The sequence below is a fragment of the Lathyrus oleraceus genome, chromosome 1 (genome assembly GCF_024323335.1).
Source record: "Lathyrus oleraceus cultivar Zhongwan6 chromosome 1, CAAS_Psat_ZW6_1.0, whole genome shotgun sequence".
In the NCBI taxonomy this organism is placed as follows: Eukaryota; Viridiplantae; Streptophyta; class Magnoliopsida; order Fabales; family Fabaceae; genus Lathyrus; species Lathyrus oleraceus.
This window is the reverse complement of record NC_066579.1, coordinates 460,088,733-460,160,821: the sequence shown is the minus strand read 5'-3', so window position 1 is coordinate 460,160,821 and position 72,089 is coordinate 460,088,733. Positions and strand designations below refer to the sequence as shown.

The following is a 72,089-nucleotide window of genomic DNA, read 5'->3' as shown; positions in this document are numbered from 1 at the left end:
TCGCCAGCGGAGTTGTGGCTTTTCTCCTCAGCATGGATGCTTTCCCTTTGAAGATTCAATGGTTGGTGGATTGATATCCCGGTATTTTACCGCTTTCCCCAGCATTATCGCAGGCGGGGTTGTTGCTTCTTTCCTCAGCACAATCGCTAGTGGAATCTGTGATATATCCCCAGAGTAGAGCGCTTGTGGAAGATTTCGTTTGCTCCAGCAGTACCCTCTTCCCCGGCCGAGTCGCCAGTGGAGTTGCTATATCTCCCCATCAGTGCGCTTACTCCTTCAGTAGGGCAGTGATTGTGTTCCTCCTCAGCAGTTGTGGATGTTCTCCTCAGAAGAGTCATCATTTGGTGGTTGATCCCCAGCTCTCTTCCTTATTCCCAGTGGGTCCCTCAGTGGATTTCCCTAGTGGAGCTGTCAGCAGATTTGTAGTTTGGTGGATTGTATTTATGCAAAATCCCCAATGGAGTTGGTGTCGCCAACAGAGTCAGGATTGCATCTGTGATAATTCCCCTCAGAGTCTCCTCCAGAGCTGATACCCTCGACAGAGTTGCTTTTGTGGCAGTTTCCGCTTGTTGAAACCTCTGTTACCCCAGTAGGTCAGTTGGTGGTTTAGCATCCAGAGATTTGGTTGATTCCCTGATTGTTATTGATCCTCAGTAGAGTGGCTTGTTGCAGAATCTACTTGTGGGATCTATTTTTCCTCCAGTGGGTGTATTCCCGATGGAGTGGCTATTTGTGTTTTCCCCATGTAGAGTTGCTTGCGCAGAAGATTCTATGTGGATGATCTGTTCTCCCTCAGTGGGTTGTTCCCCAGTGGAGTTGTTTGGAGTTGCTTTCATGGCAATTCTTGCTTGTGCAGTGAGCTCTTGTTCCCCTGCAGATATCTTGGGATTTCTCCATTTCCCCAACAGATTTGTCTTTGTGGCTGTTTATGCCTGTTGTGACTTTCTGTACTCCAATTGGGTTGATTGTTGATCCATTACTCAGAGATTTGGTTTCCTGATATCTCTGATCTTTTGCCTCCCCGCAGATCTTTGCTCTCTAGCTTGAAGATCTCCAGCAGAGTGGCTTTCCAGTTGGTTGTTCCCCTGGAAGTATAGTACCGGGCGTTTGATTCCTGGGCCTGTTTGTGTTAGAAATGTCTGTTTTGTCAGCATTCATCAAACATAAATAGCGCATATTCATGCATAATCATAAACATTCAGATATTCATGTTGCATTTTTTGCCATATATCTTTTGTTCATTGTCTCCTGCTTTGGGTTTCATAGATCTCTATTAGATTTTCCCAAGCAGATGTCGGGTGTTTAATCTCTCCATATAGAGTCAGCCCCATAAGCAGAAAGTGTCTGTCTTTCCTTCTGCAGTTCCCCACTGAGATTATCCTCGTGGACGACGGTTTCTTCTGTTTCCTCCCAGCATATATATTGGGATGGATGTTCCTATTGAGTTATATCCTCATAGGACGTGTCTTGATTCAGTCTGCCTTTTCGGATCGATCCCGAATTGGCTATTTGTCAACTATTTCCTGTGCTTCCCTGTGGAATAAATGAATAATTTGCCCAGTAACCGACATTAATTCTTTTATCCCCAGCGGAACCTTTTTGGGCCTCTACCCAGTAACCGGTAGTTGTAAGTCCTATTTTCCTTGCCTTTTTTGGTGGAATTGGTGGTTATATACCTTTTATTCCTCGGCAAGAGTTGTTGGTTTTCTACCCAGTAGGCGGTAGTCGTAAATCCTATTTTCTTACTCTCCAGCAGAGTTTGTGGTTCATTATAAACCCTATTTTTGTTTCCCGTGCGGATTTGTGATTCTTTCCAACCCCACGCGGAGTTGTTGGTTTTCTGCCCAGTATTCGGTAGATGTAAACCCTAATTCGTGTTTATCCCCCACCAGAGTATGGCTACTACCCTGTATTCGGTAGTTGTGAGTCCTATCTCTTTCCCCCTAGCAGCGGTAACCGTTGTGGTTCGGTCTGGTTAGTGGTGGATTTTTGTGCTATCGTGGTTTCATCCCCAATAGAGTTGGAGTCTCCCTGTGGAATAAGTTGAATAATTTGCTCAATATGTGGCATTCGTTCATCCTATCCCCAGTTGAGTTTGTGGTCTTCTACCCCGTATTCGGTAGTTGTAAATCCCATGTTGTGATTTTTCTCCCTAGCGGAGTTTGTACCTTGTGGTACAGGTGGATAATTGCCGGTTGCTAGCAATTTTATCCCCAACCAGAGTTTTTGGTATTCTACCCCGTATTCGGTAGTTGTAAACCCTAATTTCTCCCCTTTGCAGAGTTAACCTTGTTGTTCATCCTAACCGATGATGGTTACTCTTTGTGGTTATCTTCATTCGGTGTTCGATGTCGATATTCCTCCTTTTTGCTTCTGGGTAATTGCCGTATGCTCGTAGTTGTATCTCCAGCAAGTCTTTTGGATAATTGCCGTATGCTTGCAATGTTATCCCCTTTTGAAGTCACCAGTGGGTCTTTTCACCGTTTGCTAGTGATTTGTTCCCCGGATCATTGATTGTTTATCAATGCATCCCCAGCTAGCCTTTGTGGGTAATTGCTGGATGCTTGCAATTCATCCTCAGCGGATCGCCTTTCATTTACCCGTTTGCTTGGTAATGATTGTTGCTCCCTTTGATTGGTCATCTTTTTATACCCTGGTTTGGTATCCCGATGCCTTTCTTTTCGGTCGATTTATCCTTGATTAACCCAGTAACCGGCTGTGGATAATCTTCCATGCGAGTATGTTATCCACGTTCTGACGGTAATGGATAATATATCTCATGCACTCTTCAGTCGAAGCCTTTTGTGTTTCCCTGGTCGAGTAAGATTCGTATTTCCCTTTTGCGGAGTCGAATATTTGTTGTTGGATAATTGCCGGATGCTTGCAATTTATCCCTTTGGGTTGTTCTTTCATTTACCCGTATGCTTGGTATCGATTGTCTCTCTTTTTGGTTAGTCACCTATTATATGCCCTAACCGGTATCTCTGGTGTCTTTTCCTTTCGAGTATATTATTCACGTTCTGACGGTAATGAATAATATATCTCTTTCACTCTTTGGTTGGAGTCCTTTGTTGATTTTCCCCAATAGAGTAAGATTCGTATTCTTTGTAGAATCGAATATCCATCCTTTAACCAGTTTGTGTTTTGGATGATGAGTGTTTTGGCATATATACCAATTCACGTTTTCGGTAGGTCACCTATTATATACCTCGGTATCCCTGGTGTTTCCTTCCATGCGAGTGTATTATCTACGTTCTGACGGTAATAGATAATAGATCTCATGCGAGTATTCTATCCACGTTCTGACGGTAATGGATATTATATCTCATACGCTCTTTGGGTTTGTGTCCCCAGCTGAGTAAGATTCGTTTTCCCGTTGTGGATTCGAATGTCCATCCTGTAAAGTCGATTTGCTTTTTCAAGCCCTCATTTCGGATGATGAGTGTTTTGGCATATATACCAATTCACGCTTTGGTAGGTCACCTATTATATACCTAGTAACCGGTATCTCTGGTGTCTCTTCCTTTTCGAGTATATTATTCACGTTCTGACGGTAATGAATAATATATCTCATGCACTCTTGGGTCAATCTTTTGATTGTTTTCTCCGCAGAGTAAGATTCGTATTCCTTATGGAATCGAATATCCATCCTATAAACAAGTCTGCTTTTCTAGCTTTCTTCAGGATGGTGAGTGTTTTGGCATATATACCAATTCACGCTTTGGTCGGTCACCTATTATATACCCAGTAACCGGTATCTCTGGTGTTCCTTCCTTTCTGCTCCCTATTATGACCTTGGTCCCCTGTGGAGTCAGATTTTCCTGAGTTGATGTACCTTTTTCAGGTCTTTCTCAGATGTTTGGTTGATTGATATCTCTCACCCTTATACCGGTCTTAGATATTCATTCTTCCTGAGTTTGTTACCCTTATACCGGTAACACCCCATCTTGTTGCTTTTCCCCAGGAGAGTCTCTTTGTTAGACACTTCTCCGGTGGAGTTTCTGTTGTGATTTTTACCCTTTGTTGTATTGGCGTTTTCCCCAATATATGCAATTTTCCCCGGCAGGGAGGTTCTTTGTGAATCTTTTTCCTGGTCCGCGTCCGGATTTTTTATCCGAAGTATCCTTTGTGGATAGTTTGAGTCAGCTTGTGTCTTTCCAATGGATGTGTCTTCCTTTGGAATTCTTATTTTCTCAGTGTGAGTCCTTCACTCCCCAGTGAGGTCTCTAGTCCAGTCGTGTCTCATTCACGCTATGTCTGATTTCTGTTTTCCCCGATTCAGAGTCGTGTCCTGCTCACACATTTCTTTCTTTTTTTTCTTTTTATTATCCCCATAAGAGTCCTGTTAGAGTCTCTGTTCCTGGTGAGTGTATTACTCCGATGGATCGTCTTTTTCTTCTGTGTGAATCATATCCCCATAGAGTTTTGCGTCTTTTACATGCATACATCTGCATCATGAGGTCTCTTAGGGACCAAAATTTGTCTCATTACTGTTATTTAAGCCCATTCTACCGCGTCGAGATGAAGATTTCTAAACTTCACTTCTCCGGCTAGAATGACCTTAAATAGGGGTATCTGTAAGACCCCAATTTTGTCCCTAAGATCCCTCATGGCATCATGTCATATCATATCATTGCCTCAAGGATCATTGTGCACCTTGCATTCTCCCCTGTGGGTGGGTTATCTTTTGAGAGTGGTTTTTGATCACCAAGCATGTTTTGCATTTGTATATCATTTCTTTTCATTTGTTTACTAACCAAAAGTACAAAAATATGTCATCTAACCCTTGTCTTGTAGATGAAGCAATCAACAGGTCAAAGCAGTCAAAGGCAGTCATTGAGCAAGAGATGGTGGCCATTCTTGAGAATTTGGACCCCACAATCATTATCAAGAGTTCATATGAACCATGATGTCATTTTGAAGCAAAATCCCAAGTGGTAGAGGCTTGAATTTCATCAGAACATTTCCCAGTCAACTGAAGGCCTATAAAGTCAACTGCAAAGTCAACTGTGGATTTTGGAGGTGGGAAGTGATGAGAAATATTTCATTCATGTTCAAACAAGTCTCATTTGACATTTCAAACATCAACATTGAAGAAAATAAAGGCAGGTCAAAACTTTCCAAAAAAAGAAAGTGACCTATAATTCAAATTTGCCAAAAATGGAAAATTTTGGACCAACTTCAACTCAATCTTACGTCATCAAAAGAAGCTTCAAATGAAATTTTGTTGAACATGAAAGTTGTAGATCTTTCTCTCCCATTTCCAAAAAGTCCAAGATTAAGGATTTCTCATGTGTGGTTAAGGAGATATGATCAAATCATTGCAAGTTTGCATGGGATTTCAAATGGTCATAACTTCTCAACCAAAACTCCAATTCAAGTGGTTCTTTTTGCTAAATTCTCCTTTTGACCTCTAGTGTCCAAATCATGCATTGCATTTCATCAATTATCATCACATGAACATGTGCCAATTCACTTGATTTTTGGAGGGAATTTTTAAAGTTTAAAATTGGTGCATTATTTGAACATTCTATCATTACCAATAGCTCAAAAATGAGATTTTAAGTGAAATTTAATCCAAATTCGGGCACTATTCACCATGCATTTCATGCATAGGGTGAAAATCCTAATTTTGCATATGCACCATATTCTTACTAATTCACTTAATTTCAACTAAGCATGATTAGTTTGGATTAAGAGATAATTAGTACAGCATATAAATACTCTAATCATAACAGAATTTGGGAGGTTAATCACTTTTTCACCATTTTTGGATCTTGAAACTTTTTCCCTCCAAAATTTTCTCTCAATCAAAACTTGAAAATTCTCCACATAGCATAGCATTTTTCTTCCATATTCTGGTTTATTGAGTGTAGTGGATGAAGAATCAAGCATTGGATCATTGAATTCGAGCAAAAATCAAGCACACTCCAAGCAAATTCATGAAGATGGAAGTGGAAAATTAATCAAGATTTAAGCCATTACGAGCTCCAATTTCGTCATAAAGCTTCAAGTCATCAATATAGGAGTGGATCTGGACACTTTAGGAGCTTGAATCGCTGGTTTTATTGTTCTGCTCTTCAAGAGGTAAAAACTCGAATCTCTTAGTTCTTCAATCCATTGCCATGTTTAGGTAGAACTTTTCACACTGATTAATCTGATATAAAATTCGTGTGAAATGGATGAGAAATGAATGAGTTATGATTGATTAAAGTTTGACATGTCAAAATGTTTTTGCTCGTTTCTCTTTGATCTTGATGAATTAGGATTAGATGTTAGTTGATCTGTAATCTCCATTGGAAGAGCTTTCTGTTGATATAATTTTTTGGCGAAATTCTGGAAGTTTTCTGAACGCATGCACTGTAGCTCCGCCGTCTTCGCGAAGAAGATGGTGGAAACCACCACTGGCCATACGCGTATCACTGTGCGCCATACGCGTATCACTGGGCACCAGGCGTGCCATACGTGTATCACTGTGCGCCATACGCGTATCACCTGCAGCATATTTTCAAACTTAAATCCATTTAATCTTTCCCTCCAATTTCCATATGCATTGTCCATTTTATTTTAATGTTGTTTTCCAAACTTCAAAAATTCATAACTCCATGATTAATGATCCAAATGACCTGGGAATTTTTGCATCTTGTTCCTCATCATGTCTAGTTTTTTTGGTTATTTTTCCAGAATTTGTGCACGGTTGAAAAATCTTTTGGCTTAGGGTTTGTGTATGCATGTGTTTTCTTGACCTTTCTTGCCATTTTCTTTGTGAAATGATGATGGTTGATCCAATGAAGCTGAAAATTGACATGCATAAACTAGACACCTTGCTGGTCATTTTGGTATATAGTTTGCATTTTTAGCATGTCTGGATGTTGAGTATGATGTGATTAATGGAGGTGTGACAGTGTGTGTCATACCATTTCTTGTCCAATTTGCTGATTTTATTTACCATGCCAAATAAATGCCAAATGATCTGATTTTTTGCATGTTACTTATTCTAGATGTTAGGATTGACCATGAATTTTTGTAGATTTTTTGGATGCAATTCTGATTTGTTTGATATTTTTCTTTCTGGATTGCCATTTGTGGACTTTTGAATAGTCATGAACTTCCATGATTTGTGAAATTCTTATGCCTTATCATATGAGCTTGAAATTTTGCACATGTCTTCTAGACACTTTGAAGTTTGTCTTGGCTTTGGTTTTAATCATTTATCACTTGTCATTTCTGTTTTAGGATTGCCTTAAGTTGATGCATCATTTTGTGCCTCCTTTGAGCTTGTTAATGCTTACCTTGACTTGATGATTTTATTTGACATGCTTATACTTGTCCAAATGCCATGATTTTTGGTGTGCTAATCATTTGATGTATTCTGTTTAGACATGATTTTTCTTGAGATTTATTGAGCCATTTTGGAATTAATATGCTTGTGATCATTCTGTTTGCATCATTGAGTTTCCAACTTGCATACATTGACATGATTTGTTTATGAAATGAAATTGGTTGATGCTTTTTACATGAGGCCACTTGGATATTATTCTTGATTGATTAATCTTGATTCTTGCCAATTTTCATGTTCTGTTTTAAATTTTTTCCTCATCTTTGACCCTAGGCTTCGGCCTAAGGGTTTACCTCTCATGTTTGAAGCTTTGTTTCAGGTTGCACATGCAAGTTACACAATTGATGATGCCTCATCTTGAGAGCATTTGATATTTGCTTTTGATTACTAATGTGTGTTTTGTAGGTTGAAGTTGATTCAATTGGGATTGACTTGTGGCTTATGCCTTTGCCTATATTGGTTGTCTGTTGTATCAACTGTTGATTGATTGTCTGTATAGCATACTGATTTGCTTGATGTTTCCACAGGTACCTTAGTTGCTATAGTTCATTGTGAACTTGCTTTTGCTTTGCTTGATAGCTTAAGCATTGAGGTATAACATCTCTTCTTCATGTAGTCTGGAAGACCTGGCCTGTTACTTGGCCAGGCACCTGTCTGAAGTCCTCCTTAAGAGGCAATGTTTGTGATTGTTTATTTTTGTCCCCAAGCAGGAAAAGACCTTTTGATAAGGCAATTGGTAGATAGAAGAGATGTGTAGTCCATCTCCTACTATTCTGTGTGTCTTCCCTTTGCTCACATTACATGTTGGAGCATTGTGGATCTTAACCCAAGATCTATAGAGTCATTAACTTGTGGAGAGAGTTCCAACTTTCTGAACTCCCACACCTTCTGATATTCAAAGCTCTCCCTGACCAGGGATAAGAGAAATGAGGCACACCCCTCATATCCTTTCATTTGCTTCACCTTAACCCTCAATGTTAAGGTTAAGAGCACCATTTACCCCATTCCAGTTGACTTTAAAGTCTAACCCTTGCTTGAGCCTAATTGCTTGGATATAGTGTATGCTAAATGACTTTGTTTGATTGATTGCTTGGTCCATCTGTGCATATATGCTTGTTTGCCTTTGTGCATTTATCATCATTAATTGTTCATTATTGCATGATCATCATTTCATATCTTTGTGATTTGTTTGAGTTTGCCCATTGAGGACAACAGTAAGTCCATTCATTGGCCATTGTTCCTATGATTTGGAAGGGATAGAGTGTAAGACCATTTCATTTGGCCACTCATGTCCACTGCTTTTGTTTGTTTGTTGTATGTGAGGATGTAATTGTAAGACCATGTTGTTGGCTTTTGTATTCCTATGATCATCTGTTGGAGATTAGAGTAAGTCCAAATAGATTGGCATCTGACATCCATGTTTTGTTTTGTTTTGGGAGATTGGAGTAAGCCCATATATTGGCATCTGGTATCCTTGTCTGTTTGTTTCTTTGGAGATTGGTATAAGCCCAGATTAATTGGCATCCGGTATCCACTCTTTTGTTTTGTTTTGCTTTAGGAGGTTGGAATAAGTCCATTTATTGGCATCTGACATCCCTGTTTGTTTTAGGAGACTGGTATAAATCCATTTATTGGTATCCGGTATCCACCTTTGTTTGTGAGATTGGTATAAGTCCATTAATTGGCATCCGGTATCATTTGTTTTGCTTATTTGTTATTGCTCATTTGCCTATTCCTAAGGACACACTTGAATCATCTTCTATATGATCTCAAGAGGTGAACCTTTCTGAGAAGTTTTACACTCCTTCATCCATACCCTTTTGTTTCCAAAAACTCCCTTTTCACATTGCTAATTCCAAAACTTTGAACTATTGTGCAAACATCTTCATGTCTTTTCAAATTAGAAACTTGGACCTTAAGTCCTTGACTTTTCAAACTCCATTTCATAACACTTCTTTGAATTGAATCCTAATCATACTTTGACCATGTTTTGTGAATACTCATAATCAATTAACTTCACCCATTCAATTGTTTTGTGGCTTTGTCCATTGTTAATATGTTTTCATACATTAGCCATAGGTTTCAATTACCATAGTGGTTGATATAAATCTTACCTTATCCTTAGTGAGTTGATTGTAAGACTTCCGTACTGAAAACAGGGTTAACCCCTCTAGTGCGTCGAAGCTTTTCTCACATGGTGGACTTGTTGTTTGTATAAGGTTGAGTTTTCTCCCGTGGATAATGAAAATCCTTAGTGCTCTTGTTTTAAAATGAACCCACTCATATTTTGGAAATCTTTTAGCCGAACTACGGCGTTTTGATCCTTACCTTTCATGGAAGGTACGTAGGCAACGGGTTCATCCGTTCAAACACAAAAACAATAAAAATTGTATATTCTTTTCTCATCTTCCCATTCATGTTTGCACAATATGTCATAAACAAATAACATTTTTATACAACAAGTGTGAAAAGAGGCTCCCTAGGAGTACCTAGGACGTTTTGGGTGCCTAACACCTTCCCATTGCGTAATTTACCCCTTACCCAGATTCTCTGATCTTTTCATTAGTTTTCTATGTGTAAAACTTCTTAGGCTTTTGTTCGCTTTTTAGCCAATCCTTTGGATAAATAAAAGTGCGGTGGCGACTCGATTCATTGTATGCTTTGCTTTTGGTTTAATCAATAAATCATAAAGTGACGAATACACCGCTACAATACCAGTCTACCACATCCCATTCTTCAAGGCTCTATCAAGTATAATTTCTAGACTAGAATGTCTCTTTAAAAGAAAATTATGGGGCAGGGGAGTGGAAAGTAGGAAAGTCAATTTGGTTTATTGGGAAAAGGTTTGACGTGAGAAGGAAGAAGAGGGTTGGGGATATAAAACTTAAAGGCTTTTAATTTTACTATATTAGGCAAATGGAAACATATGATACTTAATGAAAAAGGTAAAATGTGTATTCAAATCCTAGAGGGTAAATATGGGGGAGGTGTGGTTAGGTGTATAGGACCAATAAATTTAGTTCCTTGTGGTGGATAGATGTTTAATCAATTGATAGTGAGATGTGAGGATTTAAGAAGCATTGGTTTAATGATAATTTATCTAAATAATTAGGCAACTAATCGAAAATTTTGTTTTGGGACTATCCATGGGTTGATGGGAGAAAATTGAAGGACTTATATTTAGATTTACAATTGTTGGCCGTAGAAAAGGAAGTGTTGGTCAGAAAGTCGATTAGTATAGAAGGAGGGGGCACAACGTGAATATGATTAACTAATTTGAATTAGGGATACAATAAGTTAGAAGAGGATGTTAGAGAAAGGGTGAACAAGATTAGCTTAAGGGACAATACCAGGGATAGGTGAAAATGGTAAAAACATGAATATTCAGTTATATAAACATATTCGTGAATTATATATTGATTGTCTTTGGGGGAAAGTGAAGTTAATGCCTATGTTGTTGCATGGAATATGCATATTTCTCTAAAAGTATCAGTAATGGTTTAAAGGCTTTGGCAAAACAAAATCCCTACTATGGATAGTTTAATCAAAAGAGGCATCCTGGATATATCTCAAAACTCATGCCCATTTGGATGCGGTAAGGAGGAGAACGTTACTCAGATTTTCTTTGAATGTCCGGTAGCTTTGGTTGCATGGAGAGAAATCCTAAGATGGTTGAATTTTTCCTCTATTTTACATAATTATACTATGCTGAATTTTCATAAGTTTGGTGGTCTCATTAGGGTCGACAGGGTCCATAAGGAGAAGTCCAGTGTCATTTGGTTTGTGTACATTTGAACCTTGTGAAAGAGGCGAAACAACAATGTTTTTAAAAGAAATGAAGAAGGTGACATATCATTTATCGATGACATCCAACTAGCATCTTGGAAATGGATTAAGAGTAAATTTCAGAGATTCAATTATGCTCTTAATCAATGGATTTCAAATCTGAATGAGTGCTTAGGATGGTAAAGTTAATTGATTTGGTCCAAATTTTTTAGCCTTGCAATGTGGAAGTGATAGCTAAAACTGACTTATTGGTATTCATATACGCATATATTGATTAGTGTATGATAAACTCTATTATGTTATTTTGTAGTTCCCTTTTATCCTTGTATGTAAGTCTCTTCTAATATTGGTCTTCTGCATAAAACATTTTGGAGCGGTGATAAGTGTCACATTTCTGTTAAATACATTTGCACATATTTGTTTATTTTGCAAGTTAACATCACCCTCCCCCTAACTCATGCCCATTTGGATGCGGTAAGGAGGAGAACGTTACTCACATTTTCTTTGAATGTCCGGTAGCTTTGGTTGCATGGAGAGAAATCCTAAGATGGTTGAATTTTTCCTCTATTTTACATAATTCTACTATGCTGAATTTTCATAAATTTGGTGGTCTCATTAGGGTCGACAGGGTCCATAAGGAGAAGTTCATTGTCATTTGGTTCGTGTACATTTGAACCTTGTGAAGGAGGAGAAACAACAATGTTTTTAAAAGAAATGAAGAAGGTGGCATATCATTAATCGATGACATCCAACTAGCATCTTGGAAATGGATTAAGAGTAAATTTCAGAGATTCAATTATGCTCTTAATCAATGGATTTCAAATCTGAATGAGTGCTTAGGATGGTAAAGTTAATTGATTTGGTCCGAATTTTTTAGCCTTGCAACGTGGAAGTGATAGCTAAAACTGACTTATTGGTATTCATATACGCATATATTGATTGGTGTGTGATAGACTCTATTATGTTATTTTGTAGTTCCCTTTTATCCTTGTATGTAAGTCTCTTCTAATATTGGTCTTCTGCATAAAACATTTTGGAGCGGTGATAAGTGTCACATTTATGTTAAATACATTTGCACATATTTTTTTATTTTGCGAGTTAACATCACCCCCCCCCAACTCATGCTCATTTGGATGCGGTAAGGAGGAGAACGTTACTCACATTTTCTTTGAATGTCCGGTAGCTTTGGTTGCATGGAGAGAAATCCTAAGATGGTTGAAGTTTTCCTCTATTTTACATAATTCTACTATGCTGAATTTTCATAAATTTGGTGGTCTCATTAGGGTCGACAGGGTCCATAAGGAGAAGTTCATTGTCATTTGGTTCGTGTACATTTGAACCTTGTGAAGGAGGAGAAACAACAATGTTTTTAAAAGAAATGAAGAAGGTGGGATATCATTAATCGATGACATCCAACTAGCATCTTGGAAATGGATTAAGAGTAAATTTCAGAGATTCAATTATGCTCTTAATCAATGGATTTCAAATCTGAATGAGTGCTTAGGATGGTAAAGTTAATTGATTTGGTCTGAATTTTTTAGCCTTGCAATGTGGAAGTGATAGCTAAAACTGACTTATTGGTATTCATATACGCATATATTGATTGGTGTGTGATAGACTCTATTATGTTATTTTGTAGTTCCCTTTTATCCTTGTATGTAAGTCTCTTCTAATATTGGTCTTCTGCATAAAACATTTTGGAGCGGTGATAAGTGTCACATTTATGTTAAATACATTTGCACATATTTTTTTATTTTGCGAGTTAACATCACCCCCCCCCCCCCCCTCAACTCATGCCCATTTGGATGCGGTAAGGAGGAGAACGTTACTCACATTTTCTTTGAATGTCTGGTAGCTTTGGTTGCATGGAGAGAAATCCTAAGATGGTTGAATTTTTCCTCTATTTTACATAATTCTACTATGCTGAATTTTCATAAATTTGGTGGTCTCATTAGGGTCGACAGGGTTCATAAGGAGAAGTCCAGTGTCATTTGGTTCGTGTACATTTGAACCTTGTGAAGGAGGCGAAACAACAATGTTTTTAAAAGAAATGAAGAAGGTGGCATATCATTTATCGATGACATCCAACTAGCATCTTGGAAATGGATTAAGAGTAAATTTCAGAGATTCAATTATGCTCTTAATCAATGGATTTCAAATCTAAATGAGTGCTTAGGATGGTAAAGTTAATTGATTTGGTCTGAGTTTTTTAGCCTTGCAATATGGAAGTGATAGCTAAAACTGACTTATTGGTATTCATATGCGCATATATTGATTGGTATGTGATAGACTCTATTATGTTATTTTGTAGTTCCCTTTTATCCTTGTATGTAAGTCTCTTCTAATATTGGTCTTCTGCATGAAACAGTTTGGAACGGTGATAAGTGTCACATTTATGTTAAATACATTTGCACATATTTGTTTATTTTGCAAGTTAACATCACCCCCACCCCCTCACACACACACACACACACACACACACACACACACACACACACGACCCCCGATTTATGTATGGAAAGTAAAGAAACATATGTTTGGACTTTTCTTATAAGCATTTATTTTAAAAATCTTACTTTGGTAAACCAAAATACTCATATGTATGTTATGGCTCATGGATAGTCATGATATTGATTATGAACTTGAATTTGAAAAAGAACAACTTGCCATATAATTTCAAAAACTCTTGACTTGAAGTAAACCAACCTATTAGAAAACATGTAACATTTTTTGAATAATCTGATAAATTTAGTTTGAGGACAAACAAATGGGTAAGTTAGGGAGATTTGATAAGTGTCAGATTTATGTTAAATACGTCAGCACTTATCTGCTTATTTTACAAGAAAACATCACAGAACCCCTCGATTTATCTATTAAAAGTAAGGAAACATCTATTTCGGCTTTTCCGTATGCATTTATCAAAAACAGGTGAAAAGAATTGGAAAAGCACGAATCAACACGAAGAAAATAAGCAAAAACAAAATCCTAAAGGATCAAAGTTTGTTAGGACCCTCGTCTACAGGTGTGTTGGGTAAAGTATAGGGTTGGGTGGTAATATTTGGTGCAAGTACTTCTTGGTGAAATAAGGGTTATTGCGCTAGTCGAGGGATGGTGCGTTGGGAGAGCAAAGGCGGCTAAGGACACATGTGTCATACCCCCGTTTTTCCCCTCGGTCAATAAATTAATGTGTTCATGAGACATTCGCATCATCTGCATATCATAGGATGCATTTCTTTCAGCATAGTGCTTAGAAAGTCGCTCAAAATAAATTTTTGATATTATAGACAAAACGGTTGAATCGTTTCTCAAATATATGTAAACTTAGCGGGCAAAAAATTTCAAGATCGAGCTTGTAGTTATCAGTATGTTAATCTATGATTTGCGTAGTTTAGTCTGACGTGCTCGCTTTATTTTTTCGGTCCCATTTGCGCTCGTATTTTGATCAACCTGAGCCTTTTCAACCAAACATTTTTTATTGCAAAATTCAGTCTAAACCTGTCTACTTTACAAAAGTATATTTCATGTAGATTATTTTAATAGATTTATTTTTCTTTTTTGTGCATTTTCGCGCCCGATTTTTATTCATTTTAGTCCCTTTTATTTTTGTTTTTTTTTTATTAAAATGACCAAAAAAATAAAGAGAGTTAAGTAAATAATTGGTTGATTTTTATTTGCTCTATTTAAAAAACATTTAATTTTTATTTCATTTAATTCATTTAAATCTCATTTAAATCATTTAAATATCTAATAGGGCTTTTTGGTATTTTTTCCAATAGTTAAACCCTAATGTGTGTTTCTTTGTGTTAATCTTGGTCATTGAATTAGAATAATCAAGATCTCACATTCAATGCACACAACTCACCCGGATCCATATCCTCATTTATCTCTCTCATCTAATCACAATTAAGAAAAAGAATAAAATTAAATAAAAAAGAAAGAAAAAAGAAAGAGAAAGGGGCGCGTGAGTCTAGGTTGGGAGGAGAATTTTATTTTTTTGGATTTTCCTCTCCACTACTTGGTGGATACGCACTACTGAAAAGAAAAGAGAGAGCCCCCTATTTTTGGATTTTCTCAAAAGGATGAGGACTCCATTTGTGTTTTCTCATGACTAAAAGGTGAAAATTGTTTTTAGGGTCACTACACCAGCCAAACATGCCTTAAGGCGGGGTCTCTTCTCTTCAAACATCAGGAAAGAATACTCATAAACATTTGTGAGATTCTCACTCAACCATCCACTTGCATCTCACCCCTCCATAGATTGTTCCAATCGATACATACAACCATCATCTCACTGTCATCTTTATCTTATCACCTTTCTAAAACCGAGTAATCACTTTCTCTTACCTTACTTCTCAAACTTCCTCTATCTAAACACTCAAACCAATAACAACTTCGAGATCCATTCACCACCCACAAACTGTAACGCCGCCCTCATACAACCAATACATCGCCTAAAACAGCCCCATCGACGACAAGTTTCGTCCAGCTCCATCAATAACACAACATCAACAACATAATCTCAATGTACAACCTCCCTTGATCCAAACCATACAAACCACCATGTGAACAAGCTCCGACCGACTACAATCTACTATTTTACATCCTATCAACATCACTGTGGTTTCACCTTTCAACCATTGTGAAAACTAATTCCAGCCTCCGTTGAAATAACTTTGACCACTACGACCTTTTTTTCACCATTGAAACAGTGAGTAACAAAAAGTTTGACGGCAAAAAAACTCGAGCTCCTCATTCTCTAAACTGTAGCAGCAAGAAGCACAACAACTCAGTTTTCGTTTCGTTTGGTTGGTTGGTTTTTCCTTGTTCTTTTCTTACTACATTTTTATTCTTTTTTGATTTTGGTCATGTTGCTTTTATTTAATGTTGTTGTTGTAGTGTTGTAAATATGGTAATGCTTGTTGTTTTTGTTTCGATTATGCGGTGTGTGTGTGTGTCATACTTGTTTTGATGTAAATATATTATGCATGGTGGTTGCTGCTATTTTTACTTTACTTTGTCGCGTTGTGTAAAATCGGATTTAATTTGCAAATTGGACATTACTCGTATGCCATTATGTCGCTGTATTTTTTATTTGATTCATTGATATGATATTTTGCCACGTTACAGTCCTTGTGTGCGACATTCCTCTTTTGTTGTCGCTACGTATAAACTGACTTTGAGCATATTATGTTTAGTTTAGTGTGTGTATCTTTGAGATATTGCTCATTTTAATTTTGATTGCAATGTTGACATCATTACGGTTTGATGTCGTTTGTTTAACTATTGCGCGCATTAAGTTTCACTTTATTACAATTGTGTTTTTTTGCATTCTGATTTTGTTCTTATTTTGATTTATTTTTGTGTTAATATGTTACGAGTTAGAAACTTGTTCGATCATGATAGCACGCGATGATTCAAACTCGTTACTTTTAAATCGAATTTGAATTCTTTTGGTAGCCTTACACGTCTTTGTGTTACATGTCATCGATTCACTTCCTCGCATCATGATCTTGATCCGTGCATATTTCATTGTGCTTTATTTTCTTTGATTTAATTACAATTAAAGTGTACTATAAATATGTCGTGTGCATTCCTATCTCTTGTACTTTTGTCTTGCTTTGTATTAACTTTGTTTCTATTGATTATCCTTATTGCAATCCTCATTCAAAAAAATGTATCCCCTCTCCTTGGGTTGTATTTCTTGCCTAATTTTATCGCATTCCTTTCGGTTGCTCTGTTATCTTAGTCATTTTCTAACTCAAGATTAAAATTAATCACTTAAAAAAACAAAAATAATGAACGATCTAACGTTGAGCAATTTTCACAAATCAAACCATCTTCACCAACGTGAGTGCTTGATCCAATGTTAAGTACCTCTCCTGCTTAATTCAAATGATTGATCCAATGTCAAGCCATTTACACACAAAAACCTTTTCTTAATAAAATTGAAAGACAGGGGACCAAGAGATGCGTGTCTCTTTAAACCTTTTAATAGTTAAGCACTCGGAGCACATCAGGTTCAAAACTAGTTTTAGTCTTTCAATCTAAAATACATTAAGTAAAGTTGGAATAAAGGGACAACTGAAAGCACATCCATGTGAATCCTAAGCCAACGCGCACTTGGTGCACACCTATGCTCAATTGTTTACTCATATTCCACAAAGATCAAGTCTTCATAAGAATTGACGACAAATGACCGAGAGGTGCACATCTCTTTAGAAGCCTTGGGTAAACAAATGATCGGCGCACACCTTGCTCCAACGATTACCTAGTTCATATAAAAGCCTACTCAAACCAACCAAACTTCTTTTCCTCCCTTGCGTGACCTTGAAAACTTTTTAAGAAACGAGTATGCTTTATCCATATCGATGTGAAACAAACAAAGACTTCCGCCTCCAAGAGCGAGAAGTAAGAAAAGGTTTAACCACTTGATATGTCTAAAGCATCACTTTTTAAAAGAAACCAACAAATAGTTCTTTTATAATAAAGAATCGTGTAGCCTTGAGTTCTCCATCGCACTTGGAGATACGTAGGAGCAAGATTTTGAAATCTTGTCAGACACATTAATAAAAAATCCGAAAAATGTTTTCTTTCTTTTTCTCGCTTAATAAGTAGAAGATTGCAAACTAAAATCACCCTAATACTCGATCACGAAACTAACTAAATGGGTCTCGTTGAGTACAAAAGATGTGAGGGGTGCCAATACCTTCCCTTGCATAACTGACTCCCTGAACCCGCTATTGGTTGCGATGACCATTTTTATTTTCTTTCGTGGGTTTTATTGATATTTGCCCTTTTCCTTCAGAATAAATAAAATTCGGTGGCGACTCTGTTCGAATATTTTTCCGCGAGCGTGCGAATGCCTCACCAAGGATCATATGCACCCCTACTTTATTATATTCATAACATATGCACCCCTACTTTCTGTTGAGCTCATGATACTATACTATCCGGAAGCCTCACATATCATGAAATCAGCCTTACTGTATCGTCAACAAATAGCCAACCATATGCATAAAATAGACTAACAATTAAAACTAACACTCCATAATAGCGAGGGTCATAGTATGGATCGATGGTCATATGTTTTCTGATACACAAGATACTCATTTTGAGGCAAGTCTGGAGCATACTTTCATCTATGTAGGTGGGGGAATTATGATATGAATATAATAACTAATCTTTTAGGGAGTAAGAAAATATTTGTAGAACATGTTTGTTCTTAAGCACACAAGAAGATTTATATGTGATTACTTGTGAAAAATATGTTACAAGAGCTCTACTTTTATAACCAAGGAGGTATATATAGGACAAAAACAACATTATTTACGAGCATGACATCTTTAATTCCATATGAATTCTGTTTTTCAAAAGTTCGACACACTTATCACTTATGGATACATAATTATAGTATTATTACACAAAAGGATGTAAAACCACTATTAAAAACATGCTTGTGACTTATAAGGGACATTTGCCTAATTAGTCTTTAAAGATGGGCTCATGACTTGGAGACATATTCTGATCGGATAAGTAGTCTTTTGAAAAGTAACCCAGATCAGGAAGATACTCATACTGCCACCTGTCATCCTCCATTTTCCTTAGGGTTTCTACCATACGATGTTCCGATGGCTCATCTTCCATTGGAGAATTTTTTCTTTGTTGCGAAGCCTGGCCCAAGCTTTCTGCAATTTTTCGGTGACTTATGCAAGTAGTATCAACTTTGATTCCTTTAGGACCATGGAGATTGGTGAAGTTGACATAATCCATTAATTCCATTGTAACTTTAAAACTTGGAGGATAATCATCAATATTTTCCCATAGATCAGCATAATTCTTACAAATGAGAAGCTTAGATATGTGATCTATCTGATATCGCTTATGCATAAAGAAAGTTGTCTTGAGTTTGCCAATAGCTTATGAGGCTAATCTTCTTTCTTTGACACTGTCTAGGACTTGTTTTAATTGTTTTCTCCATCATTCCAACGGAGAATACCATTCAAGAGCACCCCAGATTAAAGACTTGTGGTTCTTTAGATCCATGATGTGGTTTTATTACGAATGGTAGAAGAAAAGGTGTGCCTATGAAGTACGGGGTATGATATGGGAGTTTTCTTCTTATAATCTTAGTCATGAAATAAAAGAGATTATTTCTGGCATAATGTCACATCTCGAAAAATACAATTCCTCGCGATGGTCGCGGAAAAATAGTTTGAACAGAGCCGTCACCGAACTATATTTATTCTAAAGAAGGAAAGGGAAAATATCGATAAAACCTTTAAAAGAAGAAAATGGTTGTCGCAACCATTTTCGGGTTCGGGAGTCGATTGCGTAAGGGGAAGGTAATAGCACCTCTAACGTCTGTTGTACTCAACGGAAACCTTTTAGTCTAATTTGCGATTTGAATGTTAACTAATGTTATTTGTTTTCTTCGAGTGTTAAAGAGATTGAGAAGTGAATGGAAACCTCAAGAGGAGAAAAAGGGAGGTTTTTTATTAGTGTGCTCGCCACGATCTCGCAATCTCGTGCTTATGTATCCTTATAGTGCAATAAGGAAATCATAGCATTTGTAGTTCGTGGAACTACGATTTATTGGTGTCTTTTAATGAACAACTATTTATATCATATTCTAAAGGATAAACATTGGCTTGTCTACTCTCGGCGGAGGCTTAAGCATTAGTTTGTTATGCGCGTTAGAAAGGATTAAATAGTGTTCTTTTTCAAAAGAGTTTTGAGAAGTTAGATTAATATGTTGAATGTTTTGTTTGGATGATGATCACTCGAATAGTCGAGTAAGGCAACTCATATCCAAATAATTGAGGAGAGGAATTAAAGACTCTTGACCATTTCCCTTTTCATCCTTAATACAAAAGGGTTTGGCAATAGTTAAGGTATTTTAAATGGATGACGGATACTCGAATGGCCGAGTAAGGCAACTCGCATCCAAGTATTCGGGAAAGGGAATATAAGGCTCTAGATCACTTTATTTTTCATCTAAGTGATTATGAAAATAAGTTTGTGTATGGTTGATGTATTTTAGATAAATGACAAATGCTCGAATGACTGAGTAAGGCAACTCATATCCAAGTATTTAGGGAGAGGAATCGAAGGCTATAGACCATCTCCATTTTCGTTTAGTTTATTACGAAAATGATTTGATTTAATCGATTTAGAAGTTTTGTAAGAGAAATGACAAATGTTTGAATAACCGAGTAAGGGAACTCATATTCAAACAATCGAGGAGGAGTTGAAATCTCAAAACCATCCTTTTTTCATTTCTAAATGAAAGAGTGTTTAATCGTGATTAAGTATTTTGAATTGGTTTGAATAAAAATACTCGATGTTGGATCGAGGTTTTAAATTTTTGTTTATGGATAAATTGGATTATATTTGGTGTATCAGTCGTCTAATCAAGTAATTAAAATCGAATAGGTCTTGTTGTAAGAAATACAAGAGTAAGCTATGTGAGGTTGACGGCGATGCTAAAAGCAATCGACTTACAAAGGTGTTTTGGAAGGGGCTTAGTATTAAATCAAGAATTAGCTTGAAAAATAGTTTATGTGTGTAAGGAAGAAATAAAATCAAGATATTATCATAGCATGGGTATATCATATGAGAAATTGCATAACCAAAATAATTGATCAACGATCGCACAAATAAACCAAACCAAACAATATACAAAAATATTAATTAAATTAGATACGATTATTTAATAAAATTAAACAATAATTTTAACTAATTAATATTAAACAAATATATTTAAATAATTAACAATATACTTTTTATATATTTTTTATGAATGTATAAAAACCATAATGGAAATTTAAAATGAACAAATAATTAAATGTAAAAAAATAACGAATTAACCAAACAAAACAAATGGGCCATGAGGTGGGAAGAAAACAAAATGGGGTGCACTATAAAAAAAACCATGCCCAATCCCCAGGGAGAAGTCCACCTAGGACCTGGTCAACTCTGGTTGACCCAGGGTTTAGTCAGGACCATCAGATCGGATGATTTGACTTGGTCTAGACTGATTGAGCGAGTAAGATGCACACATGCATATGGTAAGGGTGAGGAGACTAATGCGTGGGATCTAGGCCGATGACACAAAATCGGTGACAAGTGTCCCAATGTTGGAGACACTTGTCACCACCGAATCAGGCCATCAATGGCCCTATAAAACATGACAAAACCCCTACAGACCAAATCATTTTCCAAAGTCACTCTCTCTCCTCGCTCACAAACGAAAACCCTGCTCTCCAACTTCCTCTTATCCTCTCTGATCAACCCGCCGGAGAAGACGGTGGTTGCTGGCCAAGGGCGGCGATGCCACCTTCTTCTTCGGCCCTACCTTCTGTTGAAGTTCATGTCATCACAATAAAGTTTTCCTGTCCGAAGAAAGTTATAGTTTATATGGACATTGGGGCCCAGATTACAATGATGAATCTTAGTGTTCTCCCAACAGAACGATGTACGACACATGTAGCATACATCGTAGCAGCATATGGAAAAGTTTTCAGGAGAAATTTAATGATCAAGGAGAATATAGGAATTAAATTCTTCCCAAACTGCATAGTCTGTACCAGGGTCATTGGCAATAATCTTCCTAACTGTAGCACCTCAAATTTGCACCTCTCATTTGTACATTCATTTCATTTTTTAGGTCACTAACATCACATTAACATTGCATAAACATTGCATTCACATTGCATAGTGCATTGTATTTCATCAGTCAAAACTGATCAGGAGAATCCATCTGTGCAAGAGAGGAAGGGTTTTTCTATGAGATAAAGGCTCTGCGGGTGTTCTAGAGAGCTTACCTGATCCAAGGTTCATTTTGATGCAATTTGGCCAAGTGTTGAAGGCTCAAAGTCCACAGTACATGACCAAGTCATCTGAGGCCCATAAAGGTCAACTGTGCTAGAAATCATGGGCTAGGAAGTGGAGAGATGGGTTGAGACGCTTCCTTCATGTCCCAAAGAAGTTCATTTGTCATTACAAATACTTATCTGGAAGAAGAAATCATTTCGTTCTTTTCTCGAATTAATCTTGGAAATTCAAGTTGAGTTGGATGATCCTAGTTGATTACGGAAAAGTTGATTTGGTTGTGGAAATTTAATCATGGTTGCATTGAGCCCATTCTTTTCTTTTTTTTTGTTAAGTCCATAAGTTTGGTCCATTAACCATTTTCCAAATTGATCCATTTTCTAAACATTCATTCAATATCCACGTTTGTCCATATTTCATCTTGATAGACCATTTTCAAAAGCCCATTAACCATTTTCCAAATAATTCCATTTTCATTATCCAAATCATAATCCATAATCCATAATCCATTTAGTTTGATTTTAACACAATCCATTTTTACAATAATCCATTATCCATATCCAATTTAGTTTATCCGTTTAAAACCAATGGCCATTATCCAATCATACCCATATCCATTTGTACAAAAACAAAATTCTGCATTGAAACAAAATTCTGCATTTTTCATAAACAAAATTCTGCATTAAACTTTTAACAAAATTCTGCATTGAAACATTCTGCATTTTCATAAACAAAAATTCTGCATTGCATTTTCATAAACAAAATTCTGCATTAAAGTGCATCCAAAATACAGCAAAAATTCTGCAGCAACACACCAAAACTCTGCATAAAATACAGCAAAAATTCTGCATAAAATACAGCAAAAATTCTGCATTCAAAAACCAAAAATTCTGCATTCCAAAACCAAATTTCTGCATTCCAAAACCAAATTTCTGCATTTAAATACCACCAAAAACCTGCATAAAAGTGAGTCCAAAACGCCAAACAGCCGAGCAAAAAACTATAGCCACAATTCCAAGCCGGTAAACCGCAAAGCAAAACGCAAAATCCTGCATCATAACACAGTAAACATCCTGCTGTCAATAAAGCGTCATTGGTGCACCATCCAAGAACATCGATTGCAAGATATACATTATTACTTACCAGTGAGTTGAAACCAAAGCACTGGCACCCGATGCTACACCATGAAATAATGCTACTACAATCCAAGGCGGTGCAAGAGGGATCAGACCTGCAGCCGTGCTCAAACGAGGCCCTGCGAATCGGTTTTCAGCACAAACGGCAACATCGGTCTAAGGCTAGTTCCGGATCTAGCAGCATAACAATCCTGCACTGCGACAGGGCGAGTCTTGCATCAGGCCACTAAACTTAGCATCGAGCAATAACGGCAACCGACGGGGGCTTGCAATGAATTTGTTTGTGTTGATACAATGTATATTAACCTTGACACTACACCAAACTGAATACGAATCCTGCACCATAGAAAATATCTAAGCAAGTCACAACAAGCCAATGCAGTTCAATTCAAATCAATGAGTTTCAAAATAATATGCAGTGCAGGAAGTTAAGCAACAGTCCAAATCAGTTTGGTTCAATAACAGTTATCCACAGTTGGATCAAAGAACTTAAAGCAAAGGGATTAGAGAGTGAACTTGTGGAAAATTCCACGTGACTTAATTCAAAACTCACCTTCTCATTCACTTAAGTGCCAGCTGGACGAATGAGATTGAACAACCCAGATCCAATTCTCCAATTTGCCCCTTGGATCAAGCCTATATAAGAGGCAATCATTGCCAATCATGGGGTTCGAAAGATTTTTCCCTGATTCCAAAAAGCTTCTGCACTCAATCCTCACCTTCAGTACACGCTCATCCTCCATTGTTGTGGGAGCTTCATCATTCGAAGCTCTACACGGCAGAGCTAAACCACCGCTTCAACCTCCACTTCCACCTCGATTCTTCAACGACGTTCACTGCATCAATCTTCAACCATACTCACAGAAGCTTCAACCACCGTAACAAATTCATGACACCTTCACCATCAACAATCAACATCTCACCAGAATCACTCCAAGAAAGAAACTGAAGAAGAAGAAACAACCGCAAGAATCCATAGGGAAGAAGCAGGAATATAGCGTAAAAGATTCATACGGAAGAGGAAGGATAATCACCTGTGAACATCATTAACAACTTCGGAATACCGGTATCGGTTCAATCTGAACCGGTGACGAACGCCTCCTTGTGGCTGAACGTAAACGGAAGGACCGACGGAAGTCCGACACGGAGAAATCACTCATTATACGCCTCGATTGCTCGCGTACGCCTCTGGATCCAACACCGACGTCTACTTCACTCGGTCATCGTCGGCGCTTCACCGTCAATAAAACCACGTCCATCTTCTTCAGCTCATCCTCGTCGGAATTCACATCGGAGGTATTTATCTTTTCCCTTTAGTTCGGCATAAATTCGCCACCGTATTGTGGAGTCGTTCTTAGAGATCGTGAACCCTAAGCTAGTTGTTTGAGTTGACGCGAATCCTCCGTGTGATTTCGCCTGTGAGAGTTTGGTTTCTTGGAAGGACATCCTCGATTCGGACGGATTATAGAGAGTTAAGGGAAACTATTCCCATGCGTAGGTTCGGTTTGGAATTTCGCCGTATTGACCTGGTTTTGGGGGTGATAGGAGCTCCGCCGTCACCGGCGATGAGCTCCGGCGTGGCGGAGTTGTTTAAACACGCGTTGTTTCCATTTTTCCTTAGAGGAATTTTGTTCACAGGAAGGCGAAGAAGGGATATACATCCCGTTGATGCAGCCTTGGGTTTGGTTGGGCCTTAGGCCCGAGCCTTCGGTATTTCCATGCTGCTTCCGCTATTCATACCCCCTCAGTGTGGGCTTAGCCTTTAGGCCCAGTCTGCTGAATTTCTGAATAATCCATGGCTTGGTTTTTTACAATAGTTAATTAGGTTAACTAGTAATTAGGATTAATTGACGCCAGGTTTAGTTTAGGTAATTAGGTAAGTATGCATTTAGATAATTAGAAATGTTGATTTTAGGATTAAGTATTTAGAATGTTAGAACTAAGCTTAGGAGATATTAGAAGTTTTTGGATTAAATTTCTAGAATTAGTTCAATTAGATTAACTGGAAATATAAAAAACTGATTTTAGAATTAATGAATTTGATTAGAAATTCTGGATTAATTTTAGAGCTAGGATATTATGTTGATTTAGAAATTAATTTTAGATTTAGTTGATTAGATTAGAGATATTAGGAGTAAATAATTTTAGGATTAGAAAAATCTCTTAGGGGTTTTTTTGGAAATAGTAAATTAGTTTAGAATTTAATTGTTTCAAATAGAACTTACCTAGAGTAGAATTCTAATTCAATATTAATCCATAACTGTGAAATGACTATTCTACCCCTAGGCTTAGAAATAATTCAATCTTGCATGCTCCCTTAATTTTAGGACATGTTATCACTTGAGTAAATGAATTTCATGTGGAGTATCAGCTTCTGTTCTGGATTTTTTTCCCTCTTTTGACCCTAGGCTTTGACCTAGTGGTTTGGACTCACTGTTTGTATTATGGATTTCAGGTTCAAAGGCATATTGCCATGATTGGAGTGCCTCATTCATTTAAGCCTGATTATTGGTTGATGTTGGCTAACATTGTGTTGTTTTGTAGGCTTTGAGAACAAATTCACTTGTGCTTGTGCCTTGCTCATTGTCTGATGATGCTTTGACTGTCTGTTTAATATTGACTGTTGGTTGTTTGTCTATACAGTTTAACTGATTATTTTAGATTTTTTCACAGGTACCTAAGTGGCTTTGAGTTCATTTTGAACTTTGCTTTGCTAGCTTGTGGTTGCTTACCACTGAGGTATAATCTTCTGACTTCATGTAGTCTGGAAGACCTGGCCTGTTACTTGGCCAGGCAACTGTCTGAAGTCCTCCTTAAGAGGCGATGTTTGTGATTGTTTACCTTTGTGCCAAGCAGGTGAAGACCTCTATGAGGCAATTGGCGGATCAAAGGGATATGCAATCTATCCCCCGCTATTCTGTTGAGTCGTCCCTCTGCTCACACCACTGTGTTGATGCATTGGGACACAAACCCAAGATCTTGTACAATGTACAGTTGTGTCAGAGTCTTGAGCGTAGAAGGGTTCCCACATTCTGAACCCACGCTCCTTTGTCTGAAGCTCTCCCTGACCAGGGATAAGAGCTGTGAAGTCTCATCTTCACTCACCTTTCATCAGCTTCACCTTGACCCTCAATGTCAAGGTTAAGAGCTAACCTTACCCCGATACAGAGGCTTGTTTGTTGAGGTTGATATGACCCCTCGACTAAAGCCTAGCCCTGATGTTTGAGCCCCTTGTTGGTGTGTTTATTTCATGCTGTATATGTTTGTGTGGTGTGATTGTATCCCCTAGGTTTGCTAGACTCCGCGTAGTCTCGTTTGCATGTCAATTAAGGTAGCACGGTTCCTTCGTATAGGACTTCCTTTCTTGCTTGAGCTTTCCTAAAACACAAACAAACATTATCCCCTCTTAAGGATACGTCAACTCCTTCTACTACAGGTGAGTAAGTCTCCAAAGGTCGAGCATCCGGTAGATTGTGTAGTGACGTTATCCACTTAAAAAACACAAACCAACAGGAATAGTTTAGCCGAACTACGGCAACTCTGATTCTCATGTCCAGATGAGATACGTAGGCACGAGATGCGATGTCTTGTCGAGTTTGACTAACAACTAACACTAATTCTTTTCTCTCGCCCTCGTTGCGATTGAGACCTTCCCTTTCTCTTGCCTTGGTTGCAATCGAGACCCTTCTTCTTCCTGTGTTGGTGTTAGGAGGTGGATGTAAGCCCAGCGATTGGCATTCCACATCCTGTGTCTTGTTGTGTGCTTGGAAGCTGATGTAAGTCCATCGAGTGGCATTCGGGTTCCAGTGTGCGTGTTTTTGGTTCGGATGCTGATGTAAGCCCAGTGATTGGCATTCAGGCTCCTCGTTTGCCTCCTTGTGTGTGTTTTTGGTTCGGATGCTGATGTAAGTCCAGTGATTGGCATTCAGGCTCCTCGTTTGCCTCCTTGTGTGTGTTTTTGGTTCGGATGCTGATGTAAGTCCAGTGATTGGCATTCAGGCTCCACGTTTGCCTTTGCCTGTGTTTGTTTGTGTGCGTGTTAGCCGAGCTACGAATGCTCTGATTCTCCTTCGTCCAAAGGAGATACGTATGCATAGGATGCGACATCCTAGCGAGCATGTGTCGTTTCCCCCGTCCGAACTACTTTGACTCTGATGTCTATGCTTGATAGACTAAGTAGGCCCAGGATGCGATATCCTGCCGAGTCAGTCTTGTTTGCTTCCTGTGTCTCTTTCAGCCGATGTTTGTGTGTGTGTTTGAGCAGTGTTTTTAGCAACCAATTTCCTTCCTATTGTGCGTGGATCCCGTCGAGTACGACGGATGCGTAGGGGTGCTAATACCTTCCCTTCGCATAACCGACTCCCGATCCCATTCTCTTTGGTCGCGAGACCACGTCTTTTCCAGGTTTACTCTGAGCGTTTCCTTTCCCTCTTTTGGGATAAATAACGCACGGTGGCGGCTCTGTTGTTCTTGTTTTCCCGCCGGTTTTTCGCGTAATGCGACACTAACAAAGATGTTTTAGTAGGAATGGATGTTTATTCAACAACAAATAGACTTCAAATTCTCCCCACGGGAATTAAATTCAAACCTTATTCTGGAATATTGAAACTATATTCACTTTTTAAAATCCCTATTGGTTATGAAGAAATCAAGTCCAACCTACTCAAACTCTGCGCAGACATTCATAAAAAATTCCAACATAAAAAACTTTAAGGAAAAATAAAGACTTTTTTGTTCAACTTCCTTTTAATCTAAATGAAGATGTTAATCCAACCAAGGACAATCATCCAAGAATGAGTCCATCAGATTATACATTAGTAAGGGAAGAATGCAACGAGTTTCTGAAACATGGTCTGATAGAACCCACCAAATAAGAATGGGCTTACTAAACATTTTTTGTAGAAAAGAGATCTGAAAAGTTGAGAGGAAAAAAGAGGTTAGTAATTGATTACAAGCGTCTAAATAATTTTCTAAAAGATGGTAAATTTACCATTCCAAAGGTCCTGTCCTTAAATGTTTTCATTAAAGATGCCCATATCTATTCCTAGTTTGATCTTAAGTCAGGATTTTGGCAATTGGGTATCGACCTTGAGGATCGTTACAAAATGACTTTTTGCATTCCTAACGCCCAGTACCAATAGACCGTGTTACCATTTGGACTTAAGGTAGCTTCATCACTTTTTCAAAAGGCCGTGACTATAATTTTTTAGCCCATTCTCAATAGTATCCTAATCTATATTAATGATGTGTTATTGTTCTCAAAAGATTAAAAAAACCCATAAACATTTATTGGGCCAATTCCTTCAAATAGCCAAACAACATGGAATGATACTTTATGAAAAGAAAAGCCAATTAGTCCAAAAAAATGATTTTTTAGGGATGCATTTCTCCCAAGAGAACTATCAACCCCAACCTCATATTGCTCAAGAATTGTTAAACTTTCCTGATGAAGATCTCAGAGTTAAACAAATTGAGAAATTTCTTGTTAATATTAATCATATCAGAGACTTCCTACCAAAACTGGCGAGATACATGAGTCCTCTATCCCAAATGCTGAAGAACCCCCCCCCCCCCCACCATAGGGAACAAGGCAAATTGAAGCAATAAGAGCTTTGAAAAAGACTGCACAAACTCCACGTGCCTTAAAAATTTCAGGGAATGGTAAAAGAATCTTACAAACTGATGTCAGTGGTCATTATTAAGAAGCCTTCGTAATATAGGAAAGTGATGAAATAAAATATTAGTGTGGTCATGCTAGCGGCCAGTTCAAAAAAGTTGGAAAACATTACCATACCACTTATAAGGAAGCTCTTGCAGTTAAGATGGGTATCCAAAAGTTTGACTTTTGTAACACCCGAGACCGAAGAGGGAGGAAAGTGGTTACATGTAACACCCGAGGGAGAAGGAGTGGTTGTCAGTGTATGAGGCAAGACAATGAGACACTCCTAGCAGCTTCTAGGGAAAACCGATTTCACATCGAAATGAGAGGGATCCTGAGGAAGTGCAGGTATGGGATTGCATGGTTGAAGGAAGTCTTATAAGGATTAATTTGTATTACCTGTACGAACAATATGCATCTTCGTTTCGATAACCTAACATATAAGAACTCCATAGTTAAGTGTGCTTGACTTGGAGTAGTATTTGGATGAGTCACCTTTTAGGAAGTTTCTTGGAAAGCGTGTGAGTAAGGACAAAACATACTGAAAAGACCCGTGTTGGTTTGTGGGGTCAGTCGATAATCCTGAAAGCAGTCTAGGGTGTTACAAGTGGTATCAAATCCATACCTCTCCCAATACGATGTGGTTCGGGGACGAACCAAGCGGAAGCTGGTGGGCATGTAACACCTGAGGCAGAAGAGGGTGGAGAGTGGTTACATGTAACACCCGAGGGCGAGGGAGTGGTTGTCGGTGCACGAGGCATGATAATGAGACACTTCTAGCAGCTTCTAGCGAAAAACCGAATTCACATCGGAATGAGAGGGATCCTGAGGTTGTGCAGGTATGAGACTGCATGGTTGAAGGAAGTCTTATAAGGATTAATTTGTACTACCTATACCAACAAGACGCATCTTTTTTTTCGGTAGCCTAACATATAAGAACTTCATAGTTAAACGTGCTTGACTTGGAGTAGTATTTGGATGAGTGACCTTCTGGGACGTTTCTCGGAAAGTGTGTGAGTAAGGATAAAGCATGTTGAAAAGACCCATGTTGGTTTGTGGGGTCAGTCGATAATCCTAAAAGCAGAGGTGTTACAACTTTCACCTGAGAGGCCATCAGTTTGAAGTCTAGATAGATAATTCCTCTTTTCATAAGATCCTCGAATTCAAAAATTAGATGCCTCCTGATCCTCAAACGCTTAGGCTCAAAGATTGGTTTTCATATATGGTTTTATTATAAGACATATCAAAGGAACTCAAAATGTGATCCCTGATTTACTTTCTAGGCCTATGAAGCCCATCCAAATCATTACCACCAAACATAATTTTCCCTGATTCTTATGGTCAAACCCTTACCAGCCCATGCATCCAAGACTAAGAATCTTCATTTGGGGGGTAGACTTATTCTTCTCACCATCCAAAATTAAAGACTATGCATGAAATAATCTCTTTTTATTTCATGACTAAGATTATAAGAAGGACACTCCCATATCATATCCCTTACTTCCCATACACACCTTTTCTTCTACCATTCATAATAAACCCAAATTTCAAATTTACAAAAAAATTATTTATGGTATCTTTGGTGTCCAACTAGTCTATATGTTAGGCTTGTTCTTGTCCCAATTGAAGTCACACATAACCACATAATGGATTCGAAGAACCACATGTCTTTAATCTGGACTGCTCTTGAAAGGTATTCTCCATTGGAATGGTGGACAAAATAATTAAAACAAGTCCTAGACGGAGTAAAGGAAATAACATTAGCCTTAGAAGCTATTGGCAAATTCAAGACAATTTTCTTCCTACACCGGCCATATCAGATAAACCATATATCTAAGCTTCTCATCTGTAAGAATTATGTTGATCTACAGAAAACTATTGATGATTATCCTCCAAATTTTAAAGTTACAAGGGAATTAATGGATTGTGTCAATTTCATCAATCTCTATGATTCTAAATAAATCAAAGCAGATTCTACCTGCATAAGTCACAAAAAAATTGTAGAAAGCTCGGGTCAGGCTTCACAGCAAAGACAAAATTCTCCAATGGAAGTTGAGCCATCTAAACTTTGTGTGGTATAAACCCTAAGGATAATGGAGGATGGCATGTGGCAGCATGAGTATCCTCCTGATTCGAGTTACTTTTCAGAAGACTACTTATCCAATCAGAATATGTCTCCAAGTCATAAGCCCATCTTTAAAGATTAATTGGACAAGTGTCCCTTATATGTCACAAGCAGGTTTATGAATAGTGGTTTTTCATCTTTTTGTGTAATAATACTACAATAATGTATCCATAAGTGATAAGTGTGTCAGGCTTTTGAAAAAAGGCATTCCTATAGTATTAAATATGCCATGCTTGTAAATAGTGTTTTTTCCCTTATATGTATCTCCTTGGCTATAAAAGGCGAACTCTTGTAACATATTTTTCACAAGCAATCACAAACAAATCTTCTTGTGTGCTTAAGAACAAGCAATCACAAATAAATCTTCTTGTGTGCTTAAGCACACAAGAATATTTATTTGTGATTTTTTGTGAAAAATATGTTACAAGAGCTCTCCTTTTATAGCCAGGAGGTACATATAGGACAAAACAACACTATTTATAAGCATGGCATCTTTAATACTATATGAATTCTTTTTTTCAAAGGTCTGACACACTTATCACTTATGGATGCATAATTGTATTATTATTACACAAAAAGACGAAAAACCACTATTCATAAACATGCTTGTGACATATAAGGGGCATTTTTCCAATTAGTTTTTAAAGATGGGCTCATGACTTGGAGACATATTTTTATCAGATAAGTAATCTTCTGAAAAGTAACTCGGATAAGGAGGATACTCATACTGCCACATGTCATTCTCCATTTTTCTTAGGGTTTCTACCACACGACGTTCCGATGGCTTATCTTCCATTGGAGATTTTTGTCTTTGCTGCGAAGCCTGACCCGAGCTTTCTGCAATTTTTATGTGACTTATGCAGGTAGTATAAACTTTGATTTCTTTAGGATCATGGAGATTGATGAAATTAACATAATCCATTAATTCCCTTGTTACTTTAAAACTTGGAGGATAATTATTAATAGTTTCCCATAGATCAACATAATTATTACAGATGAGAAACTTAGATATGTGATCTATCTGATATGGCTGGTGTAGGAAGAAAACTGTCTTGAGTTTCCCAATAGCTTATGAGGCTAATCTGTTTTCCTTGACTCCGTCTAGGACTTGTTTTAATTGTTTTCTCCACCATTTCAACGGAGAATACCATTCAAGAGCAGTCCAGATTAAAGACATGTGGTTCTTCAGATCCATTATGTGGTTATGTACGACTTCAGTTAGGACATGAACATCTATAACACATAGGCTGGTTGCAAACCAAAGATACCATAAATGATTTTTTTTTTTGTAAATTTGAAATTTGGGTTTATTATGAATGGTAGAAGAAAATGTGTGTCTGGGAAGCAAGGGGTCTGATATGGGAGTTTTCTTCTTATAATCTTAGTCATGAATAAAAAAAGATTATTTCTGGCATAAATTTTGAGTTTGGATGGTGAGAAGGACAAATCTACCCCCAGAGGAAGATTCTTAGTGTTGGATGCATGGGCTGGTAAGGGTTTGACCATAAGAATCAGAGGAAAATTGTGCTTGGTGGTAATGATCTGGATGGGCTTCATAGGTATAAAAAGTAAATCAAGGATCATATCTTGAGTTCCTTTGACATGTCTTACAATAAAATCATATATGAAAAACCAATCTTTGAGCCTAAGAGTTTGAGGATTAAGAGGCATCTTATTTTTGAATTCGAGGATCTTATGAAAATAGGAATTATCCATATGGACTTCAAACTGATGGACTCTCAGGTGAAAGTCAAACTTTTAGATACCCATCTTAACTGCAAGAGCTTCCTTATAAGTGGTATGGTAATGTTTTTCAACTTATTTGAATTGACTGCTAGCATGACCACAATAATACTTTATTCCATCAATCTCCTCTATTAAGACGGCTCCCCAATAATGAACACTGGCATCAGTTTGTAAGATTATTTTACCATTCCCCAATATTTTTAAGGCAGGTGGAGTTTGTGCGATCTTCTTCAAAGCTCTTACTGCTTCAGTTTACCTTGTTCCCCAATGGTGGTGGTTTTTTCTTCAGCATTTGGGATAAAGTACTCGAATGTATTTGGGCCGTTTTTTAACAAAATCGCACAGTTCATTTCGATTTACGGTTTGCATTTTGCAAACTGAACCAAATCGAATCAAACCGCATTATGTTAAAACTCAAACTTCACTTAACCCACATCCAATGCATACTTAAACTTATAATGCATTAGTCTTAAGATTACGAATAATTTCTTCTTCCTCACACTTAGGATTTAAGTTTCAACATTCTCAAATCTCTTCTATCAGTATCACGTCTTCTTTGCTAGGTACATCTCACCGCTTCTTGTCTAATCACTACTATATTATATTCTTTCTCTTTCATCTTCTCATTTTTATGTTACTGTTCAATCTTTCAATTTCATTTTTATCACACCTCTTCTTCTCTAATCTCTCATCTCTTATGTTCTTTCCTTTTCATCTTCACTAATCTCTTGTATCCTCTATTTTTTTGTTTCATTATAATATTTTTGATATTGTTTTATGCTATTACTTTATGTTTATTTATTCCACTTTTGTCTAATATAATTTTTATATATTAAATAAGAAGTTGTTGTCCAAATATGATATGTTTTGTTGTTATTTGATAATGTATGAATTATTAAACACAAAGTTATGTTATCCTCTATATGTGTATCTATGGTTCAATAAATTTTTTGTAAAAACCAAACCGAGCCAAACCGCATTAGTTTGGTTTGGTAAGATTTGGTTTTATTTCTAAGAGCCAACTGAACCAAACCAAACCACACACTTTTTTTTCTTGCGATTTAGATGATTTTTAACTTCAAAACCGTCCAAACCACATCACGAACACCTCTACGTCCTAGATGAAATGTGGTTAGAACAATCCTTATGACACCATTTTCATAATGGAGATAGCTCAAATATAGGTGAACTATTTTGTAGAAGACATGTTGATTTTTCCTTCCATGGAGAGAGAGGATTAGCCTAACCACTCCAAAATGTAAAGTTGTGTATCGTTCTGATTTCCACTGATTTATTTATGAGACTCTAAGAAATCTCTAAATCTATATATTGCTCTTGGTTTGTAACTCTCAGACTACCTTGGTCAAGTCGGGAAGACTGAACATACTCTTCCATATGATGATGATTTGTAGAGATTATGCTTTTGATGACTCTGGTAATTGTTTTATTCTTTTTTGAAGATATTATAAAGACTTAAAAGGAGATGTACTATTTCAGCAATTTGGCATCTTCTGGAACATAAGAATACTCAACAATATTTTTTATTTTGTGGGTATCAGTCATTTTATGGAGTTTAGAAAGTGATAGGGAAGAGATGACAATAATAGGTTAAGTGTTTAGGTGTGGCGTTTCCATGATTAAGTAATTTTCTCTTTACTCACTTTCTTTATTATATTCACACCATATACACCATTTCTCTCTTCGAGACTCTGATACCATATTTATCACTTATGAATACATAATTGTAGTATTATATTCATACCATATGCACCTCAGATATAATTTATGAATACATAATTGTAGTAATATATTGATACCATATTCACCTCACATATAATAAAATATCTAATTGAATATCTAAACATTTAAGTTGTGATTGTATTGGCGGTGGAGAATCAATCCAAAGTAGAATTAAATTAAATTAAATCAAAAATTGTTATCACCAGAAAGGTTCCAACTTAAGACCTAAAGAAAAATACACCCAAGTCTCAAACCTTCCCCATTATATCTATCCTAAAGTCTAAGAACAGTGAATCTGTTTTCCTTTTCATTTTTAGTTCATCCTCTTCATTTTCATCCACCATCTCAATTTAAGATTTAATTCCATACTTTTCCAAAACAACAAAACTAAGCCAGAATTACTTTTATTTTTCTTCTATTGAATTAGATCCCATCAATTATCATGACATATAGATGATAGATAATAAATACATAAATATATTTAGCAGATGCATCAAACACATCAAGATGGATGAACCTTTCCGGAAGAAATTCCTTTCCAAGCCGATTTCATAGAAGAAGTAGCTGAATTCAAAGCAGCTTCCATATACTTCTTAGAAGCAATAGCAGCACTTTTCTCCATCAAATTCCCCATCTTCCTTGCTTTCTCAGCCGTTTGAACTAAACTCTCAACTTCATCTCTTGAAATCCTCTCCATCTCTTCTTCGAACCTTCTGAATTCATCCATGGCACTTTCCATCACCGAATCAAGATGCTCCTCGGCTTCTTGCATAGCGTGTTCCGTTTCTTCGAGTTCCGTTTCTTGTTCGAGCTCAGCGGCTGCCCATGCTTTGTAGGATTCGATCTCGAAGAGCTTCATGAGATCTTCGATTGTGGAGGGATCGAAGGTTTTGTCGAGTAAAGATTGGTCAGAGAGGAAGGTGAATTGAGAAAGAAGAGCTTCCATTTTTGGTTACTCAATTGAATTCAGATCTAGTTTGGTTCAGTTTCAGTGGAAGAAAGGGTGAAGTGTGTGGAATGTTATAAAAGATATTATGGATACTGTATTAGACCATTAATTTATAGCTATATTTTATTCAATATTGAAATATCCATAGTATATTCATTAAGTTCTTAGAGGTAATAAGTAAAACTTGTAACATATATAAAAAATAAATTCAATTAAATATTTGTCAGAGGAGAAAATGTAGAATTTCATTTAAAATCAAATTGTAATAATGAAAATTATAAAGCAAAAATTAGTAACAAAAATTAAATATAGTTTTTGTTTTTAAAAATAAATCACAATTTATTTTAGGCTCGATAAATGTTTTATTTATTTTATTCTTATAAATATATATTAATTTGTTTTTAGTCTTTCATTTTTTTTTTCAGTTTTTATTAAATTTTTTATAATATACTTAATTTCTATGTGTAATATTCATTTTCATCGTTTGATATTTTAGAGATTAAAACAAAATAAAAATTAATTTTTTTTTGATAAATTTGCAACAAAAACAAAGAAATTAATTACTGTCAGTGTAAAAAAATTTATACCGTCGATTCATCATCTCTCATTTATATTATTTTATAGATTTTTAATATTTAACGTCTATGATTAACTGACGGTATAAAAGTGTATTTCTATTAAATTCAATTTTAAATTATCAAGACCCTCTTCTCTCTTCTAAGAATCATTTAACACTAAAAAGAATTAAGAAAATACTATAAGAATTCAATTTACTTTGCAAAAGGAGAACAATGATTTTATTTTATTTTTGCTGGTTATCATTGGACTTAATTTTATGTTTTGGTTTTTTTACCTTTTTCTAAGACATAGTCTTGATTTACTTTGATGAACTAACCGTTGCATGAAGAATAACCTAATTTTGTTGTGAAAAGTACTTGAATGGAACCGTTGAAGTTGATTTTGAACTTACTTACACTGAAAAGTTAGGAATCAATAACCTTTTAATTTTATCTATGATGTAGATAAGGTTTGGAGGATGGTTTTTCTTATCTAACTCATAATTGAGGAGGAATCTTAATAAATAGTGGGAGAGTGGGCCCATTGCTTAGAAATTTTTATGTTAGTAACAAATTTCTCAAAACATGGATAGATGGAATCATGAAATTGTGGACTTTTTGTATCTTTTGGTAAAATAATGGCGTTCACGTTGATTAAGAGACATATAGCTATGGAAAAAACGACACTGCCCGTTTATGTGTCAGGGTCTGGTCTATGTTGTGTGAACTTAACCTAATGGACAAATGAATTCATAATGGATTTTTCTAATGTCCCTGGTATGGTTCTTAAGCATCAAAATTTTTTTAAAATGTCTTTCATGTTTTTTTTTTAATATGTATCTCCTGAATGCATCTAGTGCACATTTAACGTAGATTATTTTGAGTGACGTTTTATATATTGAGTTTTTTTTTAATCCAAATATATATCTCCGGAATATTTTAAAAAAATATTCATAACTCATCAATTTAGTAGAAATTTCAGAGATGCATCTAATGCATATTTAATGAAGATCATTTATTTCAAATTGCATCGTTCACATTAATCTTATTTTCTTGACTGAAAAATGAGTGTTTTTTTTGAAAATGTATCTCCCGAATGTGTATGAACTATTCCGGAAATGCATTTTCGATATCAGTCTGTGTTCATTTTCCAGCTCTATTTTCAGCAGTCGTTTATTTACTATTTTGTGGTAATTATTTTCATTAGATATGGTGCACCCCGATATTTCCCCCCAACAAGTTGTGTCTCTGAATGTTCAATGTGTTATTGTGAATGCGGTAGATGTTTGTAACCAATTTAAAAATGAGCAAGAGTTTAAATGTCGTGATTAAATGCTTCAATGGATTCGTATGAAGGCCTCCAAACAAGGATTCAGTGTGGTTATCGGAAGGTCCAATAATGGTTCAGATAGAAGATGTGCTTTTATGACAATGACATGCGAAAGAATCTGGAAATATAGAACTACACATTGGAATTTTAGAAGAGACGATATTGGTTCAAGAAAATATGAGTGTCTCTTTAAGGTGTGTGGTTACATGTTTGCTAATAAAAACTGGAGATTTAATCTCATACGTGATTTGCATAACCATGATTTGTGTGAAACGTTAGCCGACCATCCAATTGTGTGCCGGCTCTTGCCGGAAGAGAAGGAATGCGTTGCTGACATGACATTGAATTTGGTTCAATCGGAAAATATACTTGCAACATTGAAAAGGAAAAGATCTGAAAATATATCAAATATCAAGCAAGTGTATAATATTCGATGTCAAACTAACAATACGCTTAGAGGGGATAGAACTAAAATGCAACAATTCTTGAAACTGTTGGATGATAATAGTTACGTGTCTAGGTATTGAATGTGCAAGGATGTAGTTACTGTTAGAGATATATTTTTGATGTATCCTGATTCCATAAAGTTGTTCAACATGTTTCCTACTGTGCACATTCTTGATTCAACATACAAGACCAACAAGTATAGACTTCCATTGTTGGAGACGGTTGGTGTTACCTCGACTGAGAAGATATATTATGTCGGGTTTGTATTTTTAGAGAGCAAGAGAGAGGAGAATGTTACTTGGGCCTTAGAGGTGTGTCGGGAAATGTTGAAAAGCCAAGTTGAGATGCCTAAAGTCACAGTTACCGACCACGACACCACCTTGATGAATTTAGTTGCAAAGATATTTCATACTTCTTACACATTACTTTGTAGGTATCACATAACAAAGAATCCGAGAAGTCAGGTTAAACACGCGGCAGGGACGAAACAGATAGAGTACGAAGATGGAAAAATTGTGAAGGCGGGTGTGGTTGTGGAAAAAATAATGGATGCATGGAATCGTATAGTAAATTCTTCCACAAAAGAATTATATATCGATTTCGTTATGCATTTCAAAAAAGTGTGTGAAAAATATCCTGATTTGTTGAAATATGTTGAATGCACGACTCTTGATCAGATGAATGAGAAGATTGTTTGTGCTTTGACTGATAAGGTTAGACACCTTAAAAATACAACAGCCAATCGAGTTGAGTATGCCCATGCTATAGTGAAGAATTGGTTGGGAAATAGTAAGGGTGATTTGTGTAGAGATTGGGACTCAGTGAACCGAATGATTCATAACCAGTATAATGAGATATATACATCATTTGGTCGGAGCATCATAGTTTTGGAACACAGATTTAAAGACAACAATCTTTATTCTTAGTTGGTCGGAAACATATCTCGAGTAGGTTTGAATTATATTTTTCACGAGGCTAAACGAGATGATAATGTAGACTACGGTAGCTCAAAGTGTGGATGCACAATTGTGAAAACATATGGTCTCCCATGTACTTGCGTTATTACAAAAAAGGTGAAACTTGGTAGCCGGATATGATTGGATAAGGTTTGCACTCATTGGAAGAGACTTAGGTTTGATGATGATGGTGACATGAAAGACGGTAAATCGAATATCTCTATTTTTACCGAATGGGAAGTGATACAAGAGAGATTTTTGAAATTCGATGACAACATGAAACTCCACATCAAAGAACAATTGAGGAAGATTGCTTATCCGGAATCCACCGGCTTGAAACCATCCTTTCAACCGGTAAAAACAAAAGGTGCTCCAAAGAAGCTCAAGCCTACATCGAGTGACAACTCAATAGTGCAGTCTTCTTCGTATTTTGAACATGTTGACAAATTTTTTCCGGACTCACCAACTCCAAAATCTCAAAAAAGTGTTCATACAGAATCATACAAGAATGAAGTACTCATAAAGAATCATACACACGATTGTATGGAAAGAAAGAACACGTTCCAAAAATGTATTTACGGAAATATATCGGAGATGCATCTCCGGAATTAAATAAACCCAACTTATAAGGCGTTACTCAGACTGGCTTATTTTAAGTGTGTATTGGACGCGTTCAGAGATGCATTTCTGATAAATTGAGGGACATTTTTGTATTTTCTCGTGGTGTATAAGAAACATATAGGGTGCATTAATAAATCCTCATTTACAATTATGTCATTCTACTCATATGTTAAACAATGGGTCTCACTGTCCAATTTGACATAATTTGTTGTTTTATTTGACACATTAGTAAACATGAACTTCAAATTTAGTGATGGAGAAGATATCTCAAAATTTTAAAAAATGAGAAATGTTAGAGAAAAATCAAATAATTAAATCAAACATTGTTAATATTTGTGAACTATTCTAGTTATAAAATACTATAAAATATATTTATAATTATATCATATATCAAACATAGGAGAAAAATAAGATGGTATCACTTGTTTGTTTCAAAGGAATTGATGTATATTTACATGAATCAAATAAGAGTATTTATACTACTAAAAATACAATTATTATATTAATATAATAATTGGCATTTACTATTTTAAGTTTGACATATTAAACATCTACAATAATTGACATTAATATTTTAAGTTTGACATTAAGATATATATTTATAAATAATAATAAATAATCATCTTATTTATTATAACATTTCCCCTTTGAAATATCTATCACGGTGTTCCATTAAAGTATTGTAGAGGGGAATCTTATGAGAACATATGTTGCCTCGTTAAAAACGTTATTAGAAAAAATCCATTGGGATAAAAACCTTAATAAGGGAAAAAGAGTACAACATGATGTTTCCCCTCAACATAACACATTTAGTTCTTCTTTACTGATCTCGAAGGTGACTCATTTTAATATTTTGTATGTGCTTCTTGAAAACTGATATAGGGAGTGCCCTTGTGTAGAGATCTTCCACATTATCATTTGAACGCATATATTGAATATCAACCTCTTTGTTTTTTTTTCCGAGTGTTTGTGTGAATGAGAAGAACTTTGGAGTGATATGCTCGATTTTGTCAATTTTGATGTAATATTCTTTTATTTGGGTAACACATACAACATTATCTTCATACAAAATTGTTGGATTATTATCAATTGATAAACCATGCGCTCCTTGGATATCTTGAGTTACCAACCATAACCATTTACACTTTTTGGTTGCTTCATAAAGGGCAACTACTTCAACACGATTTGAAGAAGTTTCCGCAAGTGTTTGCTTTTGAGACCCCCCATTATATTGTAGTGTTACCATATGTAAATATATATCCAATATGTTATTTAGCATTATGTGGATCAGACAAATATCATGCATCTGCATAACCAAGTAAAATTGGTTTTATATTGTTAGAATAAAACAGACCAATGTCAGATGTACCTCGGAGGTATTGAAATATATGCTTTATTCATTTCCAATATCTTTTTGTAGGACATGAATTGAATCTTGCTAATAAATTTGTTGCAAAAGCTATATCAGGTATTGTACAATTAACAAGGTACATGAGTGTCGCAATGGCACTGAAGTATGATACTTTAGAGCCAAGATTTTCTTCATTATTTTCCTTAGGTCTAAATGGATCATTTTCAACATTAAGTGTTATATCCATAATTGGAGTACTCAAAGGGTTTTCTTTGTCCATGTTAAACCTTTTCAATACCATTTATGTATAATTTAATTGATGTATCAATATACCATTTTTAGTATACTCAATTTGTAAACCAAAACATAACCTAGTTTTTTCCAAATCTTTCATTTCAAATTCTTTGGTTTAGTAATTTTTTGCTTCGCTAATTTCTCTATTAGTTTTAATGATATTTAAATCATCAACATGCGACAATTGTTACAAAATCGAATATTGCTTTTCATATAAAAACACAAGAGCAAATAATATTATTCTCATAGCATTCTTTAAGAAAATATCCACTTAGCCTATTATACCACATGCGCCCAGATTGCTTAAACCAATACAATGATTTTTACAACTTAATTACACACATTTCTCTAGATTTTAATGTCTCAAGTATTTTAAATCCTTCTGGGATTTTCATGTATATATCAGTATCAAGTGATCCATATAAATAAGGAGTAACAACATCCATAAGATACATATCAAGATTATTGAATACTAATAAACCAATTAAATAACGAAAAGTAATGGCCTCCATAATAGGAGAATATGTTACCTCATAGTCAATTTTTGCTCTTTGATAAAAACCTTGTGCAACAAGACAAGCTTTGTATTTGACAATCTCATTTTTCTCATTTTATTTTCTCAAAAAGACCCACTTGTACCCAATCGGTATCACATTTTTGGGTATAGCCACGATATGGTCAAATACTTTTTGATTTTTAAAAGAATTTAACTCAGTATCTATTGCATCCTTCCAATTTTTCCAATCATGTCTATTTTGACATTTATTCATAGTTTTTGGACCGGGATCATCATTTTGATTCATAATTTCACATGCAATGGAGAATGAAAATATATCATCTATATTCATACCTTTTTGATTCCATAAAGCTTATGTATTAACATAATTGATTGAAATCTCAAGATCATTATTGTTTTCAATTTCATTATCAATGATCACATTATAATTATTTTGTGCTTATTCGAGTGTATGTTTTCAGTCATTGATTTATTATTATCTATTGTCTTTTCAAGATCACTTTCAGTCATATTTACCTTTTCCATTCTTTTTCTTTTTCAGGGACTTTTGTGTTTGGATCCCATAGGTCAAGCATGTTTCAAGTGTGCCTTATATGTTCCAACTGCATCATTTAGATTCAAAATCTCAATCCGAGCTCGAACATTTACAACTGGTACATGTGACTTTGTTACTCTTTTTAAATTAGTAAATGAATATGGCAGTTGATTTGTTAAATCTTGTAAGTACATTGTTTCTTCACATTTTCTTCCCAAATTTATTATATGGATCCAAATGTAATAAATGGGGTACATATGGTGTTATCTCATTTTCTAATTGTTTTTTTTCTCCCTCTAGTTTTGGAAATTTTGTTTCGTCAAAATGAAAATTAACAAATCTTGCCCAAAAAACATCACATGTTAAAGGTTCAAGGTATCTAATAATAGATGGTGATTAATATCCCACATATATTCGCAACCTCCTTTGAGGTCCCATATTTGTTCTTTGTGATGGATATATTGGGATATATACTGCATAACCAAATATCTTTAAATGACAAATATTTAGTTACTTACCAATTGCAAGTTGATATGGGGTATGTTTATGATCAGCATTTTTCCTTAGACAAATGAGTGTTGAAGCATATAAAACTGCATGACCCAAAACTATAATCGAATGGTCCTGACAGTGGATGGATAAGTCCACATATATTGTCTTGAATTCTTCCAAGAAATGCAGGTGATTCTGTCTGAATCTTGCCTGGAAAATACTTTGTTATTAGTTTGCCAGAGAGCAAGTTTCACATGGTCTATCTTATTTTGTAATTTGTAAACCTTTAAATGGATGATCATGGATACTTTCAACTATTTTATGCATCATTGTTGAATGAGGGATACCTAAAAATCATGCCATAAAGTCACAATCTTGGGATCTTCTTTTACTACTAAATTACATTCAATTTCATATATATACGTATAATATAATACATAAGATAATTTTGGTAGTTTTTCTAAAGTTTTCTTCTTTCCCAACATATTAGCAGTAATATTAATGTATTTCATATTACCTTCGGTTGTAGTTTCAGTATCTTATCCTTGACAATATATGTCATTAAAATTCAACAAATTTCTCTTTGATTTTTGAGAGCATAAAGCATTATTAATTACAAACTTTGTCTCATTTGATAATATGAACATATTATTACCCGTTCGTTCAACTAAATCTGCAGGAATTGATATTGTATTTATTATACTTTAGTAGGATTTATTTTAGTAAAATAGTTTTTACTTTTGAGGATCGTGTGGGTAGTCCCATTGTCCGAAATGCAAATGTCTTTCACATGTTCCATGTCTAACCTTCTTAAAATAGTAACAAGATTAAAGGAAGAGTAAATCACACCATATTTAACATTATTATTTCATGAAAGCATTGAATATTACACATCATGCTACACACAATTATTGAGTTAGTACACATTGCAAATATAAAAGTAATATAAGCACACCACATATTATCTAAATATATATTTTTAAGTAGTTACTTAATCCACTGATCCTTCAAAGAAATCAACAACCTCAAGATAAGTAATATCATTTTCAGGTTCAATTTCATTAAAATTTACTTAATTTCCATTTCCCTCTACAAATGTATTATTTCTTTTACACAAATGTTCTGGTGTTCTACACGTCTTAGACCAATGACCTTTCTTTCTGCATCTATAGCAAAAATCATCATGATTCCTCGAGGGACCCTCTTGGATATAATTAGCCATACCTTGATGATTCCTATTAGTTTAGTCATATGTGGGAAATTTATAATTATCCACATAACCTCCTCCACGACCTCGACACGAAAGTAGTTTTGATTGTGATATTTGCATCTACTATGACCACTGAATCAAGCATAACCACCATGTCTTTTAACACAATTATAACCACCATATCTTTGATTAAATATTGTGACATATATCTCAGGATATATTATTATTCATGTGGGATGTGACTGGTGGTTTTTATAAGGAGCTCATTATTTTGTTCTGCTACTAGAAGGGCTGCAACTAAATCATAATACTCAGAAAAATCCTTTATTCTATATTGTTGTTCCAATAATACTTGGGATGCATAAAAAGTTGAAAATATTTTTTCCAACTTTTCTTCTTTGGTTATAACTATGCCGCAAAATTCTAATTGTGCTATAATTTGGTGCATGACACAGTTATATGCAACATCACTTTTATAATCTTAGAACTTTAATTTGTTCCACTTATCTATCAATAAGGACAACAAGATTTTCCTCTGATGTCCAAATCTTGCCTTAAGCTTATCCCATAATATCTTGAGACCTTTTGCATTTGAGTATTATGACTGTAATACATCATCAAGGTGGTGCTTGATTATCCTATTTACTTTCGAATTTTTCATTTCCATTTCCTCTGAGTCCATTGTCAACTTCCTTGAATGGTCTCCTTCAAGGATTTTGTCGAGTCCCTCACATGAAAGGGAATCAATTAAATTGTTGTTCCAAGTTATGTAGTTGTCCATAATTATGTTTAAAATTTTGAATATATGTTTCATGTTGGACATGATTTTCTAGAATCCAAATAAACATAATCAATATTTAATGTATAAATTAAAAAAATCAATTTATTCAATAACAACAATTACAAAATCATGACCATATTTTATTCAAAAACCTCTATCAATGAATCAAACTAAGACTAGTAATGATAAAATAATAATGATAATAGTCACTCTAGTTATAAATCACTTGATAGATTGCCAATTTTCTATAACCGGGGCAAATAATAATAATAATAATAATAATAAGAACAATAATAAGATTAAAGTGATAAATATAGAAGATGTACCTAGTATAGTAATAACTTATGATATAAACGATCATGTTGATAACGTGTTGAGAAAAATAAAGTTTTGAATATTTCTTTGTTAATATGATGATATAAGTTACTAATCTTATATATATGTCACACTCATAAGTCATTTTACAAGTTTATTGTACCGGAGATGCATCTCCGTTTATTTTATGGAGATACATCTATGTAACCTATCATAACAAAACAGTTCATGTTATGTTTTGTATATGTTTGTTTAGATAAATATTTATAAGAGTTATGTACCATATTATGTGACGGGATTTAAACCAAATAATCGATATGCAGAAAATGACATATATAAATCTAGATGGTCCAAAAAAGATATATATATATATATATATATATATATATATATATATATATATATATATATATATATATATATATATATATATATATATATATATATATATATATATATATATATATATATATATATATATATATATATATATATATATATATGTGTGTGTGTGTGTGTGTGTGTGTGTGTGTGTGTGTATAAAGTTGAAAACAACGATAAAGTAGTATGAGGTGAAAATAAAATACAATTCATAGTGAATCCAAAGTACAACTACTATATACCACTACACTACTGTGTATGTCAGACTACATCTCCTCTGACTCCTCTGCCTCCTCGGCCATCAATCCTCCTCATCCTTTGGCGCTATCTTCGGTACATCAATGTCCCTCGTTCCTTCATCGTGATGGCATCTAAGACGTGCCTCACATCAGACCATCAGGGAAGATACCTTTGTCAATGCCTGCATGCGCAATCTCACTATGCGATGACATCTAGACAATACATCTTCAACATGATCTAACTATGAAGGAGAATTGTCATCCAAGGCGCAGCGGAATTTAAAATTTCTCCATTTAGTGATCCTTACGAATGAGCATGATCAGTGATAGAATCGTTACCTCTTGTGGCGATTCAAACCTTTGGTGCAGATCTCTGATAATGATCAAAACCTTTGATACAGACCCACGGGGCGATCACGAACGTTGAACGATGACAACGTCTCTACTCAGTCCACACGAACGGATTCCTTCAATCGCAGTGCTAGCTGTTATGAATGAAGGCTTTGAGTGAGAGAAAGAGAGAAACAAAATTCCAAGTCTCTACTTGAATTTCTGTCTGAGTGGATTGGAGTGACAATGCTTCTACCCAAGGGGTTCTATTTATAGAACCACTTGTGTGGGCTTCAAGCTAAAAAGCCCACTTAAGTGTATTTTGGCCCATATCTTATAATATGCCCAAAATCACTTAAGTATTTGGTACCTTACTGTCATACCCCAAAAATTACCCATCATTTTTCCTAAAAAAAAAAAAAAAAAAAAAAAAAAAAACGAAAAAAAAAAAAAAATTTTTTTTTAATTAATTAATTAATTAATTAATTAATTAATTAAATAAATAATTAAAATAAATAAATAAATAAAATATAACAAATTATTTTGGACTTGGGTCTCCCTCATTCCAAGCCCATTACCCACGAAATTAGTCTATAAATACTGAAGTTTCAGTAGGGGGAGTTAGACTTGGAGTTACACTAGGAGATTCACTGGAGAAAGAAGGAAGAGAAGCAAAACACTCTGAGGTTTCCTTGGAACAAAACCTTGAGGAAAAAGAAAGAGAGAGAACAGAGAAGGACGGATAGAAACTTTGGCATAGGAACCCTGCCTACCCGGAGAATTCAGAGTAAAGAAACCCTGAAGGCAACCCATCTGCACCGAAGCCATCGCCGTCCAATTCCCGCTGCCTAACTTATTCCGATACTACAAGTGGTCAATCCCTTCAACCTTGAATTGGCAAACAGGTTTGCGTATCTCTATTGTTTATACTTTCAATTGGCCATATCTACATATATAATGCATCATGATTAAATGTTGATATATAATTTGCTTTCGTATGGGAATTTAAATATGCCTGAATACCCTGAATGTTTGACCATGTTATTCCTGTGATAAAATGCCATAAAATTCAAAGTTCCTAACATGGGGCTGTTTTCAAATTCAAAATCCGTGGCCTTCGCTAGGCGAGGCAGAGGCGAACGAGACAGTAGCTGACTTTTCTATTCTGTTTTTTTTTTATGTTTTATCATAGCCATGCATTATTCATCCTATCCTATTTATTGTTGTGATATTTCTCCGGTGTAATCTTCGATTGCACCCTGATTTGGTGTTCTGACATGTTTCTTTTTTTTGAGTTTCGTAAAGGTTCACATATCCCAGGAAAAGGTTATTGGCTAGGTATTCCACTTTATTTGTGGGATACCCTTGTGGAGTTTCACCCTAAATTAATTTTTAATGTATTAATTTCTAATGTATTAATTTTTTTTAATATATTATTTTTAATAATTTTAATGTGGAGTTTCATCCTAATTATATAATTAATTGTAAAACTTTGCCTTTGAATAAGTGATCTTGGACCTCTCTTTGTTGCCTTACGATTACGATATTACGGTCATGTCCCGCGAACGTGGGGATACCCTTAGCAAAGACCCTTCGGTTAAATCATCATAAAATAAATTATAGTCCCTCGGATGTTGCCTTCGAATATACAACTTTGTCCCTCGATGACCCTCCGATGTTGCCTACGGTTAAATGATGATAGTCCCTTCGAATGCTAAGGTATCCTCATAACTGTTGCCTTCAATGACCAATCGATGACCCTACGATGACCCTTTTACATCCAAAGGATAAAACTACTTATTTCTCAATAATAAGGACAGTTTTACCCTCATAAGGATAGGAAATGCCCGTAAAGACCTTGGGTCGGTATAACTCTTAATTGCTGGCTCACAACTTAAAACATTTTTTTGCACCTCACACCTTTCAAAATGCCTTTAGAAAATCACCACTTGGTATACATTCATACTAGAATCATTACCGAGTTATATTTTTCTAAACAATTTTCAAAACTAAAACGGGATAACCACTTTGTATACATTCATACAAGAATCATTACAAAGTTAAATTCTCTTTTCAAAACAATTTTCCAAACAATTCACAAACACTTTTTTAGACAAAAATAATATAAGTGATCGAGCAATTAAGAGCCCATGGATAACCATGGATACAAAGGGTGCTAACACCTTCCCTTTGTATAATGTACCTCCCGAACCCAAAATCTAAATTAAGGTTTTTCCTGTTCTTTTCCACCTTTCCTTATTGGATAAAAGAAAAGTCGGTGGCGACTCTTGCTAACCGCGACATTGCGATTAAAACCACAAAAAGGTCCAGTTCACCGTATGACAGAACTGGCGACTCTGCTGGGGAGCCTAAATATTTAAAAAGAGAGGTTACCTTAAAAACAAGATCACTTATTCAATTTGTCTGATTTATTTTTAAGGGATTGCTTGGGTATGTTATGCTTGAGTGAAAGATCCTACACCCGGATCTAGTGTACCTTAGGTAAGTAGCAAGAGATCATCGCGACTGTCCGGCGTATACTGGAATGGTCAAAATGATGGCTACGGTTAATGTGGCACTTTGGATGTCCTGATGTTCCTCATGTTAGTTGAGGAAATATTTGGCATTCGCGTGGTGTCATAAAAGCATTAACCAGACCTTTAGAACCCTAATTGACTCATCCTGGCCATTAGAAAGTAGTGAGATAACTGGCTTCGGTTCCGACTGGAGTTGGTTGAGACTCGATACTACACTCTTTGAGATTGGACTTTAGGGAAGCTTCGGTCAACCACTTGGTGTTGCACTGAAGTGGACTTAAGGAAAGGTCAATGATTTGAGATCCTTCTAGAACCCGGTTACTATTCTAAGACAGGTTGAACCAACCAAACTTCAGTGGGGAGGGTATTTACCTATGGAACTCACGCAAGCCTTAAAACCTAGGAATGATTGTTGTGTGACTTGCTTGTGCTTGTTATTTATCTAACAACATGACATCATAACAACATAACATCATAACATCATGGCATTGTACTAACCATTTCAAGGATTTAGGGATTTAACTCTGCTAAAAAAAAAACAGAAAAAACAAAAACAAAAGCAAAAACAAAAGAGAAAAGAAAAAAAAAAGCTCTTTTTGTTAGTTTATGCAAAGTTAAATCCCGAAAGTCCTTGAAAACATTTCATACATTGCATTGCATCGCATAACAGGTATTCTAAAGGATCAGTGTTCTCACGATTTTCCTATCAAACAGATTCCAACAGATTCCAGCAGATTCAAACAGATTGAACAATGGCTCTCGAACAAACTGTCAAAGATCTCCAGGCCCAGAATGCTCAATTCCAGGAAATGATGCTGAGCTTATCTAAGGGGCAGGAAGAACTGAAAGCTCTTTTGATGGAGAAGAAGAAGGACCAGAAACCTGTGGGTTACATCAACCCGGGGAGAAGGCTTAAGGGACAGGTTACAGGAGTCAAGATTAGAATTCCGAAGGATTCAGAAGAAGAGACCGAGAATGATTCGGAAGATGAGAATCCTAATCTCGTCAATTCTGAGGACGACGATGAAGATTATGAACATGAACAGTACTCTCCGAAGGATGATAAGTACAAGTTGCTGGAAGAACGTATGCTAGCTATGGAGGGGCAGAAAGTGCCCGGTCTGGATTTCGAAAACTTGGGTCTGGTCTCTGATGTGGTCATTCCCCGCAAATTCAAGGTTCCCATTTTCACTAAGTATGATGGTGCCTCTTGTCCTCAGATGCATCTAAGGGCTTATGTGAGAAAGATTCAGCCGCACACTACTGATAAGAAACTGTGGATCCATTTCTTCCAAGAGAGTCTGTCTGGCACACAGTTAGAGTGGTATTATCAGCTTGAGAGCTCTAACATCCGCACATGGACTGATTTAGCAACAGCTTTCTACAAGCACTACCAGTATAATTCTGAGTTAGCGCCTACTCGGCTACAGCTACAAAATATGACTATGGGCTCTAAAGAAAGTTTCAAAGAATATGCTCAAAAGTGGAGAGATTTGGCTGGCAGAGTCAAACCCCCTATGACTGATCGAGAGTTAGTGGACATGTTCATGGGTACACTGACTGGCCCATTCTACAGCCATCTACTGGGAAGTTCCTCGTCAGGTTTCACTGAACTTATCTTGACAGGTGAACGGGTTGAAAGCGGCATTCGAAGTGGAAAGATACAGGCAGCTACTTCTGCAAGCACCAAAAAGTCCTATCAGGGAAAGAATGAATCAAATGCTGTGTACAGTGAGAGGAAGCATAACAAGAAGAATCGTGACCATACTATTGGGGCAGTTACAATTGCCGCACCGCCATCTCAGAACTTCCAACACAGACAAGACAGGTCGAGAAGACAGTTTACCAAGATCAATATGACTTTAACCCAAGCACTGCAGAGTATGTTAAAGGCCAATTTGATTACCCTCAGAGGCCCTCCTGCAAATCCCAACACTACTTCTCCTCGTTATAATCCCAACGCCAGGTGTGCCTATCACTCCGATAGCCCCGGGCATGATACGAATGATTGCTGGTTGTTGAAGAACAAGATTCAGGATATGATCGACGCTGGAGAAATTGAATTTGATCCTCCGGCGACCCCCAATGTCATCACAGCACCTATGCCTAATCATGACCAGAATGTTAATGTTGTGGACGACAATTCTCACGTTACTGACGTTGCTGATTTAGCATCTCCTCTCCTGATCGTTAAGAAGAATTTATTGCAAGCTGGTTTATTTCCAGGTTGTGCTGAAGATTGCGATCTCTGTGTACTCCGACCCAATGATTGTTTGAAGTTGAAGAACGGCATTCAACGGCTGATGGATGATCGTACAATTCTATTTGAAAGGGTTCCTAAGGTGGACAACTCTATTGAAGAGGTATCTGTGATTGCTAGGTCCAAAGCTCCAGTGAAGATTACCGCTACTAGAGTGCCTGTGAAGATTACCGCTGAGCCCAAAGTGGCTCCCCTGATTATTACCGCACCTGGCCCCGTGCCATATTCCTCCAGCAAAGCTATTCCGTGGAACTATGGAGGCGACGTTTACATCCATGGCATAAAGCAGGTTGGTAGTTCTGCTAATCCTAATGATATTGTGGGGACTAGTAAAGTTACTCGAAGTGGAAGGATCTACTCCCCAGAAATCTCACCTCCCGCTCCCGAAATTCGAGGAAAAAGACCAGTCAATCCTCCTCAGTCAGAGACATCGGTCGAAGTTACTTCTGAAGATGTTGCCAAACAGGAAATGGAAGAGATGCTGAAAATCATCCGTAAGAGCGATTTTGATGTAGTGGAACAATTGGGGCATACTCCGTCTAAAATCTCAATGTTGTCCTTGTTATTATCCTCTGAATCCCATGCCAATGCATTGATGAAATTCTTGAAGACCGCTCATGTGCCTCAAGAAACATCCGTCGATCAATTCGAACATTATGTTGCTAATTTGACTGTTGACAATGGCCTAGGCTTTTCCGATGCTGACCTGACGCCAGCAGGAAAGAATCACAATAAAGCTCTGCATATCTCCATCGAGTGTGAGGGGATCACCCTGGCTCACGTGTTGATCGACAACGGCTCTTCCTTGAATGTGCTCCCGAAAGCTGTACTCGATAAATTTGACTACAAAGGCATTGAACTGAAACCTAGTGATGTTGTGGTGCGTGCTTACGATGGTGCGAAGAGTGTTGTCTATGGTGAAGTGGTTCTCCCTATCAAGATAGGACCTCAAGTCTTCAACACTACCTTTCACGTGATGGACATTCGTCCCGCCTACTCCTGCTTGTTGGGGCGCCCTTGGATCCATGGGGCAGGTGCGGTAGCTTCGTCGCTTCATCAAAAGCTGAAGTATCCAATAGCAGGCATGGTTGTCACTGTATGTGGAGAAGAAGAGTATATTGTCAGTAGTGTGCAAGCCTTCAAATACGTCGAGATGGATGGTGAATTCTTTGAGACTCCTTCTCAGTCATTTGAAGTGGTTCCTCCACCCAGTCCTGTCCTTAAGCCAACTCCCCTTGTGCCCAAGGTTGTTCGTGCTCCCCCTGTCATGATCTCTCTGAAAGATGCTCAAGCCGCGATTGAAAATGGTGATCGTGCTGGTTGGGGTCAACTGATCAATGTACCGTACAAGTCTGATAAAGCTGGCCTGGGGTTTAACTCTGGAAAGATAGTCAAAAATCAGATTAATGCTATGGAAGATGCTGATAGTGATTGCGACTTGGATAGCTGGATTTTCCCAACAATTGGTGACGGACTCAACAATTGGAAGACTGAAGACATTATCCCGATTTCCTTTAGTCAGGAGTAATTGTTATTGTTTATTCTAGAATTGCAAATTTTAATTTTCTTTTACAATCAAACTTCTTAAAGCATTGTGTCTATGCCCGAGGCACAATGGCTAATTTGTTAGGGGTTTGTCATTTTCATAAGCATATTCATATTCAATAGATCAATGGACTTTTTGCATTCAAATATTGCGCTCTTTATCTTTCCTGTCATTTTTCAAACAAGCTATGTTTCTTGCACACACTCACGTAACAATTTGCCGATCCATATCCACTCTGGATCCTGTTGGTAATGACTCTGCTACTGTTCATTATGACTTTGAAAATCCGATCTACCAAGCCGAGGATGGAAGCGAGGAAGATTGTGAAGTCCCTGGAGAACTTGCCCGACTACTACAAGAAGAAAGGACTATACAGCCGCATGAGGAATCAATTGAAATTGTAAATCTGGGTACTGAAATAAACAAGAAAGAAGTCAGAGGTTTCTTGGGGCACTCGAATTACATTGCCCGATTCATTCCACACTTGACTGCTACCTGCAAACCCATCTTCAAATTACTGAGACAAAATCAAAAGATGGTATGGAATGATGAATGCCAAGAAGCTTATGACAAAATCAGGAAATATCGCCAAGAACCTCCAGTTCCGATGCCACCAGTTGAAGGAAGACCTTTAATTACGTATTTGACCGTGTTAGAAAATTCAATGAGGTGTGTTGGGGCAACATGACGAGTCTGGTCGAAAAGAGCATGCCATATACTGCCTTAGCAAAAGGTACCGACTGTGAAACAAGATACTCACAGCCCGAGAAAGCTTGCTGTGCTTTGGCCTGGGCTGCTCGCCGACTAAGACAGTATATGTTGAATCATACCACCTTATTGACTTCTAAGATGGATTCTATCAAATACCTATTTGAGAAACCTGCTGTCTCCTGAAAGAGTTATCACTGACAATGGTACTAATTTGAACAACAAGATGATTACTGAACTCTGCACGCAGTTCAAAATAAAACACCATAACTCTTCTCCGTACCGGCCAAAGATGAACGGCGCCGTGGGGACTGCTAACAATATCAAGAAGGTCATGCAAGAAATGACAGTAACATACAAAGACTGGCATGAGATGTTACCCTTTACTCTTTACGGTTATCGCACTTCAGTGCGCACTACGACAGGGGCAACTCCGTTCTCTTTAGTCTATGGAATGGAAGCCATCTTACTAGTGGAAGTTCAGATTCCCTCTCTAAGAATCATGAAAGAGGCGGGCTTAGATGAAGATGAATGGATTCAGACTCGACTCGATCAGATAAATCTGATTGATGAGAAGAGACTTGCGGCTGTTTGTCATGGGCAGATATATCAGAAATGCATGACCCAGGCATTTAACAAAAGAGTTAAGAGACAGGTGTACCAACTTGGCGACTTGGTGATCAAACGCATCATCCTACCACAAACTGACCCCAGAGGCAAATGGACTCCCACATACGAAGGGCCATTTGTAGTTAAGAAGGTATTCTCAGGTGGAGCCATGGTACTCGCTACAATGGATGGTGAAGACTTCCCACATCCCGTGAACGCGGACATAGTTAAAAAATACTACGCATAAAAGAGACCCGCTAGATTGACGTATCTAAGCAAAAGTAAGGGCATCCCGGCGAACCAAAAGGGTTCGGGCAAAAATTAGGGATATATAAAAAAAAATGTACACCCGGCAAGTCGAAAACCTGAAAAGGCGGCTTGGGCAAAAAAGGGTATCCTGGTGGACTGAAAACCTGAAAAGGCGGTCCAGGCAAAAATTAGGGATTAAAGCGTATGACTATGTCCCGTTCTCAGTCAACTTTCATCCAAGTTCGAGGGACTGACCAAGCCAATCACTTCTATCCGACAGCAAGGGATGAGATGCTCGAAGACATAATGACAGTAGTAGGCTTAAAATCAATAGGACTTCTTCCACATAGCTTTCTCTTTGTTTTCGACAATTTCCTCTTACTAGGATTTCTGTCTCCTTGTACACAAATTGCCTGTTTATAGGCCTTCTTTCAAAATCAATACAACCTTCTTTCAAAAGATGCTTTTGTTTTTTCTTTTTCTGTTTTGTTTGCGTAAACGTCCATTGATTTAATTTGAATTAATATATGCATTTGAATATGACCAATGTTTACCAAAATACATGCATAGAATAGCAATAGCAATTACTACAAGACTTCAGGATCGAGGATAAGGTCTAACCATGCTTCCAATGAATCCGCTACCAATTCTCTTCCCCAGCAAGCCTATTTTTCCCAGAAGAAATTGGCAGTATTCCCCGGCACAGCCAGCTATTCCCCAACAGAGGTCGGCATCGCCAGACAGGCTGATCATCTCATCCATCTCCAGCCCGACTCTGCTGAATATTTCCACCATCAGACAGAAATCAAGCATCCCCAGCCGAGAAAGGGTCATCGACACAAATGTCTCAAATCAGTAGATGGGGATTTATTTTCCCCAGTAGAGTCCCCAAGCAGAACTTCTCATACGCATAACTCATTCATTACATCCTTTCACAGCATACGCATGCATACAACATTCACATTTATTTTAGCATAACACGAAACATCTCATGCATCATGACATAGCATGAAGCTAACTTTTTCTTTGCAGGTTAATTATCCTCCTGATATAGTCAAAGTAGAAGGTTCATTCAGACAGACACCTTTATCAATCACATTCAAGATTCAGATACATATTTCAAATACAGTTCATGGGAACATTCATTCTGACAACACTTCGATATCCTCCTAACGATGGCATCTCTAAGCCCATCCCAGACATTTATTGCAAGTACAACATATACAGGTTATCAGATACAGCCTAACGTACGGTTCATTCTGATTCAGCCCAACATATGACTTCTTCAGCAACTCCAATGCGGTCTAACGTACGACCCATTTGGACCTTCAAATCCTCGGATACTGCCTAGCGTACGGTACGTTCAGGGGTGTAGTCTAGCGTACGACTACTTTCTTCTTCGGATACAGCCTAACGTACGGCTCATTCTACAACTCGGATACGATCTAACGTACGATCCATTCTGAACTTCAACAACCCCAACGCGGTCTAACGTACGACCCGTTTGGATCTTACAACCCTCAGATGCTACCTAACGTACGGTACATTTCTGAAGTGTAGTCTGGCGTACGACTACCGCTTTCATCATCAGATGCGGCCTAACAGACGACTCATTCTGCGACGGTCTAACGTACGACCCGTTCGGATGTCCATCCCCTCAGATGCTACCTAACATACGGTACATTTCTGAAGTGTAGTCTAACGTACGACTACCCCTTTCATCATCAGATCCTACCTAACATACGGTACATTTCTGAAGTGTAGTCTAACGTACGACTACCCCTTTCGTCATCAGATTCAGCCTAACGTACGGCTCATTCTGCAACTCAGATACGATCTAGCGTATGGTCCATTCTGATCCTTTATCCCCAACAGCATATGACACACTCCGACTCCCCAGCGAAGTCGGCAGCCTAATGGATGACTCATTATACGGTCTAACGTACGACCCAGTGTGGCACCCATGTCTTCAAATTGGCCTAATATACGGCGCGATCTGAAGCTTTCGTCATCAAACCTCCCGGATGGCACCTTTAAGCCCATCTCCATCAAGACCAACTGTCGATTCTCAAGTGCAAATTTTTGGGGCATTCTAGTGTTCAATAATCTTCCACCTCCAGACCACGAATGACATACACGCCATCCTAACTCTCTCGGTTCAAGAATATTGAACAGGGGCAGCTGTCATACCCCAAAAATTACCCATCATTTTTCCTAAAAAAAAAAAAAAAAAAAAAAAAAAAAAAAAAAAGAAAAAAAAAAGAAAAAAAAGAATTTTTTTTTTAATTAATTAATTAATTAATTAATTAATTAAATAATTAAAATAAATAAATAAATAAAATATAACAAATTATTTTGGACTTGGGTCTCCCTCATTCCAAGCCCATTACCCACGAAATTAGTCTATAAATACTGAAGTTTCAGTAGGGGGAGTTAGACTTGGAGTTACACTGGGAGATTCACTGGAGAAAGAAGGAAGAGAAGCAAAACACTCTGAGGTTTCCTTGGAACAAAACCTTGAGGAAAAAGAAAGAGAGAGAACAGAGAAGGACGGATAGAAACTTTGGCATAGGAACCCTGCCTACCCGGAGAATTCAGAGTAAAGAAACCCTGAAGGCAGCCCATCTGCACCGAAGCCATCGCCGTCCAATTCCCGCTGCCTAACTTATTCCGATACTACAAGTGGTCAATCCCTTCAACCTTGAATTGGCAAACAGGTTTGCGTATCTCTATTGTTTATACTTTCAATTGGCCATATCTACATATATAATGCATCATGATTAAATGTTGATATATAATTTGCTTTCGTATGGGAATTTAAATATGCCTGAATACCCTGAATGTTTGACCATGTTATTCCTGTGATAAAATGCCATAAAATTCAAAGTTCCTAACATGGGGCTGTTTTCAAATTCAAAATCCGTGGCCTTCGCTAGGCGAGGCAGAGGCGAACGAGACAGTAGCTGACTTTTCTATTCTGTTTTTTTTTTATGTTTTATCATAGCCATGCATTATTCATCCTATCCTATTTATTGTTGTGATATTTCTCCGGTGTAATCTTCGATTGCACCCTGATTTGGTGTTCTGACATGTTTCTTTTTTTTGAGTTTCGTAAAGGTTCACATATCCCAGGAAAATGTTATTGGCTAGGTATTCCACTTTATTTGTGGGATACCCTTGTGGAGTTTCACCCTAAATTAATTTTTAATGTATTAATTTCTAATGTATTAATTTTTTTAATATATTATTTTTAATAATTTTAATGTGGAGTTTCATCCTAATTATATAATTAATTGTAAAACTTTGCCTTTGAATAAGTGATCTTGGACCTCTCTTTGTTGCCTTACGATTACGATATTACGGTCATGTCCCGCGAACGTGGGGATACCCTTAGCAAAGACCCTTCGGTTAAATCATCATAAAATAAATTATAGTCCCTCGGATGTTGCCTTCGAATATACAACTTTGTCCCTCGATGACCCTCCGATGTTGCCTACGGTTAAATGATGATAGTCCCTTCGAATGCTAAGGTATCCTCATAACTGTTGCCTTCAATGACCAATCGATGACCCTACGATGACCCTTTTACATCCAAAGGATAAAACTACTTATTTCTCAATAATAAGGACAGTTTTACCCTCATAAGGATAGGAAATGCCCGTAAAGACCTTGGGTCGGTATAACTCTTAATTGCTGGCTCACAACTTAAAACATTTTTTTGCACCTCACACCTTTCAAAATGCCTTTAGAAAATCACCACTTGGTATACATTCATACTAGAATCATTACCGAGTTATATTTTTCTAAACAATTTTCAAAACTAAAACGGGATAACCACTTTGTATACATTCATACAAGAATCATTACAAAGTTAAATTCTCTTTTCAAAACAATTTTCCAAACAATTCACAAACACTTTTTTAGACAAAAATAATATAAGTGATCGAGCAATTAAGAGCCCATGGATAACCATGGATACAAAGGGTGCTAACACCTTCCCTTTGTATAATGTACCTCCCGAACCCAAAATCTAAATTAAGGTTTTTCCTGTTCTTTTCCACCTTTCCTTATTGGATAAAAGAAAAGTCGGTGACGACTCTTGCTAACCGCGACATTGCGATTAAAACCACAAAAAAGGTCCAGTTCACCGTATGACACTTACCATATTTCGTCTCCCACTTAAGTGCACCGTACCTTATGGTGTTCCTTAGTTACTCTATCTCTCATCAATCCGTCCTTTGTGTGTGACCCTATAGGTTTTCGCGGCGTTGGAAATTATATTAAATCACACATTTAACATAATAAACAGTGAGCGGTATCTAGCAACACATCACTGCTATCCAAGTCACGAAAATGTCATGTGATCTGACAAAACCGCCTGTGATAATAATTATGTGTATAATTACCCCTTTGCCCTTATATCTATATTGAACACAAGGTATAGACCGTGTCACCCTTGTCCAGTTCAATATTGGGCCCATAGACATTTATCCTGTTACGCAAGATTGGCAAATTCTATCTAGGACACTCATGTCCCTCAGCATGCTTCGTGGAGTACCCATCAACTGTCTTTATGGTTATCCAGTTACGGACAATGTTGGATCAGCAACAAAGCACTCGACTCTACATCTAGGATCCATAGTGGTTTCAGGTCGAAGAGTGGTATACACTATTATCACCATGAGAATAACTTATGACACTTTGCATAACTTTCTATATAGTATTCTCATAGCGGGTCAATCCGGTATAAATATTACTCCTAATATTCATACCTATGTTTAAGACTTGATAACTCTTTATCCATGATCCATGAGATGTGATCATCAGTCTACAAACATAATAGTCTTAATGCTTTAATGCTATCCCACTTCACACTAAAGCTCGACTACGGATACTTTAAGAATAATGTCCTTATGTTTAATGTGTTCTCATGATTAAGTCACATTTAATACATTAAACGGACTATCTATTCCAGGGACTTTATTAATCAACCATAATAAAGAAAATGCCTTTAAATAATTCGATATAAGTACCAAAAGTATTGGCCTCTAGGGCTTACACCAACAATCTCCCACTAGCACTAGATCCAATCAGGCATACCCCGTATGCCCATTGATCTAGTATGGCCATCATGCTTCTGCTGCGCAAGAGGCTTTGTCAGTGGGTCAGCAACATTGTCAAGTGTAGGTACTTTACATATTTTCGCACAATGCCTAAGTATGTGTTTGGATCGTTGGTGAGATCTAGGCTCCTTAGCTTGTGCGATAACACCATTGTTATCATAATAGAGACCAATAGGATCCACAATGCTAGGGACTATGCCAAGTTTATTGATCCAAACAACTTCCTTTGCTGCACTTAAGGCAACAATATACTCGGCCTCAGTTGTAGAATCAGCAACTGCATCTTGCGTTGAACTTTTCAAGCTCACAGTGCCACCATTTAAGCAAAACACATAACCAGATTGGAATCATTCATATTAAAGCGTCTCAGCACTTTGTCTATGTACTCTGACTTAGGCCAAGCATTTCATGATCTATCTCTATAGATTCTGATAGGCTGCTTCACCCAGGTCCTTCATAGAAAAACATTTCCCCAACCAAGACTTTACTTGTTGCAGGGTAGGGATATCGATTCCAATGAGTAATATGTCATCTACATATAATATCAGGAATACGATCATGCTCCCACTAACCTTCTTGTAGACACAAGGCTCATCTTTGTTCTTGATGAATCCATACAGTTTTACTGTTTCATCAAGGCGAAGATTCCATGAGTAGGTCACAGGCTCATCTTGATCCATGAGTAATACATCACCTTGATCAGATATCCATATATCTCAGGTAGGTGACGTATCATGCCTGACCTACGTTGGTCTTGTTCTACTTGAGCAGGTTGCTCTTACACAACTACTTGTGTTTCCTGCTTTAATTCCTCCATAGGTGTATCGATGCTTTGTGATTCTTGAATTTCTTCAAGTTCTACTTTCCTCCCACTGATTCCTTTGGAAATAAAATCCCTTTCTAGGAAGACTCAAGTTCGAGCGACAAACACTTTGCCCTCAGAAGGATTGTAGAAATAATATCCTCTTGTTTCTTTAGGATACCCCACAAATAAGCATTTGTCAGATTTGGGCTCAAGCTTAGTTGAAATTTGTCGTTTCACATAAACTTCGCAACCCCAAATCTTCATGTAAGACATATGTGGTCTCTTACCACTTCATATCTCATATGGTGTCTTTTCAACCTTTTGGATGGAACACGGTTAAGTGTGTAAGCTGATGTCAATGGTGTATGTTCTCAAAAGGAGTTTGGAAGATTGGTGTGACTCATCATGGATCGGACCATGTCCAACAGGGTTCGATTTCTTCTCTCAGATACACCCTTCCATTGGGATGTTCCAGGAGGAGTAAGTTGGGATAGGATCCCACACTCTTTCAGATGGTCATCAAACTCTAAGATTAAATACTCATCACTTCGATCTGATCGAAGAGTTTTAATATTCTTACCTAGTTGGTTTTAACTTGTTAGGTTTCACCCTTTTGTATTAATGTTATTAATAGGCATTTCAAGATCAAGGACATATAGTCCATTGTTCATTTGTGCAGTAGCATAGAATATATCATTCAAATAAATTGAGCAACAATTGTTCTTTATTATAAATGAAAAACCAAACTTGTCCAAACAAGCAATGGAAATAATATTCCTGCTAATTGCAGGTACATAATAACAGTTCTCTAACTGAATTATTAAACCACTAGGTAAAGTCAATACAAAAGTTCCTACGGCTAAAGCAGCAACCTTTGCTCCATAGCCAACTCGTAGGTCGACTTCACCTTTTGCCAAATCTCTACTCCTTTTTAGTTCCTGCACATTTGTACAAATGTGAGAAATGCATCCAGTATCTAATACTCATGATGCAGAAGTAGATGAATTAATAACAAAAATACCTGAAGTTGAAGTCTCTACTCCATTCTTCTTATCTTCCAGGTACTTTGGGCAGTTCCTCTTCCAGTGTCCGGTCTTACCGCAATGGAAGCAGGTGCCTTCTTTTGCTATGCCTCCACTAGGCTTCAAAGCAGCAGTGGATCTGGGATTGGCAACTTCCTTGCCCTTCCCCTTATCACTCTGCTTAGTGGGCCTTTTGTTCTGTCTCTTTCCATTTCCGATCATCAGAATGGACTTCCCTTTTGACTTCAGATTCTGCTCGGCAGTTCTTAACATGGCGAGCAGTTCAGGAAGAGATTTGTCCATATCAATCATATTAAAATTTAGGACAAATTGACTGAAACTATCTGGCAACGATTGCAAGATCAAATCAGTTGCAAGTTCCTTTTCGAGGGGAAAACCCAATCTCTCAAGGTTTTCCACATACCCAATCATCTTGAGTACATGGGGACCTACAGGGGCTCCCTCAGCTAACTTGCTTTGAAAAAGGGCTTTTGAAACTTCTAACCTCTCATGCCTTGCTTGCTCTTGATAGAGCAACTTCAGGTGTTCGATCATATCGAACGCTGACATGTTCTCATGTTGCTTTTGCAATTCTGAGTTCATGGTAGCCAGCATGAGACAAGCAGTTTCATTGGCATCATCGACATGCTTCTTATAAGCATCTCTTTCTGCCTTAGGTGCAGAACTAGGAGGTTCCTCTTCAGGAACAGGTGTCTCCAAGACATACAGCTTTTTATCATGTTTGAGGACAATCCTCAGGTTTCGGTGCCAATCCAGAAAATTTGTCCCAGACAATTTTTCCTTATCAAGGATTGATCGCAGGATGTTGTTAGAGGTGTTTGCTGTCATGTTAATCTACACAAGGATTAATGAAAATATAAGTATCATTGACATATTCAATTAGGCCTTTAATTAAATATGCTCCCACTATTTTACTCAAAACAAATGACCCTCATCATCTGATTCGGAAAATCCCGTTGGAAGATTTTCTAGTGGGTCGAGATCCATATTTCACTTCGTTCTAAGTCCGCGTAGGCGGATTACACAAAATTAGGTTATTTAGGTAGGAACTCCTTCCAATTGTATCTCATACAACTCTCGAAAATTTCAATTGGGTGAATAACTCCTTATTCCAATCCATCATATGGATTATTCCCAACTCTTGCTTCTAAACATATATAAGAAAATTATAATCAAGTTTGACTCATCGTTTTAGCAGTTGGATATTACAATTATCCCATCACACCTTAACTAATACAAAACATGCACCTCGCGTAGGCGAAACCTACATTATTCGATACCAGTCTTGATGAGTGCTAAAACTTGGAAAGCAAACATATATAATATTCTCATAATTTGTTTAGTTAAGTTTGACCCATTGTTTTAACAGTTGGATATTACAATTATCCCATCGCACCTTACTAATATATAGATCATGCACCTCACGTAGGCGAAACCTACATTATCCATTACTAGTCTTGATGAGTGTTAAAACTTGGAAAGCTTAAAACTTAATATTTATTTTGAGGGAATTGCAATTTTTCTGATCTCACCGACTTGTTTATCATATAAACCGTCTCTCACATGCATCAACATACATTCACATGCATCAACATACATTCACATGCATCAACATACATACAAACAAAATGAAACAGTTATGGCCCCTAGCGCAATTGTTCTCCCAAGTCAATGAGAGAACCTAAGCTAACCTACAACGATCTAAGCTTCTCCAAGCAAGATCTTCAAGGTTGTCCTCCTTTGGCACTGACTTCTTTGCTTTCTTCATATCATTACATTACATGAAAGAAACTCGTTTTACATACGAGGGAGTGAGATGAGAAAAGAAGTTACATTTGGGAGATTAAGAGAGAGGCACGACACGCAGGTCGTATTTTAAAAACCTAAAACAAAACAAAGGAAAACTAAGGCCATAACCGATCACCACAAGACAATAATAAACACTTTATTATTATTATTATTAATTCCTTTAATTAATAAAATCAAATTAAATTTCGACGACCAATCACACTACGCAGAGTTAGCCGGGGGTCCGCTGCCCGGACAGCGCCCCTGCTCGAAAATTTTAATGAACAATTCATTTAAAATTGACGTCGTTTTTCGTATCAACACTTGATACTTCAAAGCACTTTTTCTAGCCGAACGGGTGAATTTTTTCTTGCGTTAACCGGTTAACCATATGCGTTAACCGGTTAACACTGTTTGAAAACTTTTAAAAAATTCTTTTCTGCCTTGCGTTAACCGGTTAACCATATGCGTTAACCGGTTAACACTGTTTGAAAATGTCTTGGAAAACTGTTTTCCGCCTTGCGTTAACCGGTTAACCAAATGCGTTAACCGGTTAACACTGTTTGAAAATCTCAAAAAAAATTATTTCGCATTTCGTTAACCGGTTAACCATATGCGTTAACCGGTTAACACTGTTCCAAAATGTTTAGAAGGCTGTATTCAGTTTCTCGTTAACCGGTTAACACTGTTCGGAAAAGTGTTTAGAACGCACAACTCTTGTGCAGTCAAATCCCAATCGCATAACTCTCTGACAACACAACCCTTATGCCGTCACTAACCCTGATGCACCAATTTCAGACCGTCAAACACATCTCGATTGTTAATTCAGTATGATTGATCAACACGTCATTGCTTCACCATACTAATGTCGGATCAAGAAGCAAACGACCATTGATCGCTCAAAGGAAAACAATCATCGAGGGTTTGAATGAACGAAACGAGAACACTATATCATATATAATGTATTTTGCATCAGGATTACATATATCACATATATGTAACTTGATCGATCTCAATTTAACCTTTGATTCATTCTGTCTTTAATCATATTATTACAGAACAAAAACAGTTATCAGATTCATGGTTTCGTAAGTGGCTCTGATACCACCGAAGGAGAATAGTCATCCAAGGCGCAGCGGAATTTAAAATTTCTCCATTTAGTGATCCTTACGAATGGGCATGATCAGTGATAGAATCGTTACCTCTTGTGGTGATTCAAACCTTTGGTGCAGATCTCTGATAATGATCAAAACCTTTGATACAGATCCACGGGGCGATCACGAACGTTGAACGATGACAACGTCTCTACTCAGTCCACACGAACGGATTCCTTCAATCGCAGTGCTAGCTGTTATGAATGAAGGCTTTGAGTGAGAGAAAGAGGGAAACAAAATTCCAAGTCTCTACTTGAATTTCTGTCTGAGTGGATTGGAGTGACAATGCTTCTACCCAAGGGGTTCTATTTATAGAACCACTTGTGTGGGCTTCAAGATAAAAAGCCCACTTAAGTGTATTTTGGCCCATATCTTATAATATGCCCAAAATCACTTAAGTATTTGGTACCTTACCATATTTCGTCTCCCACTTAAGTGCACCGTACCTTACGGTGTTCCTTAGTTACTCTATCTCTCATCAATCCGTCCTTTGTGTGTGACCCTATAGGTTTTCGCGGCGTTGACAATTATATTAAATCACGCATTTAACATAATAAACAGTGAGCGGTATCTAGCAACACATCACTGCTACCCAAGTCACGAAAATGTCATGTGATCTGACAAAACCTCCTGTGATAATAATTATGTGTATAATTACCCCTTTGCCCTTATGTCTATATTGAACACAAGGTATAGACCGTGTCACCCTTGTCCAGTTCAATATTGGACCCATAGACATTTATCCTGTTACGCAGGATTGGCAAATTCTATCTAGGACACTCATGTCCCTCAGCATGCTTCGTGGAGTACCCATCAACTGTCTTTATGGTTATCCAGTTACAGACAACGTTGGATCAGCAACAAAGCACTCGACTGTACATCTAGGATCCATAGTGGTTTCAGGTCGAAGAGTGGTATACACTATTATCACCATGAGAATAACTTATGACACTTTGCATAACTTTCTATATAGTATTCTCATAGCGGGTCAATCCGGTATAAATATTACTCCTAATATTCATACCTATGTTTAAGACTTGATAACTCTTTATCCATGATCCATGAGATGTGATCATCAGTCTACAAACATAATAGTTTTAATGTTTTAATGTTATCCCACTTCACACTAAATCTCGACTACGAATACTTTAAGAATAGTGTCCTTATGTTTAATGTGTTCTCATGATTAAGTCACACTTAATACATTAAACGGACTATCTATTCCAGGGACTTTATTAATCAACCATAATAAAGAAAATGCCTTTAAATAATTCGATACAAGTACCAAAAGTATTGGCCTCTAGGGCTTACACCAACAAACTATGCATGCTCCTCTTCTAGTATCTCCTGATGAGTCGGTCTCAGTGTATCTCCTAGAGCAACCTACACCATATACAGATGTGACACCCTGAAGAGCCAACTAATATACCAGTCGAGGTAGCTCTAGTCGCTCTTTACTATGATATTATATGCCTCCTCCGGTATCAGACGAATCTCATAATCATCAAATATGACATCCATATGTCTAAGTGTCAAAGCAGGAGGAGCATACACAACAGTGTATTTGGTAATGGTCTGAGGGTAGTCGAACTGCTGCATCACGTGCTCAAGAAGATAAGGAGCAGTAAGACGTGATCCATAAGCCAACCATCTTGAGTATAACACTATCTCGTCAAATGGTTGCGTCTCACGGTGATCGACATAGTTGTTGAAGTACATGTCTTCGGCAACCAAGCGGTCAAGATACACTCTGAACGGCTATGTCAGCTGGTTCCGTTTGAGTGGGGAAAATACAATAGCAAACATCATATCCTCAGTGTAAGTCGGCACACTCTCCCAGCCAGAGATACGAGAGAAGTGTTGGAGGATCAAAGCCTAAAATGTTTGGAACACATGAATCATCAATAATTACATTGTAAAGATGAAATGAAAAAGAACTACAAACATTAAAAGAACAATAAATATTACCATAAGTAGTGCGATGTTCCACGTGACCTATTTCGTCTTCTACATACAACCCTCTAATAACTTCGAGTACAAGTAGACCAAACAAGCATCCCCTAGATATACTCATAGATCCACTCGAAGTTCTCGAAGTATCGTAGGTAGACGATATTTGTATAAGTGGAACTCTTGCCCTCAAAAATCATAGTGTCAACCAAATATAGCAGGTATGCTCTCATAGCACACGCTCTATGGATCCCCACATGCTTGTCATTGTATCTAGACTCCTCAACTCTCTGGAGCTTATATGTATATACCTTTTCAGGAATTCAAACCTAACATGAGCTCCTCTAGTTCTGGCCATCTCTGACAATGCAGCCTCTGGCTCAACTACCAGATAGTCTACTATCAACTTGAGTGCCTCATCTTTGATAATCCTCTAATGATCTAGAAGTTTTCCCCTAATCGGAAGATGCAAACACACCATATCATCGGGTGTGATAGACATCTCATAAAGTATGAGAAGAAATGATGAGGTCTTAGTGTGTCATCTCTCCAAGAATGCATTAAGCATCCCATGGTTGACTGTAATATAATCGGTAAGCTTCCTAGAATAACTCCTCATTTGTCTGAGGCAAGCCAATAATCTTCCGCTTGTGGCTAATAATCTTCAACGGGTCACGGTCGTGCAGAAAATAAAATTCAATGTCAGAAACTTGTAATATATTAATAAACGTAAATTAAAAAAATGAATCCCACTAATGCTACCTCTCTTTCCCAGATATGCTTGGAAGTATGCTCTGGGTACAGAGGCAGTAATGACAACTCTATAGGGCCTCCTCTAAATGCCTCTAACTCAACATCCTTAGCAGTCTCACCATATGGAGGTGGAAATGGCTCAGCAGCATCAAAAGTAAGAGGTGGCCTTAGCTTAGAAGCAACATTCGGAGGTGGCACTGACTCAACAACATCAAAAGTAGGAGGTACCACAAATGACTCGGGTGCCTCTAACGCATGAATAGGTAAAACATGACACCCGCGTGAGAATGGAGGGAGTGATGTGTCGATAGGTGAAACTCATCTCCTACGGGAAGAAGAAAATGGAGAAGTATGAGCCCAAGAAGTAGATGTCTTTGCATGTTCAGAGTGAACAAGAGTCTCTGAAACCCGACTCTTCTCCTGCCACACTAATGGATGTTGTGCAATCCTCTCGTGCCTCAAGCTATCAACCATGATACCAATAAGTTAAACTAAATCACACAATTATAGCAAACAACAACACTACAAACAAGAAAGAAAAAAAAAACTGGGAATTTCTGGAGATGCATCTTCGATTACTCGGAAACTTAAACATTGAAAAATTCTGAAAAATGCATCTCCAAAATTTCCTGCAACACCTCAGGTGCATCAATGGTGGAAATGCAGACATGCAAACACAAAAAATAATGCTTTGATCATCATTTTCGGCCAACAAACATTTTTTACACTATGTCTAAACTATCATTCATGCAAATTCTACTCATTTCTCAACTTAATCATCAATTTCAACTCATTTACACAAAAACTCAAAAAACTTATCAAAACATCAAAAACTTACAATTTTTAAATTTGCTTCAGTGTTGGATGATGTTTTTGATGTCATTGATGTTGATTGAAGATCCTTTGAGCTTTGTTGTTTGATTTTGGAGTTGGTTAGGGATTTTTTTTAAAGAGTTTGATAACCTTTTAAGTTTCTTTAAAAATGAGGAAGGAGAAGGGTTAGGTTCTGATTTAAGTTTCAAAATCTTTCGAAGAAGGCATCTTCGAAATAAGTTTGAAGATGCATCTTTAAAAAAAATTAACGCTAAATTAAAATTGAGTGCGTCCGAAGATTCATATCAAAAATTTATGAACATTTAAGAATTTTCGCATGATGTTTCGCTTCTTTTTTGCAGACTTCAATTTTTGTATATTAAAATTCATTTCTACTGCACTAAAATTATTTTACATATATCTAAATAAATAAACCAAGTAAATATTTATGATTATATTTTAAAAATAATCTAATAAAATAATATTATAGCATGACGTAATTGAAGAAAGATTTAAGAAAAATTATATTTACTTTGAATAGAAATTCATTTATTCCATTTCTTTCAAAATACTATTATTTTATTAAAACATTATTTTATAATAAATGTGATTCTCATTTTTTAATTTAAAAATTATTATTATTTTTAATTGTATTTTTCAATTATTATTATGTATACTATTTTTAATATAATTATAAAATTAATTAATAAAAATGAAATATATTCCGATAACATTATTACATAATTAAAAATCTTAAACGACAATAATTTTAATTGAGGAATATAGTTATTGACCAGTCAAAAAATTATTTTGACCAGAGAAATTAATTAAATTGAAATAAACAAAAATATAAGTTATTATAGAATAAAAAATTAAATATTAATTACCATGTTAACAAAAAGATCGCAGAAAGAAAAGGAATGGAAGAGGCAGAGAGAAGAGAGAATGTAGTTGTTGTGGTCTTTGATTTTATAGAAAGAATTCTAATCAAAATCAAAACCAAAAAGGAACATTAAAATATTCTTCATAACATTGTGCATAAATAAATTAGAGAGAAAAAAGAAAAGAAAAAAAGTGTTATTATGGAGAAAAACATAGCTTCGATTATAGTTTCTTCTGCATTGTTGTTTTTCTTGTTTTTTTCAACATCTGATGCTATATGGATCACCTTGCCTGGTCCATCAGGTATGAAATGTGTTTCTGAGGAAATTCAGAATAACGTCGTCGTTTTGGCTGATTATCTTGTTATTCAGGCTGATCAATCCTATCATCCCACTATTTCTGTCAAGGTATCATTTTTCTCTTATAAACGGTTACCCTTTTGCGTTTTCTTTCATGGGTTGTTCTTCAATTTTAGGGTCTTGATCAATTATGGGATACATATGTATGTTGTTTAGATGTTTTTCAATGAGTTTAGGGATTAAATGTTAATCATGCAATTGATCTTAATCTGATTGTGTCTTTGGGAATTTGTTTTTGAAGATATTTTGATTGTAGAATGAGTAAAGATATTGATATACTTGCGTGTCTGATTAATCATGTTTAAAGATACCGTTAATTCGATGGTTAATTCTATTGACGATCAAAAATTGTGGTTAGTTTGATTACATGATGAATCACAATTTCACAACTTTGAATGAAATATAAATTAATCACTTTTTCAATTGATTAAAAACGTAGTTAATTTACCTGATTAGATGGCTGAATCAATTGACGATAAAACATCACGGTTAGTTCAATGATGAACCACAATTTCACAATTTTGAATGTGATCTAAATTAACGATTAGTTCACCTGAACTAACAACCATTGTTTTCTTTTGATTTATAAAGTGTTGTAGATGTAGGGAAAATTGAGTGTCTCACAAATATTTTTGTTGTCCGAATAAGGTTATGCGAAATTGATTATCTTGTATTATGGGATTTTCTTACATAAGAGTCATGATTGTGTTTTTTGTTTTGTTGTTGAAGTTAATCATGATTGTATAATATGCATTCTTACATGATTGTTTTTGAGATGTTTTGATGGTACAATAAGGTTATGTGGGATTGATTATTTTACATTAGAAGATAGTCTTACACATGAATCATGATTGTATTCTTAGTGTATGTTTGAACGAGCCATTGAGATTTAACAAAATCATAGTGACGCCGCGATTTTGTTGAAGCTACACAAAATCACAATGGCTCGTCACGTTTCTTACGATCCTACCTCATATTCAACCATGCAGTTATCCTTTACGTTAACTGTGGAACTGCGATACGATAGACAACATTGAGACATTTAATTGTTAAAAGGGTTAATTTCTTCTTGCTCGCTCCAATTTGTATGATAACTTGTTTTCTTTAGGTGACCTCGCCTTATGGGAACGCTTTTCATCATAGTGAGAATGTTACGGTTGGTAATTTTGCATTTACAACTCAAGAGAGTGGGAGCTACCTAGCATGCTTTTCGGTTCTACACAACCCTGGAGGTGGAGAGGTCCAGATGAACCTTGATTGGAAAATTGGAGTTGCAGCCAAAGATTGGGATTCAGTTGCTAGAAAAGACAAGATTGAGGTAAAACATTTCAACAACGCGAATTTAGTAACATGCTCTTCATGAATTTCTAGTACAATTTCTTAGTTCCGTCTCTCAAGGATTAGTTCTGTGGTGACAAAAATCGATTTTGACTGATTAGATGATTTTATATAATTGATTTTGGTTGATCGTCTATGGTTGATGTTTAGGGAGTAGAGCTTGAGTTGAAAAAGCTAGAAGGATCAGTGGAAGCTATCCATGAGAATTTGGTCTATCTTAAGGGCAGGTAATTTTAAGTGTCAATAGCGAACTAATCTCTTAGTGTTTGTTTGGATTCATTGTTATTTCAAACATGTATAGGACAGATATATTTACTCAAAATACTATTTTTTTTTGTTTTTGCAATTGATTTTAACGTTTATGTTTTTGTGATATTTGTCAGAGAAGCAGAGATGAGGACAGTGAGTGAGACAACAAATTCAAGAGTGGCATGGTTTAGTTTTATGTCCTTGGGCATCTGCATTGCAGTTTCAGTGTTGCAGTTGTGGCATTTGAAAAGATATTTCCTCAAGAAGAAGCTTATTTAGATTCTGATACTGTTACTTCAATTTTGTCATTCTTTTGTATATTGTACATAAAGAGTACTTTAAAGAAATTTGCCATAATAGGCCAAAGCCAATGAAATATTTATGAGATGCAACTACATATTGGATTATGTATAGTTATTAGTTAGATGTGCTTCTTAATTTACTACATTGAAGATGCTAATTATAATAAAACGTGAATAAATTATATTCCATTTACATTTTCTAGAAATTCTCGGGACGGGTAATTCCCATTATTATATCTATATAGAGTTTAATTGAAATATACTGACAGTGTAAAAGGATTTTACATCCGTCAGTTAATCATAGACGTCGAATATTAAAAATCTCATCTATATATAGCTGTTCAAATTAAATGATTATTTAAATTATATATATTTAAATTCGATTATTAAAAACCGTAATAAGATTTTAATAAAATTCATATTTTAGACATATTATTAATATGATTTTAATAAAATTTATATTTTGGACATTTACATCAAAATAAAAGCTAAATTAGTCTATTTTTTGAAAATCACAAAAAATATCCTAAGTTGTTATTTTTTTTTATTTCAAAAGATGTTTTATTTTAAAATTTTCTAAAAAGATTTTTTTTTATAAATTTCTTTTAAAAATGAAAAGTATATATATATAAAAAATTCAAAAAATTATGGCGTGGAAGCAAATTACAAATATCCATAATCAAAAATCGTATAATCAAACCCGCTATCAAAAAGCTCGGATGTGCGTATTAACAACAATGGTATGATAATGATTCACAAATTGATCAACAACAACTAATCACGACTAGTTGAATGCTAAGTAATACGGAAAAGTCCTTCTCCAATGATAATTCACAAAAAAACATAAGTGAAGCAATTTGTCGAACCTTAATATGTGATCAATAATGTTTGGATTTCTATGTGGTATTGTTGTTCTAGAAATCCAATCACAACCAAATGGTTTATGATTTACACAACAACACCAATTTAAAAATGTGTTCAAAGTTATGATCCAAACAAAATTGATCAACCGATCAATGTAATAGATAATTTGTAAATTGAAAAAAAAAAAAAAAAAAATATATATATATATATATATATATATATATATATATATATATATATATATATATATATATATATATATATATATATATATATATATATATATATATATATATATATATATATTATATATATATATATATATATATATATATATATATATATATATAGATAGAGAGAGAGAGAGAGAGAGAGAGAGAGAGAGAGAGAGAGAGAGAGAGAGAGAGAGAGAGAGAGAGAGAGAGAGAGAGAGAGAGAGAGAGAGAGAGAGAGAGAGAGAGAGAGAGAGAGAGAGAGAGAGAGAGAGAGAGAGAGAAAGTACACAAGAATTTGTTTAGACAGTTCCCCAATCGACCTCGCTATTGGTATGTCTTCCCTCAATTCGAATTCGAATTGAGATAGTATATTATATCTTACTTTGCAAATGTGTGTATACAAGAGATGTAGAAATCTAACCCTACAAACCCTATGCTTGATGTTGATTCTACAACCTCCAACAATATCGTTTCAATTCACCGTCTCACGCTACATCTTTGAACGAAACCCCTTGTTCTTCAAAGCTTTCACTCGGTCGAATTAATTACAAGCGCACACTTGTTGAAACTCAAGATTTACCAATGTGATCCACCGTCCAACGCTACTCATTTGCCAAGAACCTCCTGTTCTTCAAATACTTCACTCAGTCGGATCCGATTGAGTAATCTTGCCCAAAACCTTTAAACCCTAAAGATATTGAAGGAAAACCCCACCTTGATTTTCTGATTTGAAATCCTCAAAGTTCTCAACCCATTATACGGTACAACAAACCTAAATTGGACGTTATCAACCCTAATCTAGATGTCACCCAATCAAAATATGATTATGTGTAGTTTGATTGTGTATATGTATAGAAGAGAGGTTTAAGATGATGA

At 36.4% G+C, this 72,089-nt stretch overlaps 4 protein-coding genes and 1 long non-coding RNA gene across 5 annotated transcripts; 2 read left to right on the top strand and 3 right to left on the bottom strand.

The window, feature by feature from the left end:
• Positions 1 to 22,586: 22,586 nt before the first annotated feature.
• LOC127085485 (uncharacterized) lies at positions 22,587 to 26,150 on the bottom strand. Its single transcript, XR_007789156.1, has 2 exons — positions 23,099 to 26,150; positions 22,587 to 23,004 (listed from the first exon to the last, which is right to left on the bottom strand). It is a non-coding gene; the product is annotated as an uncharacterized LOC127085485 (long non-coding RNA).
• An 8,599-nt stretch (positions 26,151 to 34,749) lies between these two features.
• On the bottom strand, positions 34,750 to 35,541 carry LOC127085480 (uncharacterized). The gene has a single exon (XM_051025991.1). It carries the CDS (start codon positions 35,305 to 35,307, stop codon positions 34,864 to 34,866), a length of 444 nt encoding a protein of 147 aa, XP_050881948.1. The 5' UTR covers positions 35,308 to 35,541; the 3' UTR covers positions 34,750 to 34,863.
• A 1,658-nt stretch (positions 35,542 to 37,199) lies between these two features.
• Positions 37,200 to 37,724, top strand: LOC127115318 (uncharacterized). Its single transcript, XM_051046898.1, has one exon. It carries the CDS (start codon positions 37,200 to 37,202, stop codon positions 37,722 to 37,724), a length of 525 nt encoding a protein of 174 aa, XP_050902855.1.
• Positions 37,725 to 40,041: 2,317 nt separating this feature from the next.
• On the bottom strand, positions 40,042 to 40,467 carry LOC127115317 (uncharacterized). Its single transcript, XM_051046897.1, has one exon. The coding sequence runs from the start codon at positions 40,465 to 40,467 to the stop codon at positions 40,042 to 40,044; it is 426 nt and encodes a 141-aa protein (XP_050902854.1).
• Positions 40,468 to 67,921: 27,454 nt separating this feature from the next.
• Positions 67,922 to 70,239, top strand: LOC127085468 (transmembrane emp24 domain-containing protein p24delta4). The gene is made up of 4 exons (XM_051025983.1): positions 67,922 to 68,293; positions 69,354 to 69,563; positions 69,734 to 69,810; positions 69,967 to 70,239. Exons 1-4 carry the CDS (start codon positions 68,087 to 68,089, stop codon positions 70,109 to 70,111), a joined length of 639 nt encoding a protein of 212 aa, XP_050881940.1. The 5' UTR covers positions 67,922 to 68,086; the 3' UTR covers positions 70,112 to 70,239.
• Positions 70,240 to 72,089: the final 1,850 nt, after the last annotated feature.

Excerpts from the sequence above, each read along its gene's own strand:
- LOC127085468 (XM_051025983.1), top strand. The coding sequence starts at position 68,087 with ATGGAGAAAAACATAGCTTCGATTATAGTTTCTTCTGCATTGTTGTTT. Across the intron at positions 69,564-69,733 it reads CTAGAAAAGACAAGATTGAG|GGAGTAGAGCTTGAGTTGAA; the intron begins GTAAAACATTTC and ends GTTGATGTTTAG. Across the intron at positions 69,811-69,966 it reads TTGGTCTATCTTAAGGGCAG|AGAAGCAGAGATGAGGACAG; the intron begins GTAATTTTAAGT and ends GATATTTGTCAG.
- LOC127115317 (XM_051046897.1), bottom strand. The coding sequence starts at position 40,467 with ATGGTAACACTACAATATAATGGGGGGTCTCAAAAGCAAACACTTGCG.
- LOC127115318 (XM_051046898.1), top strand. The coding sequence starts at position 37,200 with ATGCTTCAATGGATTCGTATGAAGGCCTCCAAACAAGGATTCAGTGTG.
- LOC127085480 (XM_051025991.1), bottom strand. The coding sequence starts at position 35,307 with ATGGAAGCTCTTCTTTCTCAATTCACCTTCCTCTCTGACCAATCTTTA.